The sequence below is a fragment of the Vicia villosa genome, linkage group LG3 (assembly GCF_029867415.1).
Source record: "Vicia villosa cultivar HV-30 ecotype Madison, WI linkage group LG3, Vvil1.0, whole genome shotgun sequence".
In the NCBI taxonomy this organism is placed as follows: Eukaryota; Viridiplantae; Streptophyta; class Magnoliopsida; order Fabales; family Fabaceae; genus Vicia; species Vicia villosa.
The window spans coordinates 75234977-75307065 of record NC_081182.1 but is presented as its reverse complement, the minus strand read 5'-3'; the positions used below and the strand labels follow the sequence as shown (position 1 = coordinate 75307065).

Here is a 72089-nt window from a genome sequence, read left to right as displayed (position 1 = left end):
TGTTGGCAACGATGTTGTTGAATTGACTTATAGTAACACTTGGTTCTACGAAAGCTTGTTCCAAAACTTTCTGTAGAGCTTCCCTATGAGCTTCAGAACTCAATAGCAGGGAAAGAACAGAAATCCTAGACGGAGTATGTAGTAATTGATCTACAATGTTGTATTCACTCCTCTGGATTAACTTCAAGATCTCATCATTTTCTTTCGCTTGAACAGCATTGGTCGGATGATCGTCTTGCTTATGTGGTACTTCCTCCGAAGGTTTCTCCACATTTTCTGTTGTTCTGTTGAAGACTCGTCCACTTCTAGTGACTCGACTAACATCAGCAATGTTGACAACAGACGGTAATGGTATTTCCTTACCATTTTCAATGAATGTAGCGTTGTACTTGTATGGTATAGCCTTGCTGGACTCATACGGTACAGGACCTGGTAAGTAGATGACTAGTGGTGCAACTGTTGTCTTCCTGCTGTCATACTTGACTTGCATTGGTTCATCTTGATTAATTTGAGGAGATATGGTAAAGACTTCATCATCTTCTCTGTTGGCAAGAACAGTAATGGTATTGTCATCCATCAGCTTTTGAATGTCGTTGCGAACACGCAAACATCCTCGTGAATTTCTTCGACAGATTCTGCATCTACTGTAAGCGTGGAAATCTGTTCCAAAGTAGGCAAGTCCATTTAAAGTTTTGTGGAACCTGACTACCGATCCTTCAAGATCTTCAACTTTGTAGATTTTGTATTCTCCTGGACATCCTTGAACCATGTTGATGTCATGTTCAGTCCTGACTCGGATATGTTGAATCCATCCCAAGTCCATTTGTTCTTGCAATGCAGCTTGAACTACGGCACATCCTTGATTATTCTTTGGACAAATATCACATGTGAAGTAGTTGTGAGGTGGTACATGACCGTACCCAGCTTGTTTAGCGTGCATCTTGACAAGATTTTCCCCTATCTGACGAATGTCGTAGATTTGAATGACGTTGGGGTGTTGGTCTACCAGATTTACTGAAGCTTCTTTGTGTTGCGGCAAAGGATTTGCTTGGACGTTTGGATTAGTATCTTTGAAGGATAGCATTCCGCTCTTCACTAATCGTTGGACGTCAATCTTGAAAGAGAAACAGTTCTCAATATTGTGACCTGGTGCCCCCTGATGATAGGGACAAGATTGGTCAGCCTTGTACCATGGTGAGGAACTGTTTGTAGGATTTGGAGGACTCCTTGTCTGGATGAGTCCTTTTGCCAGTAATGTTGGAAACAATTCTGCATACGGCATTGGTACGGGGTCAAAGGCAGGATACCTTGGAGCCCGATTGTTGTAATTTGGAGGTCGAACCTGCTGCGGAGGTTGCTGCGACCTTTGTTGAATTTGTTGTTGCGAAACCTGAGGTTGGTAAGCTGGCGCTGAGTTAACAACCGGAGTTATTGTTGCAACTTGAGGTTGGAATTTCTTCTTGATTTTGTGTAAGACATTGCTGACATCTTGATCCTTTTTCTTCTGGAAAGAACTTCCATACTTCCTTGGACCAACAGAAGATTCTGGTTCTTTGTTCAAGCGTCCTTCTCGAACTGCTTCTTCTAAACGCACACCCATGTTTACCATCTCAGTAAAATCACTTGGTGCACTTGCAACCATTCGTCCGTAGTAAAATGGACTCAAAGTTTTGAGATAGATTTTCGTCATTTCTTTCTCTTCAAGTGGTGGACAAATTTGAGCAGCAACTTCACGCCATCTTTGAGCGTATTCCTTGAAGCTTTCTCTATCCTTTTGAGTCATGGCCCGGAGTTGATCTCTGTCGGGAGCCATATCCAGATTGTACTTATACTGTTTGACGAAGGCCTCTCCGAGGTCTCGAAAAGTACGAATCTCTGAACTGTCTAAGTTCATGTACCATTTGAGTGCAGCACCAGTCAGGCTGTCTTGAAAATAATGAATGAGCAATTGTTGATTATCAGTCTGAGTTGACATTCTTCGAGCGTACATCACAAGATGACTTTGCGGGCATGAATTCCCTTTGTACTTCTCAAACTCTGGTACTTTGAATTTGTGAGGAATCTTAACATTTGGAACCAGACAGAGGTCTGCAGCATTCTTTCCAAATAGATCTTGTCCTCGGAGAGTCTTGAGTTCCTTCTGCATTTGCAGAAACTGTTCCTGGAACTCGTCCAATCTTTCATACACGCCAGCATCCTCACTTGGAGCGTGATGATATACTTGTCCGCCTTGCGGGGGAAAAGTATGCATAATGGGCTGTGGAGAAGCCATGACAGCAGATCTCGGAATCTCAACATTCTGTTGTGCGAAACCCATTGCCGTTGCCCTTGGAACTTCAATTTCCAGAGGTTTGTAACCCTCCGGTGGACGCATATCCATGGTGACTTTTGGAGCTTCAGAAGCTGGAGGTATGTACCCTTCTGGAATAAAGTTATACGGCATGCCCCAAGGTCGATCAGGCGGCATGGTATACTGAGGAATAGGAGTAGAAACAATCTCGGAAACCACAGTCCTTTGCGGTTCTTCTGGCGTTGGTCGATTCTGCGCAACTACCAGGGCTTCTACCATACTATTGAGCCTTTCAACAGTACTTTTGAGAGTATTGATCTCTTCTCTGAGTTCTTCATTCTCTTGCTCAAAGTCTTCCATTCTTTTCTTGCGACTTGAACGAGTGTTGTATGGATGAGACAGCTTGAAAGTCTTGGTTCACCTCCTTCTCCTCCTCTCTTTCTGGAGAAAGGAAAGTGACTATTAGATCCGCGACAATTCTTGTGTCAGTGCGTACGACTAAAGCGATGTATGATATGCAATTAAGTTATTATTTTTCAAGGAAACACCATAATTACGTTATGAAACATCAAACTTTTATTAATTAAGCGAAAACGCCGTTTTTTACACACTTTGAAAATGGAAATACAGAGAAACTGAGAGAAAGGACTCTAAAACTTTGATGATGAGCCGACTTCACGTTCTAACATCTTCTTCTGTTTCTTGAGCTGAGCGTTCTCTGACGTGAGCTGATCAATGATCCAGGAAGCAGGAGGGATATGATGAGAAAGTGACGTTTGTGTCACTTGTCGATCGAGCACTTCAAGTAACTCATCCTTCCTTCTTAGGATGTTCTGAATCTCAACATTTTCCATGTTGACAATTCGATACTTGTTCCTCCAAGCATTCCTTTCTTGGCATACCTTGTTTAATGCCTCTTGCAGTTTTTCAACATCGGTGGAGAAAAGGTAAATTGGTTCCCTTAGGGGAATAGGTTCTTGATGTTGATATGGCATCCTGAGCTTGAATGCTCTGACGCGTACCCATTGAAGGTAAGGATCCAGGGAGATGCAAAGATGTTTTCCTAACAATCTTCTCCCTTTGCTGTGAACAAGACGCCAGGCTTGGACAATTTCCTTCTTCAGCATGTTGCCATGATCGTCGATGTTCTTGAAGAACAGACCCTCCAATTGGATGTTACTTGGAATATTTTTCATAGGATAGCCGTATTGACGACGGGCTAAAGCTGGATTGTAACTAATTCCTCCCTTAGTTCCAATAAGGGGTATGTTGGGGAAACTTCCGCAACTGAAGATGATCTTGGTTTCGTCGTTGTCAGGACTACACCAATCAATGTCTGTATGAGTGAGAGACATGATTTTCTGTGACCAGTAAAGGCCATCCCTCATGTTCCAGAAAGTGCTAGACTTCGGCAGGTGCGAAACGAACCATTCGTATAACAACGGTACGCAGCATGTGATTAATCCTCCTCGCTGCAGGTTTCTTGAATGCACAGAGTGATAAGCATCCGCAAGCAAGGTTGGAACTGGATTTCCAATTAAGAAGATCTTAATTGCGTTGATGTCGACGAAATCGTTAATGTTAGGGAACAAAAACAATCCGTAGATAAGCAAAGCCAAGACTTCCTCAAAAGCGCTCATATCTTGGATGCTGACGAAGTACCGAGCTTGATCAAACAGGAATTTGGAGGGCAATCCTTGAATTCCTCCTCTACTCACCATATGAGTTCTAATGTCGACTACGTTCAAAGGAGTAGTTGCAGCAATGATAACGTCGTCAGGATTCTTTTCCAAACCGGAGTACGGATCTTGCGCGTACACGGGTATTCCAATCAGACGGGAGTACTCCTCTAACGTAGGCATGAGCTGATAATCTGGAAAGGTGAAGCAGTGATACGTTGGATCGTAAAATTGTACCAATGTGGGAAGGATCCCATCCACCATGTTGGTATTGAGCAAAGGCAGAAGTTTTCCATACTTCTCCTTGAAAGCCTGGGGGTTGACCACCAGTTTTCCGAGCTTTCCCAGTTCCTCGACCTGGGGAATCTTGAAGGTGTATTTCCTAGCTCTCTTTCTTCCATAATCCATGCTATAGATCCTTAAGTCCTTTCTCCGTTTCTCTCTTTCTATGAAGTTCAAAACGTTCGTTATTTAGTTTCCTTGAAAAACGACTCGAAAAAGACTCTTTTTGTTTTTAATTGTTTATTAATGAATGATGCATGAATGCATGAATGCACACACAAGAGTTTTAAACAAACATGGCGTTGAAGGGTATAGTGGTCATGAAGTCAAAACGCAGTCTCCCGCCCCAATGGTAAACTAAGGTTAAGGTTTTTTGTACCTGTAGAACGGGTTCTAGGGGTCTCAGAGTTTTTGCTCAACCTTAAAGATACGTTGATTGGTATCTATAAGAGAGTTTTTTTCTGAGTGTAGTATCTGCGTGACAATTACTTCCGTAATCACCGCTCTACGTCCTAAAAAAGGCTTTAAGTGGGGTTAATGTGTTTCTAGGTCCTCCTGGTACAAATCAGTCTCGGAATGCAGTGGCGCAGTTAATCACAACCAGCCAGGCAAATCCCAAGAGTAGACTTGGAAACCAAGATTAGAGGGCCTTCACCGGGAAGACATCCTCCATCCTATCTTATGTTGCACTCAAATCCGGGTATAGGATTTCTCACCACAAGGGGGAATCAAGCCCTTTCCCGATACAGAATAAACAAAATAAACAAATATATATGCAACAAACACATGATATGACACAGAGGTTAGGCAGGACCTCTCTTGTTTGAGGGGGAATTTGGCATCCCTAATTCCTCATTGGGGCTGGACCAGCAACAGGTCAACCATTGGTTTGGATGAAAAACCAAGGTTTTGAACACTTATATCCCCAGCAGAGTCGCCATTTTTCTGTGGTGTCGTTTTCTTTACCTCCCCGTTTCACTTGGGAGGACGGCACGCTAAACCCTTCACGCGAAATTTGGAAGGAGAATGCGCCCGTGGTGGGATGAATTTTATTTTGGCTCTAAGCAAATGGGTAAGAGGTTTCACCGGGAATAATTCCTCTTTGGGTGGATGTGTCCTATTTATTTGGATTCTAAGGTTTTTGCCAAGATGTTTCACCGGGAATAATTCATCTTGGGGGTTTGAACTACAGATCTCTAATTAGGAAAGAGCCTTCACCGGGAAGACATTCTCAATCCTAGGTCATATTCCTATAATATATATATAGTTTAACTGTCCTAAGGTTTATACTCAAACGCAGTTCTAAACTAATATGCACAGTTTATATTTGACAGTAATTTAAATAAAGACTGTAAATTGAAAGCTTGTAAAGCCTAACCTGGATGGAGTGGAGGCCATTGAAGAAGTATGTACAGAGCCTCAACAGTATTTTTGTTGTTTTGTTGATAACAGTTGAATATATATGATAAACAGTTAATGGTTTTTGAAAACAGAAGAAGTGAAGATGGACAAAGGTCACATAGGTATCTGAAGAGTTTCACCGGGAATAATGCCCTTCAAATACCAGAAGAATGTTTTGAAAACAGAAAGAGGATTTTGAAAATACAGTTTTGAAAACAAGCTAAGAAGAGAAGGTGTTTGGGACTTACACTCTATTAGAGGCCCAGTTTAAAAAAATGGTTTACTGTTTATGAAAACAGTTGAAAAGATACGGGGTTCTGTTGTTTGAAAACCTCGATTGTCTGTTTACTTTGAAGTTTGAACATAATTTGAATTTTGACAAAAGTCAACTTAATTGAAGTACAGACAAAATCTATACCTAATTAAGACCTAAATGATTAGGGTTTTTATCATATGATTACTCACACAATTAATTAGATTAAAACAAAGTGAAAATGTATATTAAGTATTTAAGAAAATAACTTAAAACATATGATTTTAAACCTAATTAAAATATAGGAAATAAATAATTTTTTTTTATGATTTTTTTGATTAAACACAAAATATATGTATTAAGTGACATGTGTGTGAAAAATGAAGTAAAAATGACTTAATTTGATAGATTAAATAATTAAGTGAAGTTTGTATAAAAAAAAGAAAGAAAATAAGAGGTAAAAAATTGGTTTGGCCCTAGTATGGTTCGAACCCACGCCCCTTTGGTCACACCACAAAACAATAACCAACTGAGCTGCGCGCGCAGCTTGTTATTCAGATGCAATGAATTGTTTATATTTTAAAAAGACCCATGAGATTCAAATTTCGCGCGCCACCATCTTCGTCTTCAACCTTGAGCTCAGAAATTTTGAATTTCTAACTCCCTTGTTTCTCAACCAAATGGTGTGATGTAAACATCAATTTTGCTTGATTTTGGACGAGGAACATGGCCATGGATTCAGAATTTATTTATCTTAAGTGTAACTAACTAATTTTAGCATGAACACGAAGAACACATAAACCCTAATTTTAAAATTAAATGATGCACAAGATGAATAAATGAATGATGATAGAGGGTTTTTAGTCCTCTGATGATGCTGAACAAGATAGAATCGAGCTATTTCACAAAGAGTACTTGAATTAAGGAGCTGGAGCTTGAAAACTTACCTCTGAAAATGGAGGTCGTGAGGATGATTGAGAGCACCTGGGCTTGTATGGATGATCTGGATAGCTTCCTTGTAACCCAGTGATGCTAACTGAATGCTTATTGTGACTTGAATCCTTCTGAATTGTTCTATGGACCTCCCTCGATTTCAGCTTCAAGTGGACATGGAGGTTGTTGAATTTGGAGTTACAGATGAGCTGCAGCCATCTGGTTAGCTTCACTATGACCAGAGGAACGTGCCTGGATGCTTGGCTTTGTTGGAAACTCTTTGAATTGCTCGATGGTCCTCCAACTGCAAGTGCTCCAAAATGAACTCGATAATGGTGTTCCTCTACTTACAGAAGTGATCCAGGTGCTTGGATCACCTCAAATGAACCCCCTGAGGATGATAGAAGGCTTACTTTTCAAAGATGAGCCTTGGTTTGAAGAAATCGATTCTTCTTGCCAAAGAACTTTGAAAAACAATAAGCAAAAGGAGAGAATGAGAAAGCAAGTATTATGGTTGCTTTGGTGTGTTTTTGAATGAGGAATGCCTCTATATTTATAGGCAAATGGTTCAGTACTGAAGTAGAGGAGTGAGCTTCCTTAGTGAAGTTGATTTGCTTCCTTAGCCATGAAGAAAGTTTGGAAAATATCCAAGTGCAATGATGCATTTTCGGGCTAGCTTCCCCAACCATTGATCTTGCAGGATCTTGGGGGACATTTCTGATTCAGAGGAGGGTTCCAATTGGCTAGTGAGAAGATTCCTTGATGATTCATCATTTGCCATAAATTCAAGAATGTAATCATTACTTAATCACATGGCTTGGTTTTGGAATATTCTCTTCAATCTTTATGCAATGATGGAAATTGATGCATGGTATGTTTTCAGATGCATTAGAGGTCGTGTAGCACCACTTAGTGAAGCAAGATGCACAAAATTGCAAAGTTCCAAATTGTACATGACCTATAATTTTAGTTTATGAGGCCAACTTTGGACAAGCATAACTCTTAGCTCAAATTGAATTTGGAGAAGGTTGAACACAATTTGGAAAGCCCTAAACATCTACTTTAAATCATTAGTTTATGTCTTCTTCAGAATCCTTTGGGAAATTTGTGAAAAATGAGGCCAAAGTTGGAAGAAAACTAGGTTAAAACACTTAGAAAAATTTCTAAGTGTTTATGACCTAAACTTCAAAATTTCCAAAACTTCATAAATGGTTGATCTTTTGAAAAAAGTTCCTTTGTAAGATGTTGTTTTATTTTGCAAGATCTACAACTTTCATGTTGGAAGTTTTTTGAGTTGTGTAGGTGAAATTTTGAGTTCTCACCATGCCTTCAAAAACCCTAATTCCCGACTTTTCGCTCCTTGATGAATTTCTTTGAATTTCTTTGGCCAAATGACTTTGATATCCATATATTGATGATATTGATCTTTGAAAGTCATTTTTTGACCAAAAACCTTAAAAGTCAATGATGATCCTTCACAGTTGACTTTTTCCTGACAAAGTGAATTTTTGGGCTTTTGTGTAGAAATAAGATCTTCTCCCCAAATGGATGATATAAATGGATTATATGGAGGTAGTAGAGATCCTTGAATCATGTCTTGAGTTTTGGATTCATGCCCTGATCAGAAGTCAACTATCTTGGTGAATTAGGTCAAAACCCTAATTTGTCGACCATGTGAAAGTAATGACTGTAGACTTTGAATTGAAGTGTGATGTCCAGTAGACCTTGTAATATGAGTTATTTGAAGATGATTGATGTCTTTGAATGACCCTCTGAGGTTTCTTAGGGTTTCCCAAATGTGATCCCTGATTTTAGTCCTTGATAGGTTCAAAACCCTAGTCTGGTGACCTGAGTAAACCTGTGCTCATATGACTGGATGTCTAATCAATCATAGATGAGAAAAGTGAAGTTTTTGAGCTCCATGATTGTATTAGAGGCTAATCTTTGTATTGATTGATCCTTTGCCTGAGCTTTCTTGTCTTTGTGCATCCTCGATTAGGTATCAGATGGAGAAATGACTGCTCTGGGTACTTGTCTTGACCTGATGAAAAATCCTGAAGATATGTCATCTCAGGGGGGTCAAAAATTAGGGTATGACAATCGTGACCCTCGCGTTACGTCTTATCACGTTAGTCCCTTGGCAGTGATAATGGCACCTTCAATATCAATCCAAATCGTGACTTGTGTGTTATGTCTTATCACGTTAGTCCCTTGGCAGTGATAATGGCACCTTCAATTTCAACCTAAATCGTAACCATCACGTTACGTCTTATCATGTTAGTCCGCTAGCAATGATATGGCACCGAATTCTTTGGCAGTAACCAAGACTCATTTCAGTTTCAATTCAAAATTATCACTTATTGCGTTAGTCCCTGAGCAGCAGTAATATTGTGTCTTATCACGTTAGTCCCCTGGCAGTGATACAAAGCTACGTCTCTTTGCAAGTAGGGATTTATTTTCCCTGATCACAAGGTTTCTCGAACAGTTCTTCAAATTGGGTTTATCACGTTAGTCCATCGGCAGTGATCTTCTCCAAAACATCATCAATAACAATCAAAGGTGTTATCTTTCTTTCCAGAGCTACTAACATACATAACTAACAATCATACATCATTCAATTGCATAACTCATTCATACATAGTGCATATACAATACATGGCTCTCATTTATTTTGAGAAGCCCGCTGCATCATACATCGCATGCATCATAACATTGCATAAAATTCAGGTTGCCTTTTTAGGCCGTGCTACAATCGAAACACAGTGGTTCCTTTCGAAAGCATCTGCTTCACATTCTAAAAAAGAAGGGTATTTACCTTGGGTGGCATCTGTAAGCCCATCCCCCACGGAATTTCTTCCCGACACACGCAAATGTTAGGGCACTTCAGTGTTCAATCATCTTCTACCTTTAGATTACGATAGGCAGACGTGCCTATCTGATTCTTCAGGTTTAAGAAGATTGAACAGGGGCAGCTGTTGTACCCCAAAATTTGCCCGATCAAATCTAAGTCTCTTAAATTATCAAGGGTTAGAATTAAGAGCCATGGGGTTTGACATTCCTATTGTCAAACCCGCCCTCTTATAAAAAAAATCATGAGAAATAAATGGGGTACGATTAACAGGTGTTTCAAAGGTTTCATCATTTGTTAATATTATTTTCCTTTTACTAACATTTGCATTTTTTTTGGATTATTATTAATAATTTTTATTACTTCTAACTATTAGTATTTAATATTGTTAATTTGATTATTAATATTAATATTAATATTAGGTGATATTATTATTGATATTATCTAAGGTTATTATTATAGAATTTGTATATATTAACTATTACTATTATTAATTTTAGTATTAATTTTTAGTATTATTAACTATTATTATTAGAATTAGTTTTAGGACTATTAGGTTAATTAGGACATTAGGCCCATTAGAAAGGAAAACCTAATTTGACTAATATAAATAGGATTGATTTTAACAAATGAGGGGAGGCCAACTCCATCCACTAACCCTATTCGCACCTCTTTTCCACCCACCTTGTAGATATTTTTCCATACACAAAGTTCTTCGGCACAGGAACAGAGGTAAACCTTTTGGATTGAATAAAAAGGTCAAGCTCTTGTTTCTACAAATCTCCTCCACAAATCCTGTACATAGACTAACCCCAATTTTCTTTTAATCATGAACAAACTATCCTATCTATTTTTTTTCTTTTTCTTCCACTTTTTCAACATCAGTAAACCAATACTTCACAAAAACATTGTACATTCCACAACAAGAATTCACAAATCCATATACCTATTCTTTCTCTCTCACGGGTGCATATTTCACCGACAATTCTTGCCCACCCCTATGCCTGGGAATATCTTGAAGCAATCCCGACCATGCCTTGGCCGTAGCCTGACGCAAAGCACGCTCAAAGTTTACGGTGTTTTTTTTCCAATTTTGTTTTCATCAATTTACTCACTGTAAACTAATTTCGATTGCATACTTATGTTAGTTAGAGTGTTTGCAACATTCCTGTGTTTTTTAATTGGAGTTTAGGTGTATGTATGAAGATCCACCATTGTTAGGGTCAAAAGCTCTAAAATTGGGATTTTTTTATGACGGTGAAATTAGCCCGAATTAATGGTACTATCGTGTTCAGAGCATGATTTATAGTCGATCCATGTACTTGTAATCTATTTATTTCTTGTGCTTGCTCGGTTTCCAACTTGCAGGGACAGCCATGGTGGTACTTGCAAACGACGGTCACGAAGAAGAAGCCCCCTGGGTCCGCGCGCTACTTTTTTTTTAATTCTGGCTTGTTCGTTTTTATCATATATTACCGCGCAGGATCATTCTTTTAACAGCAAAAAAGTGTAGCACAGTTGGCAATACGTAAAGCCTTGTATCAGAGAGGTCACGAGTTCGATCCTCAGCGACCACCATTATTTTTCATCAATTTTCTGGTACAACTATGCACAAGATGAAGTGCTTGCTCTCTTCATCCGCCTATCGTACACCAGCGATCATCAACCATAGGATCTCCCAGCTGGAGATCTAGCGTACAAGGATGGGAGGTGCATCACGGAGCTTCAAGGGCGCCCCACACAGGATTGAAGTCAGGTTTCTTTTATATTTCTATATTATTTATATATTAATTATATAATTGTTTAATTGTAAATATATTAATATGTATATAATTAGCTTTTTTTTTTTAGGATTAGAATAAATTAGGATTAAAACTAGGATTAGGGGTAGGAGTACAATATTTGCCCGATTATTTTGATTACTCGATTATTCGAGTTAATTAATTTAATTAATTTTAACTATAAAAATCATAAAAACCCTAGAAAGGTTTATTCGTCCATTAGGGTTCGCCCAATCCCATTGGCCACTTGGCCGAGGTTTTCAGGATTTATTTTGTTACTCGTTCCGACTAAACCTATTGGTCGCAATGATTAACAATCGATTAATTTAATTAATCAAATCCAATAATAAAAACATCAATCCTAACTGCCCCTTTACGGATAAATGGCAGATGAATATCTATTTTCATCCTGCCTTCGAATTAGTCGACTCTCTATGTCGTACTGATCAAATATCTGAATAAAATAATAAAACGTTAACATTAATTCTCTCCTCGACCCGACTAAATCTATTAGTCACATTAGACGAGAGATAAAAAAATGGATAATTTAAAATACATTTAATTTGCTGCCCGCGACGATCGAATCTATCGATCTGAGTAACCAGCAATGCCCCATAATCCGTTAGCTATACTGACCAAATCTATTGGTCATCGCATCTAACGGTGTCATATCAAATCAGGGTTGTACGCCCAAAACCTCTAAAAATAACACTAAACCACGATACTACGGATTTTCATCCCTTCAATTGCGATTTTCAAATCACAACTTCTAAAACCACGACAGGCCATTCAAAAAGCCTTCAAACACTTTCATAATCAATTCTAAGGCGTACAACCCTGTGCCCGAACTACGTTGACTCTGATTCTCCATAAGGAGATACGTAGGCACTTGGATAACCAAGGCGAGTCCCCCTCCCTAAAATCTCAATTTTTCCCCTATTCAATTCCTTAGCTGTTAACCTTAACTTTTAGCCATAAAACTTGACCCTTAGATTCAAAGCCAATAGGAAAGGGTCGAGGGTGCCTAACACCTTCCCTCGACCTGATTATAATAACTTACCCGATCTCTATACTGCGTAGGGTTTCCTATTCGCCCTTCAGAATAGGTGGCGACTCTAAAAGCTTAAATTTTAGGGCAGGTTGCTACAATTAGTTGTCGATAACCTGAGATCATGTTCATATGTGTTATGTATTAATGAATGTTCATTCTTGATATGTGACGATGTTTGGTTGTTTGTTATTGTGGACCTCCGTCTTTTTTCGGGCCATACCTCTGAGCGGGAGAGATACGTGAACTGACTCTTTTTTATCGCTTAATGCTTTTGCATTTTTTGAAAATTCACAGAGTCGCCACCGACCTTTTATTTTATCCAATTAAGGAAAGGTTTATAAAAGAAACAGAAAAAAGACCTTTAAGAAATTCTGGGTAAGGGGGTAGGTTATACAAAGGGAAGGTGTTAGCACCCTTTGTATCCATGGTTATCCATGGGCTCTTAAGTTTGCTTAGCTCACTTGTTTTTCGATCATTTTTCAATTGCTTTAGAATGCTCATATGTGGTTTCAAATACCTTTGTAAATTGAATTTGTAATGATCCTTGTGCGGATGTATACAAAATATTTGTTTATCTTTCGAAAGATGTTTTGAAAAGAACGTTAACTTTGTAATGATCCGTGTTTGGATGTATACAAAGTATTGTCTTTTTGGAAAGTTTTGTTTTGAAAAACAACAGTGTATGAGAATTTTGTTTGTTTTGATTTGAGCAAGCAAACTAGGAGGTCTACCCTGAGTTGTAAGGTCTTTATCCTTATTTCCTTTAAAAATCTATCCTTTCACCGGATACAAACAAAAGGTTCGATTTTGTACTCGAAACAGTGGAATTTTGACTTTGATTTTGAAAAGAATGAGAAGGGATTGCCTTAAAAGGTGCAAGTGTGATTGTGATTGAATTCAGATATTTTATCTTTGAAGTTAGTGATCTAACGGTTCAATTTTATCTTTGACATACACAGAGTTTATATTTGCTGGAAATTAAAATGCGGAAATGTAAAGTGCGGAAAGTAAATCTACGCTATTACATCGATTGTGCAGGAAACGTAAACTAGCCTATTTACATGAATTTGACATCCTATACAGTTATCTAGGAATTTAAATTGCAAGAAAAATAAAAGGCATATTTTTGGATTTTTTTATGATTGATTTTAATTATAATTAATGCATGATTAATTAAATTAAAATGAGAAAAAAAATGAAAATAAAAATTTAAACCTAGAAATTAAGTTCAAAATATGTTCAAAATGCTTGTTAATTAATTTTAAAACAAAACTAATTTTTTTGGGATTTTTGAAATTTGATTTGAAATTTATTAAGTTAATTAACACATAATTATGCAAATAATTACACAAATAATTAAAACTTAAAGAGAAAATTATTCAAAATATGTACAAAATTAGTTTATAGGTTATAAACAATATTTAATATAAAGAACAATTCTTTTATGATTTTTTGATTGGTTAGAATAATTAAAAAGCAAATATATAAATATATACTAATTAATTATGCAAAATATTGAAATTATGAAGAAAAATAAAATATTTTTATTTCAGAAAATACTATATTATTTTAGAAGTCTAAAAATATTTTTTGTGTATTTTTTGGATTTTTAAAACTATTTTTAATTAATTTTGCAAAGAAAATTAAAATAAAATAGAAAATAAAAGGATACATGATCATGTGTGATTAATCTGAGAGTCCATGGTATGGGGATTCATTCTGATGCGTTGGATGAGTCATTAAATGAGATCAGATGGCCCAGATATTGAGGCACGTGGTAAAAGTTACACCTGCAAAGCACAGAATCAGAGACAAATTTAAAAAAACACGCGCGCGTCTGAACCAATGGGGGGAAGACACGTCTTCGTCTTCAACCTCCAGACAACACCTTTAACAGCGCTTTTGTAAAAAAGCGCTATAATAAGTGATGCTTAAACCTGCAAAATAGCGAATAGGGGTAAACGTGTTTATAAATTTGGCGCGACATGCCCATTCAATTCGTCTAGTCCATACGAATTCAATGGTACCACTTAGAACCTGTAATTTTGCTTATTTCAGAAAGCCCTAATTTGGAGAGTATGAACCCTAAAATGGTAACTTCGTATATAAGCAACCAATCCTTAATTAAATGTCCAGAAACGATCTACACACCACACTAAGTTCAAATATATGTCTACATCTTGCTAGATATGCGTGTGTTATGAGATATAAGTTAGTTTTAGTTTGAACAAACCGTGGCCTAGGTAGCCCGATTTATGAGGTTTCAAGACTTGGAAATGATTGAGATATGTTCAGTGATGCTTGAGGAAGGTATTAGAATGTTTAGTTTGTATGGAAAGTGACTGGAATTCAAAATTCGAATTTGAGATTTCTTTGAAAAGTTTCAAGTGATTACAAGTGTGTTACAAGCAAGGCTTTGTTTCTGAACTTGTCTCTCTTCATTACTGAAGTATACTAGCCTATATATAAGCATTAAAGTGCTTAAAATCTAAGCTAGAAAGCAATTAGTGCTTTGTTGAATTTTTGACTTTTTCCACATGTGTAGCTTGGCATTTAAGCCACTATGGCTTGATTTTCTTCTCTCCCTCTGCTGTACTTTGGCTTGGGACAGAGTTGAATGATTCTCTTGATGAGTCATGCTTGGAATTCAAGCTATGCATTATCCTTCCATTTTCCTTTTTAAATTTAATCTTATATGTGATAAAATTAAATCAAAAATGGATAAAATGATGTGGGCTTTGTCTTGGTCGTGGGAGGCCCATTATATTATGGAAATGATGTTTGAACCATGAAAACTTGTCCCCATTTGGAAAAAATACATTTTTGAGCAATGTTGATTTCATGTATTTTCCCAAAATTTAGCCAACTTCAGCAAGGTGTAAATCCCTCAATTTTTGTCATATGAAGGAGTTCTTGCACTTTTTGGAAACCTCAAAGAGTCCTCTAACCAATGTCTTTGGTCTCATGTCAAAATGATTTTTGATGCTCCTTGGGTGTCCTTTTGAAAAAAGTGTCTTTTTGTTGACTTTGAAAATGACCTGTAATGTCTTTGGTCATATTTTTCAAATGGTGAATGCAATGACCATGGGATCAATTGCATTTGAAAGATAATTGAATTTCCTTCAAAATGAGCTTTGGTTTAAATTTTTTGGATGAAGGATGAGAGAGTTATGACCAGTCAAAGTTGAGTTGACTTTTCAGGCAAAAACCCTAATTTTGAATCTTAGGGTTTTGTTGATTTTTGATCTTTCCTTGATGAATTATGATCATCCAATGATCAAATGATGAATCCTTTGACAAAATATGGACTTTGACAAAAAATTTCATTTTTGACTGTCTGTTGACTTTTTGGTCAAACGGGTCGTCTGTTGACTGTTTGAGCTGCTGACGGTGCGTCTGAGTGAATTGAAGTTTGAAAATTTGTATGATGGTACTTTGAGATATATGGATGTGCATGAAATCCATTTGAGGTCTCAAAGACTTGTTTCTCCTGTAAAAACAAGAAAACCCTAGTCAGGGACTGTTTGTGTAGGAGATAGTTAAGCGTACCTGATTTTTGTGCAGTGTTGAGTCTCTGCTAATCGCGTGATATTCAGAAGACTTCTAGAACAAAAATCCTGGAATTTTGAATTATAAAAGATTGATTTGATTGATGGTACAAAACACTGAGAATTGTACTGCCAGCAGTTTGGCTGTCGACTGACTGTTCAGGTATTGACGTAGCAGTTAGAGTGAAAAATCAACAGTCAAAGTTAATTTTCTTTTCTTTTTTGTTGTTTTTGTTTTTGTTTTATGTGAAAAATGAAAGTTTATTTACATGACTTGTTAAAAAAAAACACAGACATAATAAATAACTAATATTTACTGTATGCGGGCAAAATTACCGATAATAACCCTGAAAATCATTTAATGCACAGAAAAATGAATATTTGACTGGCAGAAAACACATAAAATATTATCTGAGTAATTAAGCAATATTATGACAAATAGTACAACATTTAATACTGACAGTACAAATATTACATACTATATTGAACAGTACGAATAAACGGTACATTTAAGAAATAAGAAATACGGCAAGTTTTAAAAATGACGATTGATAACCCATGCTACAAATAGTAACATGTAGATGATTGGGAGCATAAGCATCCCAGGTCCACAGTGTTCCGGGCTCTGTAGACAGAAGAAAGACATGATCACCGTAGCAATTGTGATGACCATAAGAAAACACGTTTCCCACCGCTTTGCCATTTTGTCGGGGAAGAAGAAAGGATGGATTATGAAGTAGAAATTTGAGAGATGAATTAGAATTTGATGTGAGATTTTTACGAAAAAATGAGAGGTATTTATAGAGTGGAAAGAAGGATAGAGACGTTGGGGAATGATGTGATTCCGTACAAAAGGAGAATTTGAGTGGAAGTAAGATTTGAAAGAAAGTGTATGATAGTGTTGGGAAAAAGAGAGATGTAGAGAATAAAGTTAGGATTTGATTTTTGAAAAAGAGATTTGAAAAGATTTTTGAAAATAATGGAATATAGTACAAAAATTAGTGGGAAACAAAAGATAATAATAATCTACTTGTTACCAGTACAGTCTGAGTTTCCTGATTCTGCGCCTGCAAAAAGATTTAACTCTGTACCAATTGTGTCAGTACTATTTATCTGTAAATAAATAAATAGCATGTGTGAAGTAATAAACAGTATTTGGCGTTTGCGTAAGAATAAATTCAACTGCAAGCCAAATTACTGTATAAGAAAAATTCTAAAAACTAAGTATTTCATATGTCAGGATATTTGTTGAAATAAAATCCATGATTATATGAGACTCTTAATTTTCAGATTGGAGTTTTCTTGAAAAAAGATGCGGGCAAATTTTGGGGTATAACAGTTGCCCCTATTCAATCTTCTTAAACCTGAAGAGATTGTCTGAAATCTGAAGGTAGAAGATGATTGAATATTTAGATGCCCTGAAAATTTGCACTTACCTTGATCAGAAGAGATGTTGGAAGTTGCATTTGAATGTCGTCTGCGAAATGTTGTTGGCAGATTGGAACATTACCTGAGATGGGCTTTTAGATGCCACCTGGTAAATGGGTTGAGGGTTTGTTCATCAGAATGAATCCATTGATTATATCTTGATGAAGGATTTGAAAGTCTTTGTGTTGACTGTTTCGGAACCGTCCAAGGTTACCGCTTTAAGTCTAGGAGGATGATTGCTACGGAACTTGTCCAAAGTTTTTCCTGCTTTAGATTTTGAAAGTTGATCATTGTGGAACCGTCTGAGGTATCAGCTTTAGATCTTTGATGTTAGATCATTCTTGAACCGTCTGAGGTATCGACTTTAGATCTTCAATGTTAGATCGTTCTGGAACCGTCTGAGGTATCGACTTAGATCTGTGATGTTAGATCGTTTTGGAACCGTCTGAGGTATCAACTTTAGATCTTCGATGTTAGATCGTTTTGGAACCGTCTGAGGTATCAACTTTAGATCTGCAATGTTAGATCGTTCTGGAACCGTCTGAGGTATCAACTTTAGATCTTCGGTGTTAGATCGTTCTGGAACCGTCTGAGGTATCAACTTTAGATCTTCGATGTTAGATCGTTCTTGAACCGTCTGAGGTATCAACTTTAGATCTTCGATGTTAGATCGTTCTAGAACCGTCTGAGGTATCAACTTTAGATCTGCGATGTTAGATCGTTCTGGAACCGTCTGAGGTATCAACTTTAGATCTGCGATGTTAGATCGTTTTGGAACCGTCTGAGGTATCAACTTTAGATCTGCGATGTTAGATCGTTTTGGAACCGTCTGAGGTATCAACTTTAGATCTGCAATGTTAGATCGTTCTGGAACCGTCTGAGGTATCAACTTTAGATCTTCGATGTTAGATCGTTCTTGAACCGTCTGAGGTATCAACTTTAGATCTTCGATGCTTGTTTTTGAGTTGATAAGTGATCAGAATGAATCTTCGGCTTGATTATATCTGAGAGAACCGTTCATGGAATTCAGGTGAACACTGCATGTGATTGAGAACATCTTTATTGAAGATATCTGTCTACCTGAAAAATCAAGTTAGTGATATGCAATGTTTATAATGCATGTAATGTGAGCTAAAGGAGAAATAGGCATGTTATGTTGTGTATGAATATGCGTATGAATATGCACATGATGCATGATGTATGAATGTGAATATGAATATATGAATGTGTGATGTATGAATATGAATATGAATGTGTGATGTATGAATATGATGTCAAGCTTCTATTCGGGAAAATAAATTTCCGTCAGTCATCTGGATATGACTATATTGTGATTGTTGATGATCTTTTGTCTTGTTTGAGTACCCTCGGCTGGGGAAATTCTTTGAGAACCATGGTACTCTGTTGAAGGATCTTTAACTATCACTTGGGAATGAAAGGTAGCTGGAAGTTCTGATGCCCTTTCAAATGGGAATGAGGAAGATGCATAATCCTCCGATGCACTATCTGACCAAGTCCGGGTGCGGGGATCACACCTTCTGAAGATAGTAATCTGGAACAACCCTGCTGGGGGATAAGACTTCTTTTGAAGAGAAAATCTTTTTGAGGAATTTGCTGAGAAATGCGTTTCTCTTGGGGATTTTCTTCTGATGGGATGATGTCCAGATAATTGGGACATTTCCTGAATGCTATTCCTGTTTTTCCTGGTAAACATCAATCATATTCAAATGCACATGTTCATTCAGAATTATCATTGGGACGTTTACGTATTTAAAACAGAAAAAGTGAAAATAGTGATTTTTGAGCCTAAGCTGCATTGATTTTTGAAAAAGAGCCATGATAGGCTGATTAGCACAGGGAGACAACAATCCTAGAAGTAGGAAACTGTCATAAAGTTTTGGAAAATATTTATGAAGGTAAATAGCTATGTGAAAACAATCCAGTCAAGTTTCAATTCTGCTATTGCCAATCTGTCTTCGAGCATCTCATCCCTCACTTGTTGGAAGAAAGTGATTGGACTGATCGGTGTCTTTGAGGTGTTGAATCTTGATGGTGAGTAGGCAGCTGAACGGAACATAGTTGTATGCTTCATTCCCTAACTTTTGCCTAGGCTGCCCTTTCAGGTTTTCAGCCTACCGGGATAGTATTTGTTTAGTCTCTAATTTTTGCCTGGACCGCCCTTTCGGGTTTTCAATCCACCGAGACGCTCATTTTTTTGCCTAAGTTGCCCTTTCAGGTTTTCAACTTAGCGAGCTTTTTTCTTTTTAAGCGAAGTATGTTTTGACTATGTCAGCATTCACAGGGTGTGGGAAATCCTCGCCATCCATGGTGGTAAGCAACATGGCGCCGCCGGAGAATATTTTCTTGATTATGAATGGTCCCTCGTAGGTGGGAGTCCATTTGCCTATGGGATCACCTTGTGGTAAGATGATGCGTTTGACAACCAAGCCACCAGTTTGGTATGCTTGACTTTTGACTTTTTTGTTGAAGGCTTTGATCATACGCTTTTGGTATAGCTGACCATGACAAATAGCTGCGAGCCTTTTTTCATCAATCAAGTTTATCTGGTCCAACCGTGTTTGAATCCAATCGTCTTCGTCTAGATTGGCTTCTTTCATAATCCTTAGGGAAGGAATCTGAATTTCAATTGGAAGAACTGCTTCCATACCATAGACTAAGGAGAATGGAGTTGCCCCTGTTGAAGTACGCGCAGATGTGCGATAACCATGAAGAGCAAAAGGCAACATCTCATGCCAGTCTTTGTAGGTTACTGTCATTTTTTGTATGATTTTCTTGATGTTCTTGTTGGCAGCTTCCACCGCGCCGTTCATCTTTGGTCGATATGGAGAAGAATTATGATGTTTGATCTTGAACTGTGTGCAAAGTTCAGTAATCATTCTGTTGTTTAGATTTGTGCCATTGTCTGTGATAATCCGTTCAGGGATGCCGTACCGACAAATGAGATTGTATTTGATGAACCGGGCCACCACATTCTTGGTAACAGAAGCAAATGAAGCTGCTTCTACCCACTTTGTGAAGTAGTCAATAGCGACCAGGATAAAGCGATGTCCGTTGGAGGCAGTAGGTTTGATTTCTCCAATCATATCAATACCCCACATTGCAAAAGGCCAAGGAGCCGTCAGGACGCTTAATGGAACTGGAGGTACATGTACTTTGTCAGCGTATATCTGGCATTTGTGACATGTTCGGGAGTGATGATGGCAGTCTGTTTCCATGGTAGACCAGTAATAACCTGCTCTAAGGATCTTTTTAGCCATTGTATGTCCACTGGAATGAGTACCGAAGGCACCATTGTGTATTTCTTCCATGATCTGTTCTGCTTCCTTCTTGTTTACACAGCGAAGTAAAGTCGAGTCATGGTTGCGTTTGTATAAGGTTCCATTGCTTAGAAAGAATTTGGCAGCAAATCTCCTTAGAAACTTTCTGTCGTTAATGGATGCCCCTTCAGGGTACTCCTGAGCTTCGAGATATCTTTTTACTTCATGGAACCATGGTTTTTCCTCGGTTCCTTCGGTATCGATCTCATTGCAATAGGATGGTTCATCTTGCCTGTAAATGGTGATCATAGGCGCCTCGTTGTCCCATCTGACTTTGAACATGGATGACATGGTAGCTAAAGCATCAGCTAGTTGATTTTCCTCGCGTGGGATGTGTTCGAAAGTGATTTCTTCGAAGTAAGGAATCAAACTCAGCACATATTCTTTGTAAGGAATTAGATTCGGGTGCTTTGTGTCCCATTCCCCTTTGACTTGGTAGATTACCAAGGCCGAGTCTCCGTAGACTTCCAGGAATTTGATTCTTAGATCGATTGCAGCTTTAAGACCCAGAATACATGCTTCGTATTCGGCTATATTGTTAGTGCAGTTGAAGCATAATCTGGCAGTGAATGGTGTATGACCTCCTGTGGGGGAAATGATCACAGCCCCGATGCCATTGCCAAGTGCATTAGAAGCTCCGTCAAAAACCATGGTCCACCGGGATCCTGGCTCGGGTCCTTCTTCTGGTCCTGGTTGTTTGTAGTCATTGACTAGCATAATGTCTTCGTCTGGGAAGTCAAAGTTCAATGCTTGATAATCATCCACTGCTTGATGAGCCAGATGATCAGCTACCACACTTCCTTTGATTGCTTTTTGTGAAGTGTATTGAATGTCATATTCTGTTAAGATCATTTGCCATCTCGCTATTCTTCCAGAGAGAGCAGGTTTTTCGAACACGTATTTGATGGGATCCATCTTGGAGATTTAGGAAAGTGGTGTGATTTAGCATGTACTGTCTTAGTCGGCGAGCCGCCCAAGCTAAGGCACAACAAGTTTTTTCGAGTAGTGAGTATCTTGTTTCACAATCGGTAAACTTTTTGCTAAGATAGTAGATTGCGTGCTCCTTTCGGCCGGATTCGTCATGTTGTCCTAGTACACACCCCATTGAGTCCTCTAACACAGTTAGGTACATTATCAGAGGTCTGTCTTCCACAGGTGGCAACAAGATTGGAGGTTTTTGGAGATATTCTTTGATTTTGTCAAAGGCTAACTGGCATTTGTCATTCCACCTTTCCACTTGATCTTTCTTCAACAGTTTGAAGATCGACACACAAGTAGTAGTCATGTGGGCAATAAATCGGGCGATGTAATTTAGACGTCCCAAGAATCCTCTGACTTGTTTCTCGGTACGAGGTATAGGCATTTCTTGAATGGCTTTAACCTTGGCGGGATCAACCTCAATACCTTTGCTGCTGACAATGAAACCTAAGAGTTTGCCGGATCTTACTCCAAAGGTACACTTATTTGGGTTCAGTCGCAACTTGTATTTCTTGAGTCTGTCAAACAACTTGTGTAAATGACCCAGATGTTCTTCCTCGGTGTTGGATTTTGCAATCATGTCATCGACATACACCTCTATTTCTTGATGAATCATATCATGAAATAGCGCTACCATTGCACGTTGATAGGTTGCTCCTGCGTTTTTCAGACTAAAGGGCATTACTTTGTAACAAAAGGTTCCCCAGGGTGTTGTGAAGGTTGTTTTTTCCATGTCTTCGGGTGCCATCTTAATTTGATTGTACCTTGAGAATCCGTCTATAAAGGAGAATACCTTGCATTGTGCGGTATTGTCAACCAGTACATCGATGTGTGGTAAAGGGAAATCATCTTTGGGGCTTGCCTGGTTCAGATCTCTGTAGTCCACGCACATTCTGTCTTTCCCGTCTTTTTTAGGTACAGGCACGATGTTAGCTATCCAAGGAGGATAACTTACAACTTTTAGGAATCCGGCATTGAACTGTTTTTCAACCTCGTCTTTGATCTTTTTTGACATATCAGGCCTACTCCTTCGTAGTTTCTGTTTGACTGGAATGCTACCTTCTTTGATTGGTAGGCGATGAACTACAATGTCCGTGTCAAGACCTGGCATATCTTCATAGGACCAGGCGAATATCTCGACGTAGTCTTGCAGCATTTGAATCAGTCTTTGCTTGATGTTGTGTTCTAAATCAGCCCCTACTTTGACTTTTTTCTTTTCTTCGTTGCTGCCCAAGTTGATGACCTCAATTGGCTCCTCGTGAGGCTGTATGGCCTTGTCTTCTTGTTCTAGCAGCCTTGCAATTTCTCTTGGCACTTCACAATCTTCCTCACTTTCATCCTCAGTTTGGTAGATCGGACTTTCAAAGTCATGACGGGAAATAGCAGAATCGTTGTTGACTGGATCCAGAGTGTATGTGAATCTGCATGTTAGTTATGTGAGTGTGTGTGAAGAAAAAAAACATAGCTATTTGAAAGCGAAGAAAGAAAGAAAAAGGATCACAAAATTTAAATATGCAAGCGTCCCATGATTTTATTGAATGCACATGATCATGATATGATAAGCCCTTATAGAAGGGCCAGTGTGCTTTGGGCTAGGCACACGGCTTTCAGGCTCATGGTTCGATTGTTCAGGAACCATTTTTATCTTTGCACAATATACACAAAGAAAACAGGAAATGGCATTTACTCCTGGTCAAAGGAGATCACATCCTCAGCTTTCCAGTTGTTCAATCCACTATTGTGAGCAGGGAGTATCCAGCTGTTCCAGTTGCAGTTGTCTTCTTCATCTTCCACATCATTGATTTCATTAGTGAGAAAATGAGCCGGTGATCCTTCGGGATAAGGGATATACTCTGCTGGATACGAGAGCCCAGACTGAGATATCTCTGTTGGCTGAGCGAGATGCTCGATAAGGCCGTCCCATGCAGTCGGGATGATGTTTTGAATAGAGAATTGTGCATCCTGATGAGGAGTGTATGCTGACAGAAAGCAACCCTCGTTATTTGGTATTTCCCTGGCTTCTTCAAAAGTGAAATTGTCATCGTAATGTTCATCCCATCCAGTTGGGACAATGTCCTTCATAGCAATTTGTGAGCTCGGAGGAGCGGAATATTTCACCATATAGTCATATTTGCCGCTGGGTTCTCCTAGCGTGTCCCATACTTCTTTGGGTGGATTTTGATATTGCTCAGTGACGGGACTTGTGAAACTTTTGTCATTTTCAATTTGATCACCCCATCCAGTCGGGGTAATGTCTTCCATAGCAACATAAGAATTCTGAGGTGCGGTATGCTGATAATTATACCCGTCACTTGGTTCTCCCACAACATCCCACATTCCCATGGAAATGGGTGGAATCTCATCTGGATATGGCTGAATGATATAGTTCAAGAACACTCCTTCATCTTCAATAGCGTTTACTTCTTGGCTGACGAAGTGTGACATTAATCCTCCAGAACGAGGACCTTGATCATTCTTTTGATCTTTACTATCATAGCCCAGGCCTAGCTTGTCAGACTTGTAAGGTATATCGGGAAGCTGACCCCATAATGTGCAATCACCCTGTTCAATCATGGCTTTGGCATCTTTGAGAGAAGCCATAGTTGTAGTTGGAGTAGCAGGAATATGCTTGGTGGTAGAGACATCTGGGGAGACCACCTCAAATGATTGGCATGGAGTTTCGATGAATTCGTCTTCCAACTCAACATATTTGGAATTGCTTAGGTGACTAACCACATATTCCTCTTCGCCATAGACTGTGACAATCTTTCCTTTTACTGGATATTTTAACTTCTGATGCAGGGTAGAAGTTACAGCGTTTGCCCCATGTATCCAAGGGCGTCCAAGTAAACAGGAGTAGGCTGGGTGAATTTCCATTACGTAAAAGATAGAATCGAAGATTTGAGAACCCACTCTGATTGGGAGATTCACTTTTCCGTATACCGTTCTTGTTGACCCGTCAAAGGCTCTTACCACAACATCACTTGGTTGTAACATAATTCCTTCGAAGTCAAGCTTTTCTAGTACTGTTTTCGGTAACACGTTCAAAGAAGAACTGTTATCTACTAGCACATGAGATAGAGTGGTGCCATTACATTCAATGGAGATATGTAGGGCTTTGTTGTGATTTTTTTCAGCAGGGGTTAGATCCACATCAGAGAAACCGAGACCATTGTTCACGGTTAGATTGGCAACACAATTCTCAAATTGGTCGACTGAGATCTCTTGAGGCACATGCGCAGCTTTAAGGAACTTCATCAAAGCTTTGGCATGAGCTTCTGAATATTTTAGCAGAGATAGCATTGAGATTTTTGAAGCGGTGTGCCCTAGTTGCTCAACAATATTGTAATCACTCTTGCAGATGATTTTCAATATTTCCTCCATTTCTTGCTTTGATGGATCCTCAGCAGTGATCTCCACCGGGGTTTGAACTTGTTCAACTTGTGGCTCTTTGCCTCGAGCGCTGTTATCTTGATTAGGAACTGGGACTCGGACTGGACTAGCAGCAACATTTGGAGAAATTTCTGGTGAAAAGATTCTTCCACTTCTCGTGATCTTGCTGGTACCCACAATATTACCCACAGTTGGAGTAGTTAACTTTGCGGCCTCTTCAGTCGAGGTACCCTGCTTAACTCCATGAACATAAACATTAGTGTCGTATCCCCATGGGACAGCTTTGTCTGAGGAATATGGAAATGGAGTTGGACTAGCAATGACTACTGATGCTACTTTGAGTGTAGCAGAAATTTTGAATGGAGCCTTGGCAGAGATTTTGAATGGTAAGCTGGATATCACTGAGGCATCCTCTATTTTCATCCCATTTGTAAAGACTTCGCACAGCACGTCCATAGAAGGGAGCCTCTCAAACATAATGATACGGCGATCCATCCACTTTTGAATTCCCATTCTTAGATTTTCACAACCATTGGGCAGGTATGAGCAATAAAAGCAGTCGGGGTCACACCCTGGAAAGTAACCAGCTTGGATTAGCTTTCCTTTGACTTCGCAGAGTGGAGTTGATAATTCGTTCACATCATAGATGTAAACAGTGTCCAGGATAGCGTTAACAGTTTTGTCATGCTTTGGCATAGGTGCAGTGATGACATTTGGAGTTTCTGGAGGATCGAACTCAATTTCCCCAGCATCTATCATATCTTGTATTTTATTTTTCAGGGCCCAGCAATGATCTGCGTCATGTCCTGGACAGTTTGAGTGATAGGCACATGTCACATCAGGGCGATAATTCGGAGAGGAAGTGTTGACATTCTTTGGAGGACCTTTTAATGTGATCAGATCTGCTTTTAGCAAGTGCTGCAATGCCTGAGAGATTGGCATGTTGATTCTGGTGAAATTTCTTCTTGGTGCATCTGGTCGATGCGTATATTTTGGCTGTTGATCTTTTTGAGGTGCAGATGCGGAGATCAAAACTGCCCCTACAGATTGATGCTGCTCACTTTTGCGACTTTTCTGAATTTGTGTTGCATTGACCTCATTTCTCCCGCTGATGGGCCTTTTTGTAGTACCAGAGGAGGAACCTATTTGAATTTTTCCATTTTGAATGCCACTTTCGACACGTTCTCCGGTCAGTATCAGGTCAGTGAAACCTAATGATGAGCTTCCCAGCAAATGGCTATAGAAAGGGCCAGTTAAAGTGCCCATGAACATGTCGACTAGTTCGCGATCAGATAAGGGTGGTTGAACCCTTCCAGCCATATCTCTCCACTTTTGTGCATATCCTTTGAAACTTTCTTTTGGTCCCATAGACATGCCCCTTAGTTGAGTACGGGTTGGCGCAAGATCAGCATTGTATTGGTACTGTTTGTAAAAAGCAGCAGCTAATTCTTCCCAAGTATGAACTTTGGTATTTTCCAGCTGGTAGTACCACTCGAGTTGTGTACCCGACAGACTTTCTTGGAAGAAGTGAATCCACAATTTGCTATCTGTTGTATGAGGTTGTATTTTCCTCACATAGGATCTCAGATGTAGTTTCGGGCAAGAAACTCCATCATATTTTGCAAAGACAGGAACTTTGAATTTTGGAGGGATAACAACATTCGAGATGAGCCCCAGATCATTGAAATCTAAACCAGGTACTTTTTGTATCTCCATAGCTTTCATACGGTCTTCCAGCTGTTGGTACTTGTCATCATCTGGTTCGTCCCCAGAATGATCATCTTCTTCATTGGAAGAGAGAGAGGGTTTAGCAGAACCCTGGTTGCTGTGATTGTCTCCTTGTTCATCATCACCGACTGTTTCAGGGATCGGTGGCTTTTTGGATTTTTTGACTGGGATTTTGATCTTCCTTTTAAGGTGACTCAAGCCTACAGATCCTTTGGGCTTCTTTTTCTTCTTGATTATCAGGGCTTTCAGTTCTTGTTGCCCCTTTGCCAGTTCCAGAATTGCCACTTGAACTTGGGCATTCTGTGCTTCGAGGTTCTTGATGCTTGTCTCAGATTCCATCTCTTCTGACTGAAATAAACAACGAGGAGATGAGAAATCCGTCATGTGAACCTGTTATGCAATGTGTATGTATGGATGCAATGTATATGAATGAAATGTATATGCAATGTATGAAATGTATATGCAATGTATATGAATGCAATGTATGAAATGAAATGTGTGTGCAATGTTTTCAAGGATCTTAGAGTTTAGATTTGTTAAAGAAGAAACAAACATTAGTTAATCAATTTATTCTCTTTTTTTTTTCTTTGCCTCATTTGGGCTTACAAGACAGAAATAAAATAAATGATCCTTCAGGTTTCCCATGGACGCTTTCTCTTTGCCCCCAGGAATATGTTGTCCTGCTGCTCTTCTTGAAGCTGTCCGGTGAGCTCCAATATCCTTCTCTCATAGTCTTGACAGTGTGCTTTGAAGGTGTCTCTTTCCTCTTTTAGTTGAACCCAAGATTTTTGCAACTCTTCTAGGTCAGTTGGCATATCCGGGTGTAGAATAACTTGGGGTTCGTCTCCTTCGACCTTTGGCTCAATAGTCACAAGTAGAATAGCGGGATATGGCATAATGAGTTTCTGAGCATGAGTGCGGACCCATCTGAGGTAAGGTTCCATAGGGATAGAATTCCATTGCCCCAAAGTTTTGCTTTCTATTCTATAGACACTGTCCCATGCTTGTATGAAACTCCGTCGGTGTCTATGAGAATCATTCTCGTAATCAAACACAATGCCACGGATAATCATGTCATGAGGACCGTTGCTCCTTGCATATCCCTCTTTGGCGTAGAGCTAAAGAGGGATTGTAAGTGATGCCTCCTTTGATGCCAAGGAGTGGCACATTAGGGTACTCTCCACAATGATCAATGATAGTAATGTCTCTTTGAAAGAAGTTGTTCCACCGGATATCTGAATGAGACAAAGACATAATCTTGCGAGACCATTGCATTCTTTGTTCATTTCTCAACACTGATCGGGGAAGATGAAATGTAAACCACCTAGCCAGTAGTGGTATACAGCACATGAGAGTTCCTCGTTTCTTCATGGTACGAATGTGTAGAGAATGTAGAATGTCTCCCAGCAATGTTGGTACCCGGGTTACGGATTAGGAAAAGGTTGATGATGTGTACACTTATGAACTGGTCGGGATTTGGGAATAAAACCAACCCATAGATCAAAAGGGCCATAACCTCCTCAAAAGCTGGATAACTTTTGTTTTCTAGCAGTAGTCGAGCCTTTTCCAATAAGAACTTGGCAAGCAAACCCTTAACTCCACTCTTTGTTTCCCAATTGGACTCGATTTCTGATTTTCGCAAATGTAAAGCAGTAGCAATGACTTCAGGTTTTGGAATCCTTTCTAAACCAGTGAAAGGTAATTGATCTCGAATAGGTAATCCAATTAGCTCAGAGAACTCTTCCAAAGTGGGTACAAACTGGTAATCAGGAAAGGTAAAGCAATGATGTTCAGGGTCAAAGAACTGGAACAGGACCCGTATCATGTCTTCTTTAAATTTTGAGGTAACCAAATGGAGTAGGTGACCATGCCTTTCGGTGAATTGAACATTCCTGGGGAATTCTGACACTAAGTCTTTTAGTTCAGATGGTACCGTTGAGATGTTGATTCGGATGTAATCTCGGGTGGCGGGAGCCATTACCTGCAAAAACAAAGGTAAACTCTTTGATCCTTGAAGTGTTTTGTGAGAAAATGATATGCTTATGATGCAAACATGTGGCACACAAAAACAAATCAAACAATAGCCTTAGGTTTAAAGGCTTGCATGGAGCTGATAGGTGATACCCTCCTCACTGAAGTTGAGTTGGTTAAAACCTGTCCTAGAATAGTATTCGGGTTCTATGATCCTTGGAAGTAACATCTCAATACGGCGCTCGAGCGGCCGATCAAAATATTCCTCGAGGATAACTAACTTCGATCAATTTCAAAGCTAGCCACTTAATAGGCCATAAGTCAAGTTCAACTAAAAAGGTTCTAAGACAAATTAGTGTTTAATGACATTTCGGAAGCCTAATATACTCCTTGATCGTTTTCAAGGGACATCAGTATAAACCAAAGTATCGCACTAACGATGACTACCAGATCAACCGTATCGGTACATGCCATACAGTTTCCTTGGTCTATTGTCATATACTTAAGGTATCTCGAGATTCGGGTTAGAATCTTTCACACAAGCAAAATACCCAAACAAACCTTTGAAAAATAGAGCAATCAAGTCAAACAATTGAAAACATCGAAGTAATCTATTCTCTTAAGGTAACCCCTTTTGAAAACATTTTGTTTTTTGAAAGTGACTCCCCAGCAGAGTCGCCAGTTCTGTGGACCTCCGTTTTTTTTCGGGCCATACCTCTGAGCGGGAGAGATACGTGAACTGACTCTTTTTTATCGCTTAATGCTTTCGCATTTTTTTAAAATTCACAGAGTCGCCACCGACCTTTTATTTTATCCAATTAAGGAAAGGTTTATAAAAGAAACAGAAAAAAGACCTTTCAGAAATTCTGGGTAAGGGGGTAGGTTATACAAAGGGAAGGTGTTAGCACCCTTTGTATCCATGGTTATCCATGGGCTCTTAAGTTTGCTTAGCTCACTTGTTTTTCGATCATTTTTCAATTGCTTTAGAATGCTCATATGTGGTTTCAAATACCTTTGTAAATTGAATTTGTAATGATCCTTGTGCGGATGTATACAAAATGTTTGTTTATCTTTCGAAAGATGTTTTGAAAAGAACGTTAACTTTGTAATGATCCGTGTTTGGATGTATACAAAGTATTGTCTTTTTGGAAAGTTTTGTTTTGAAAAACAACAGTGTATGAGAATTTTGTTTGTTTTGATTTGAGCAAGCAAACTAGGAGGTCTACCCTGAGTTGTAAGGTCTTTACATGAATTTGACATCCTATACATTTATCTAGGAATTTAAATTGCAAGAAAAATAAAAGGCATATTTTTGGATTTTTTTATGATTGATTTTAATTATAATTAATGCGTGATTAATTAAATTAAAATGAGAAAAAAAATGAAAATAAAAATTTAAACCTAGAAATTAAGTTCAAAATATGTTCAAAATGCTTGTTAATTAATTTTAAAACAAAACTAATTTTTTTGGGATTTTTGAAATTTGATTTGAAATTTATTAAGTTAATTAACACATAATTATGCAAATAATTACACAAATAATTAAAACTTAAAGAGAAAATTATTCAAAATATGTACAAAATTAGTTTATAGGTTATAAACAATATTTAATATAAAGAACAATTTTTTTATGATTTTTTGATTGGTTAGAATAATTAAAAAGCAAATATATAAATATATACTAATTAATTATGCAAAATATTGAAATTATGAAGAAAAATAAAATATTTTTATTTCAGAAAATACTATATTATTTTAGAAGTCTAAAAATATTTTTTGTGTATTTTTTGGATTTTTAAAACTATTTTTAATTAATTTTGCAAAGAAAATTAAAATAAAATAGAAAATAAAAGGATACATGATCATGTGTGATTAATCTGAGAGTCCATGGTATGGGGATTCATTCTGATGCGTTGGATGAGTCATTAAATGAGATCAGATGGCCCAGATATTGAGGCACGTGGTAAAAGTTACACCTGCAAAGCACAGAATCAGAGACAAATTTAAAAAAACACGCGCGCGTCTGAACCAATGGGGGGAAGACACGTCTTCGTCTTCAACCTCCAGACAACACCTTTAACAGCGCTTTTGTAAAAAATCGCTATAATAAGTGATGCTTAAACCTGCAAAATAGCGAATAGGGGTAAACGTGTTTATAAATTTGGCGCGACATGCCCATTCAATTCGTCTAGTCCATACGAATTTAATGGTACCACTTAGAACCTGTAATTTTGCTTATTTCAGAAAGCCCTAATTTGGAGAGTATGAACCCTAAAATGGTAACTTCGTATATAAGCAACCAAACCTTAATTAAATGTCCAGAAACGATCTACACACCACACTAAGTTCAAATATATGTCTACATCTTGCTAGATATGCGTGTGTTATGAGATATAAGTTAGTTTTAGTTTGAACAAACCGTGGCCTAGGTAGCTCGATTTATGAGGTTTCAAGACTTGGAAATGATTGAGATATGTTCAGTGATGCTTGAGGAAGGTATTAGAATGTTTAGTTTGTATGGAAAGTGACTGGAATTCAAAATTCGGATTTGAGATTTCTTTGAAAAGTTTCAAGTGATTACAAGTGTGTTACAAGCAAGGCTTTGTTTCTGAACTTGTCTCTCTTCATTACTGAAGTATACTAGCCTATATATAAGCATTGAAGTGCTTAAAATCTAAGCTAGAAAGCAATAAGTGTTTTGTTGAATTTTTGACTTTTTCCACATGTGTAGCTTGGCATTTAAGCCACTATGGCTTGATTTTCTTCTCTCCCTCTGCTGTACTTTGGCTTGGGACAGAGTTGAATGATTCTCTTGATGAGTCATGCTTGGAATTCAAGCTATGCATTATCCTTCCATTTTCCTTTTTAAATTTAATCTTATATGTGATAAAATTAAATCAAAAATGGATAAAAATGATGTGGGCTTTGTCTTGGTCGTGGGAGGCCCATTATATTATGGAAATGATGTTTGAACCATGAAAACTTGTCCCCATTTGGAAAAAATACATTTTTGAGCAATGTTGATTTCATGTATTTTCCCAAAATTTAGCCAACTTCAACAAGGTGTAAATCCATCAATTTTTGTCATATGAAGGAGTTCTTGCACTTTTTGGAAACCTCAAAGAGTCCTCTAACCAATGTCTTTGGTCTCATGTCAAAATGATTTTTGATGCTCCTTGGGTGTCCTTTTGAAAAAAGTGTCTTTTTGTTGACTTTGAAAATGACCTGTAATGTCTTTGGTCATATTTTTCAAATGGTGAATGCAATGACCATGGGATCAATTGCATTTGAAAGATAATTGAATTTCCTTCAAAATGAGCTTTGGTTTGAATTTTTGGATGAAGGATGAGAGAGTTATGACCAGTCAAAGTTGAGTTGACTTTTCAGGCAAAAACCCTAATTTTGAATCTTAGGGTTTTGTTGATTTTTGATCTTTCCTTGATGAATTATGATCATCCAATGATCAAATGATGAATCCTTTGACAAAATATGGACTTTGACAAAAAATTTCATTTTTGACTGTCTGTTGACTTTTTGGTCAAACGGGTCGTCTGTTGACTGTTTGAGCTGCTGACGGTGCGTCTGAGTGAATTGAAGTTTGAAAATTTGTATGATGGTACTTTGAGATATATGGATGTGCATGAAATCCATTTGAGGTCTCAAAGACTTGTTTCTCCTGTAAAAACAAGAAAACCCTAGTCAGGGACTGTTTGTGTAGGAGATAGTTAAGCGTACCTGATTTTTGTGCAGTGTTGAGTCTCTGCTAATCGCGTGATATTCAGAAGACTTCTAGAACAAAAATCTTGGAATTTTGAATTGTAAAAGATTGATTTGATTGATGGTACAAAACACTGAGAATTGTACTCCCAGCAGTTTGGCTGTCGACTGACTGTTCAGGTATTGACGTAGCAGTTAGAGTGAAAAATCAACAGTCAAAGTTAATTTTCTTTTCTTTTTTGTTGTTTTTGTTTTTGTTTTATGTGAAAAATGAAAGTTTATTTACATGACTTGTTAAAAAAAAAACACAGACATAATAAATAACTAATATTTACTGGATGCGGGCAAAATTACCGATAATAACCCTGAAAATCATTTAATGCACAGAAAAATGAATATTTGACTGGCAGAAAACACATAAAATATTATCTGAGTAATTAAGCAATATTATGACAAATAGTACAACATTTAATACTGACAGTACAAATATTACATACTATATTGAACAGTACGAATAAACGGTACATTTAAGAAATTAGAAATACGGCAAGTTTTAAAAATGACGATTGATAACCCATGCTACAAATAGTAACATGTAGATGATTGGGAGCATAAGCATCCCAGGTCCACAGTGTTCCGGGCTATGTAGACAGAAGAAAGACATGATCACCGTAGCAATGGTGATGACCATAAGAAAACACGTTTCCCACCGCTTTGCCATTTTGTCGGGGAAGAAGAAAGGATGGATTATGAAGTAGAACTTTGAGAGATGAATTAGAATTTGATGTGAGATTTTTACGAAAAAATGAGAGGTATTTATAGAGTGGAAAGAAGGATAGAGACGTTGGGGAATGATGTGATTCCGTACAAAAGGAGAATTTGAGTGGAAGTAAGATTTGAAAGAAAGTGTATGATAGTGTTGGGAAAAAGAGAGATGTAGAGAATAAAGTTAGGATTTGATTTTTGAAAAAGAGATTTGAAAAGATTTTTGAAAATAATGGAATATAGTACAAAAATTAGTGGGAAACAAAAGATAATAATAATCTACTTGTTACCAGTACAGTCTGAGTTTCCTGATTCTGCGCCTGCAAAAAGATTTAACTCTGTACCAATTGTGTCAGTACTATTTATCTGTAAATAAATAAATAGCATGTGTGAAGTAATAAACAGTATTTGGCGTTTGCGTAAGAATAAATTCAACTGCAAGCCAAATTACTGTATAAGAAAAATTCTAAAAACTAAGTATTTCATATGTCAGGATATTTGTTGAAATAAAATCCATGATTATATGAGACTCTTAATTTTCAGATTGGAGTTTTCTTGAAAAAAGATGCGGGCAAATTTTGGGGTATAACAGTTATTAACATGATGTGTGGCCTTATGGCAAGTAATTGTTGTTATGAAAACGATGTATTATCATTGTTGAAATGTTGTTATTACAACTTGTTGATGATGTATTGATGGAGTTGTGGGCCAATGGCCAATATTAATTGATGTGATGCAATTATGCGATCATTTATGCCGATGTGGCAAGTATGTTTTGACGGTGAATGTGTGTTGTGTGCTTATTAATGCCCGTGTGGTAATTATGGTGTGATGTAATTGATAACGATGTTATTAATTGGTGATGTATCCTTTTGGATAGAATATAAACGGTGTAACGTGAGTATGTGACCGTGTTATATTGTTGATGATGATGTTGTCGTGTAATAGAGTCATAAACTTGCACAGCATAACATTTCATTACGTTAATGGCGGAATGCTATTAACAGGTGGCCTGAATTGGCAATTATTACCAGTGGGGGCTTAATGCTCGGTAAAAAGGTGTATTTGCTCGAGTGGCAAGAGGTCATCAGTGGGGGCTAAATGCTCGATGATAGTTAGTCGTAGCTTACTGCTCGACAAAGGTGTATTTTCCTGAGGGAAAGAAGTCCCAGCATAATGCTCGGCAAAGGTGTATTTGTCATAATGACAAGGAGGAGTTTTACTCCGGATTTGGTACCACATGCATATGCATAGTCGAGTCTCATTCATCATTGTTCGTCTTTATAATTTATGTTATCATTTATGTGTAGTATTACTTATATATCGATTGTGGTTAAATGAGTGGATTACCTTGTTGTATGATTCTTGATGATACTTGTTGGCATTACTATATTTGTCATGCTTTTCATTATGAATTATATTCTCACCCTTCTGCTGATTTGATGCTTGAGTGGCATCCTGCAGATTAGCCGCTTTGGGAGTTTTTGGAAGAGGTAGTTCTCCAGTTGGTCTTGTCGGTTGCTCTGATACGTAACACTGGGGAGTCGGGAGTCTGTTGTTATTTATTTGTATATGACTCTTTTGAATATGTATATGTGATGACGTGCTGATGTGTATTGTAAACACTTTATTTTGGAAAACTCCTCTTTGATAGTGAGAGCTATACGTGTATATATATATGTTCATATCTTCCGTGTGTTATGTATCGTTTTATTGGCAGGTGTTGTATGCTTTTGGCATCGCTGATGCCCATTTGTTTTCAAGGTGTTTGTTTGGTTACTTAGTGTAACATCCTAATTGTGTTGTATGAAATTTTAATACTCTGATATTTTCTTGCCTAAATGCTTTGTGTAGAATTGGGGTGTTACAATCATAACCAGGTTTCATCATATATATTTTTTATTTTATTATTTTGTTACTTGTTTGTTTAAATTAAAAATTAATTAATTATTTTACTTCAACTAATTTATTTTTTTTAATCAAGGTAAAATACAAATTAGGATTAGGGCTAGGAGTTTTGAGAATGATTTTTTTTATTTATCTCGATTATTCGATTTAATTAATTTAATCATTTTTAATTATTAAAAATCGCAACAAAAAACCTATAAAAGTTACCAAATGCATTAGGGTTTGCCCGATCCCATTGCCCATTTGGCAAAACATCAACCATCGATTAATTCTCTCCTCGACCCGACTAAAGCTATTAGTCGCATTAGACGAGAGATATAAAATATATAAAAATTAAAATATATTTAATTTGCTGCCCGCGACGATCAATCTATCGATCTGAGTAACCAGCAATGCCCCATAATCCGTTAGCTATGCTGACCAAATCTATTGGTCACCGCATCTAACGGTGCCATATCAAATCAGGGTTGTACGCCCAAACACTTAAAACACATCAAACCACAAACCACGGATTTTCATCTCTTCGATACTGCGAAACTACGAAGGTAACTCAAAATACCTTTTCAAAACTGCGAAACGGTAATTCAAAATACCGTCAACCATTCAAATCTAATTCTAAGGCGTACAATCCTGTGCCCGAACTACGTTGACTCTGATTCTCCATAAGGAGATACGTAGGCACTTGGATAACCAAGGCGAGTCCCCCTCCCTAAAATCTCAATTTTTCCCCTATTCAATTCCTTAGCTATTAACCTTAACTTTTAGCCATAAAACTTGACCCTTAGATTCAAAGCCAATAGGAAAGGGTTGAGGGTGCCTAACACCTTCCCTCGACCTGATTATAATAATCTTACCCCGATCTCTTAATCGCGTAGGGTTTCCTATTCGCCCTTCAGAATAGGTGGCGACTCTAAATCTTTAATTTTTAGGGCAGGTTGCTACACAAGTCGTTTATTTTCAAAATCATTTTCATAATAAATTGGAATGAAAAAAGAAGGTGCTTGAGGTTTAGACCTCTTACCTTCTTGAATACTCGAACATTTTTATAGAGCTAATTGTTTGAATATTTGTATTCCTAAGAAACACGAAGAATTTTGATTTGTCTCACACTTTTTCTTAATATTATTTTTTGAATGAAAAAGAAGGTGATTGGGTTTAAACCTCTTCCCTTCCTGAGTATTTGGATATTGTCGTAGAGCTCCTTCTCTAGATACTCGTATCCGCTTAAAGTTAATCCAACCAATCAAACTTCTTTTCGCCTGTGTGCGACCCTAAAAACCTTTTCAGAAATGAGTGTGCTTTAGCCATTTCAACGTGAAACAAACAAAGACTTCAGCCTCCAAGAGCGAGCAGTACATAAAAATTCAATCACTCGAAATGTCTAACACATCATTCTCGAAAACGTAACCAACTAATGCGTAGTTTTCTACCTAGAACTACGTAGCCTTAAGTTCTCGACTGCACTTGGAGATACGATGGAGCAAAACCCAAAGTCTTGTCAGGTCTAATAAACTAAAAAAACAAAATCGATTCCTCTCTTTAATATGTAGAAGCTAGCAATTGATTCACAATAACACTTTTCATAAACACTAACTAAATGGGTCCTGTTGAGTACAACGAATGTGAGGGGTGCTAGTACCATCCCCTCGCGTAACCGACTCCCGAACACGATATGGTTGCAATGACCATTCTTTTCCTCGGGGTTTTATTCAACATTTTCCCTTTCCTTAGGAACAAATAAAATCGATGGTGACTGTGTTGTACTCCGAGAGTGCGAGCGACAAGCGCAAATCTAAAAACAACTTAGCCAATGTAACTTCTCTTTCCTCGCCCAAGAGCGAGTCTTTCTTCGCCCAAGCGCAATTTTTTTAGGCTAAATTACAATTTTGGTCCCCCAATTTTTCCTAATTCACGAAATCAATTCCCCTATTTGAAATTCATACAGTTTTGGTCCCCCTATTTTAAATTCTAACAGTTTTAGCCCCCCTCTCACTTTTTTTTATAGAAAATCGATGAGATATTCATTTTTTAACTTATATTTTTATCTATAAAGTTCAACAATTTATTTATATACAATGATTTGTAAGTAACTTGTCATTTAAAAAATGAAAACATCGTTAATTTTAAGTGCAAAAGTATGAAAAAGGGACCAAAACTGTTTAAAATTTAAAATAGGGAGACCAAAATTGTTTAAATTTAAAATAGTGGGACCAAAACTGTTTAAATTTAAAATAGGAGGACTAAATTCGTGAATCTATTAAAATAGGGAGACTAAAACTATAATTAAGCCTTATTTTTAACTAGTCATTTTCCGTCCAAGTGCAACTTAACTCATTTTCACAATTAAAATCAACCAACACGCTCGTAGTTTTTTTACTACCCAAACTACGAAGCTCTAATTTTCTCATTGCACCATGAGTTTATGTAGGCACGAGATTCTGAAATCTTAGCGAGTCCAATAATAAAAAATCCAATTTTTTTTTCTTTTCTCGCGTAATAAGTAGAAGACTGCATGTAAATATCGCCTAACACTCATTTGCAAAACTAGTAGATGTTTTCATATTGGCTGCATTTTTGTGGTAAAACATTCATGTGTGTTATGATGTCTTGACTACTGTCATGACATGCTATGTGTAGTGTGCTGCAGGTTTTGTATGATTGAGCTAATACAGGAGTTAGTTGGATGTTAGTAATTGACAGCAGCAATTGTTATGTTTTGTTGTAATATTTCCATATTTATCTCAGACTACATTTTAGGAAACTATATATTTAGTGTTGTATGGTTTACTCTAGAAGATCTCATCTACAACATATGAGTTAACACCCTGATGATATGGAAATTACGTTAACTTGGCTAACCCTAATTTATGTTTGGAAGGCCCGAGTGTTGCTTATAAGAAGATCTTTAATCATATTTTCAGAAGAAGATATTTTTGATTGTGAAGAACGTGCTTGTTGCGACCTGTGTGTTCTGTGTTATTTGTTCTAAGTGTTTCTTTTGAGCCAAGAAATTACCACCTAGATGATTGCATTGGACTAGGGTGTTTTGAGTTGTAATTTGTTTATCACTCTAGGCTTTTAAGCACGAGTGTTGTGTCTCTTGATTGAAGCTTTTAAGCAAGATCAAGATTTGTTTGAAGTGTGTCTTCACTCTATTTTTATTTTCATCTGTTTGTTATCACTGTTGTGATTGAGGGGGAGTGAGTAGGAACTCAGATCTAGCACTAAATTGAAATTGCATTGGGTAGGTCTTAAGTGAGGAGGGTAAACTGGTAGTTGAACTCTGAATTAACACTACTTATAGTGGATTTTCTCCCTGGCTTGGTAGCCCCTAGAGTAGGTGTTGTTGTACACCGAACTGGGTAAGCAATTTCATGTGTTCTTTACTGTTTTTATTTACTTACTACTAAAAAGTAATTATCTATTTAGTAGAGGATGTCATAACATCTGATACGATATCGATTATCTATTACTAGAATTTTCAATTGGCACCAGAACAGGCACCCTGCCTGTCTATTTCTGGGTGAGATCTAGGGACAGTAAATTCAGGTACTATGGACAAGGATGGAGGATTTGGGAATAGACCACCCATTCTGGATACGTCTAACTACGACTACTGGAAACCTCGTATGGTAGCCTTCTTGAAGTCTGTGGATAGCAAGGCTTGGAGAGTTGTGAACAAAGGATGGGAACATCCTGTGAAGAAAGAGAAAGATGGAACAATTGTGTAAATACCTAAAGAAGAATAGAGCTAGGATGAGGAAGAGCTGGCTTTGGGCAACTCCAAGGCTCTAAATGCATTGTTCAATGGAATAAACAAGAATATATTCAGACTTGTGCAGCACTGTGAACTAGCCAAAGATGTTTGAGATACTCTCAAAAAACTCATGAAGGTACATCCAAGGTGAAGATGTCTAGACTTCAGATGTTAACTACTAAGTTTGAGAATCTAAGGATGAAAGGGGATGAGACCATTCATAATTTTTACATGAATATTCCTGAGATTGCCAATACCTCAGGAAGCCTTAAGAGAAAAAATGTCTGAAGAAAAGCTGGTGAGAAAGATCCTCAGATCACTGCCTAAGAGATTTGCTATGAAGGTTACTGCTATAGAAGAGGCTCAGGATATCAGCAAAATGAAGGTAGATGAACTCATTGGTTCCCTCCAAACCTTTGAGATGGGTATGTGTGACAATGTTGAAAAGAAGAACAAGAGCATAGCTTTTGTATCTAATACTGAAGAGGACTCAAAAGAAAGCAATGGTGGAAGTGAGAATATGTTAGAAGCCATAGCCATGCTTGGTAGACAATTCAACAAATTTATTAAAAGAATATATCAGAAATCTAGACCAAATGTCAAGAACATTCCCTCTGACAACAGCAGGACCTATGACTCTAGCAGAAGATCAAAAAATGAATAGAAGCCCAACCAAGGAAAAAGGATTCAGTGTCATGGATGTTAAGGCTAGACACATTAGGGCTGAATGCCCCACTTACCACAAGAAGAAAAAGAAAGGGCTATCTGTCACATGGTCTGATGGAGATTCTGAGAGTGAATCTGAAGAGGAATCTGCAAAACATGTTACAGCACTAACCAGTATCTGTGCATCTGATGATGATTCCAGTGAAGATGAGGTGACCTTTGATGAACTTGCAGCCTCATACAAAGAGTTGTGTGTCAGGAGTGCTGAAGTGTGTAAACAAGGGGAGAAACAAAAGAAACTCATAAAGGAGCTGGGATCTGAGAAGAAAGAGCATCTTGCAACCATAGACTCTCTTAATGGTGAAATTAGCATGTTGAATTCCTAACTTGATCAGATGTCAAAGTCCATCAGAATGCTGAACAATGGTACTGACTCCTTGGAAGAAATTCTGCAAGTTGGACAAAAAGCAGGTGACATGTCCGGAATAGGATTTGTTGGTAAATCAGAATCCATTTTAGGATTCAACAGGTCAAAGCCTGAAGCTCACATGTCAAACCAGATGTCAAGACCAATGTCACAACATCGTGAAAACAGGGGGATGAACCGGTCAAAGAGAAAATTTCAAAGATGGAGATGTCATTAATATGGAAGATTTGGACACATACAACCTTTCTGTTTCATACTGTATGGTTATCCTAGTCAGACACTTCAGGTCAGACCTAAGCAGAATGTTCCTGTTAAGAAACAACAATGGGTTGCTAAAACTACTGCCTTAATAGCCCACACTTCTCTAAGAGTGTTAGCCAAAGAAGACTGGTACTTTGATAGTGGCTGCTCAAAGCACACGACTGGAATAAAGAACTTATTAGTAGATATCAAATCTCATTCCACTAGTTATGTGACCTTTGGTGATGGAGCTAAAGGAGAGATCAAAGGGGTTAGAAAACTAGAATGTCCTAGAGTTCCAAAACTGGATAATGTTCTGCTTGTAAAAGGACTGCAAATCTGATCAGCATTAGTCAGCTATGTGATCAAGGATTCAATTTCAGATTCACCAAAGATGAATGTATAGTCAGAAATGGAGAAAATGAGGAAGTCATGAAGGGATCCAGATCCAAAGACAACTGCTACTTGTAAGAACCTAAAACATCTAAGAGGAATGAAGAAGATCATATCCAAGGAAGTTATGAGGGGAATCTCAAAGCTACAAATTGATGAAGGAAAAGTATGTGGAGAATGTCAGGTTGGCAAACAAACCAAGATGTCACATCCAAAGATCAAACATCTTACCACTTCCAATATTTTGGAATTGTTGCATATGGATCTGATGGGACTAATGCAGGTAGAGAGTATTGGTGGGAAAAATTATGCCTATGTGGTAGTTGATGATTACTCTAGATACACATGGATAAGCTTCATCAGAGAAAAATCAGATGTGTTTGAGGTGTTCAAAGACCTATGTACATGGCTTCAAAGAGAGAAGGAAAATGGTGTGGTCAGAATCAGGAGTGATCATGGCAAGAAGTTTGAGAATGCCAAATTTGCTGAATTATGCTCTTCTGAAGGAATCAGTCATTAATTTTCCTCACCTATCACTCCTTAGCAAAATGGAGTAGTGGAAAGGAAAAACAGGTCTATTCAAGAATCTTCCAGAGCTATGATCCATGCAAAGAGGCTACTTATGTACTTTTGGGCTGAAGCAATGAACACAGCTTGCTATGTTCATAACAGAGTCACATTGAGGAAAGGAACTTCTTCCACACTGTATGAAATATGGAAAGGAAGGAAACCTAATGTGAAGTACTTTCATGTATTTGGAAGCAAGTGCTATATCTTGACAGATCGTGAGCAAAGAAGGAAAATGGACCCTAAAAGTGATGAAGGTATATTCCTGGGATACTCCACAAACAGCAGAGCATATAGAGTATTTAACTCCAGAACACAAGTCTTGATGGAATCCATCAATGTTATTGTTGATGACCAACATGAAGACTTCAATGTCACAGAGGATGTTGGAACATTCTTTGAAACTCAAGCTGAAGGATCAGTCAAAATTGAAGATCTCAATGATTCACCCCCAAAATCTGAATCTGAAGCACCCAACAAAGGACCCTCTATTAGAATTCAAAATGATCATCCCAAAGAACTTATCATAGGAGATCCCAACAGTGGTATAATTACTAGATCTAGAGAGGTCATTGCCAACTCATGCTTTGTATCCAAAATTGAACCAAAAAATGTGAAGGAAGCTCTGACTGATGAGTTTTGGATCAATGCCATGCAAGATGAACTGGAACAGTTCAAAAGAAATGAATTATGGGAATTGGTCCCTAGACCTAAAGGAACAAACATTATTGGTACCAAGTGGATATACAAGAACAAGTCTGATGAAAAGGGATTTATAACTAGAAATAAAGCAAGGCTGGTGGCTTAAGGCTATACTCAAGTTGAAGGAGTAGATTTTGATGAGACTTTTGCACCTGTTGCAAGACTTAAGTCAATAATATTACTGTTAGGAGTAGCCTGCATCTTGAAGTTCAAGTTATTCCAAATGGATGTAAAAAGTTCCTTTCTCAATGGGTACTTGAATGAGGAAGTGTATGTGGAACAACCTAAAGGCTTTGCTGATCCAAATCTTCCTAACAATGTCTACACGTTAAGAAAGGCTCTCTATGGATTAAAACAAGCTCTAGAGCTTGGTATGAGAGATTGACTGAGTTCCTGACCACAAATGGCTACAGGAAAGGAGGGATAGAAAAAACCCTCTTTGTAAAGGATGAAGGTGGAAAAATCATGATTGCTCAGATATATGTGGATGATATAGTGTTTGGTAGGATGCCTGATAGGATGGTTAAACACTTTGTCAATCAGATGCAAACTGAGTTTGAGATAAGTATGGCTGGAGAATTGACATATTTTCTTGGGCTGTAAGTTAAACAAATGGAAGACTCCATCTTCCTCTCTCAAAGCAAATATGCCAAGAATATTGTCAAAAAGTTTGGGATGGATAATGCTAGTCACAAAAGAACACCTGCACCTACTCATTTAAAGTTATCTAAAGATGAAGGTGGCACTAGTGTTGACTAGAGTATGCATAGGAGCATGATTGGAAGTCTGCTATATCTAACATCTGGCAGACCAGACATTGCTTTTGTAGTTGGAGTATGTGCTAGATATCAAGCAGAACCCAAAGTAAGTCACGTAAATTAGGTCAAGAGGATTCTCAAATATGTGAATGGAACTTGTGACTATGATATGTTGTATTCTCATGGGTGTGAACCCATCTTATCTGGGTATTGTGATGCTGATTGGGCTGGAAGTGCTGATGATAGAAAAATGACATCTGGAGGATGTTTCTTCTTGGGAAATAATCTCATATCATGGTTCAACAAGAAGCAAAATTGTGTCTCTTTATCTACTGGTGAAGCTGAGTACATAGCAGCTGGTAGCAGCTGTTCTCAACTGGTTTGGATGAATTAAATGCTGACTGAATACAATGTCACACAGAATGTCATGACATTGTACTGTGACAATCTCAGTGCTATCAACATATACAAGAATCCAATTCAGCATAGCAGAACCAAGCATATTAATATCAGACATCACTTCATAAAAGAACTTGTAGAAGACAAAGTGATTTGCTTGGAACATGTATCCACTGAACTTCAGCTAGCTAACATATTCACCAAAGCTCTTAATGCTACACAATTTGGAAACTTGAGGGGCAAGTTAGGAATATGTATCTATGAGGAATTATAGCAATTAAAGAAGTTGGGAAATAAGGTTTTGGACAATTTAAATACTCAATTAGTGACGTGGATGCTGAGTGTGAAAGACTTTAAATTCCCTCCTCATTTGTAAATTCACCTCTATAGTTTCTATTTCTCTCTCAAGATCAAACCTTACCCTCTCAAGTGTTTCATCTTCCTTGCTCTCAACCACTTTCAAGAACCTCCTTCTGTCGCTCATTCAGAGCTATCCAAGATGTCCCAGTCATCCAAATCTTCCTCTCCCAAGACTACATCTGACTCCGACTCAAGAACTCCAAATATCAACTCTAATGAAGTTCTTGCAGTTGCTCCTCTAAGAATGGTGTCCGCTGAAGATCTTCGTTTGAAGAAGCCTCGTTCTCCATATGCAAGAAGACCTAAGGAAGCTGTTCGAGGTAAGACCTCCAACCCCTCATCCTCTGTTCCTCATGATGACCTGTTGAAAGAAGGATCCAAGTATGTTCATCAAGCTATTACCAAGATAGTCACTAGAATCTTGGATGAGAAGCACAAGGTTCTTGGGATTTTTGTACCTCTCCAAACTGTGATTCCTGCCACCACTCAGAACCCTAAACCAAATGTTGTTCAAGAAGATGAAAATGTGGGTATGGATGCTGATGAGGTTCATGAGAAGAATGATGCTGTGAACATGTCTGATGATGATGTTCAGATGACTAATGAAGAAAAGAATGATGAAGCTGCTGATGTTGCTCAGGATGTAACTAACAACACTGAGAATCTTGGTGTTCAAAGAAATGATGAAGCTGCTGATGTTGCTCAGGATATCACTGACAACACTGAGGATGGTCTAATGTTGTTTCAGGTAAAAATGTTGTTGATCTTGATGATTTCTCAGATAATGATCTGGTTGCAAATGCAAATCCCTTCATAGCAAAAAGGCTCATGACCAGGAAGGGTAAGAAAGTGGTTGATCAAAGTCTTCCCAAGAGGAAAGTTCCAAAGAGTACCTCAACTGGACCCATCAGAAGTAAAGCTGTGTCCAAGAGTACCTCCACTGGTCCTAGTAAGAGTAAGGCTGTGCCTAAGAGCACCACTGTTGGCCCTACCAAATCTTGGAGCAAGCTTGTTCCCAAGAAGAGAAAGGCTAGAGTCATTGAAGAATCAGATTCTGATGTTGAAGTGGATGTCCAAGATATTCCATTGAAGAAGAAGCCTACCACTAGAAAGCTTGCTACTAGTGTGCCAGAGGTTCCTACAGATAATGTCTCTTTCCACTATCCTGCAAGTGTCAATAGATGGAAGTATGTGTACCAAAAGAGATTGGCTCTGGAGAGGGAATTAGCTCAAAATTCCCTTGATTGCAAGGAGATTATGGAACTGATTCATGAAGCAGGATTGATGAAAACTGTAACTCAATTCTCCAAGTGCTATGAGATGTTGGTTAAAGAGTTTATAGTAAACTTGTCAGAGGACTATGCAGATAGGAAATCCAAATATTTTAGAAAGGTGTATGTGAGAGGAAAGTGTGTCACATTCTCTTCAACAGTAATCAATAATTTTCTCGGAAGGTGAGATGAAGCTCAGCCTGAGCTGGAAGTTTCTGACAACAAAGCGTGTCAGGTGATTACTACTAAGCAAGTAAAGAGCTGGCCCCTCAAAGGGAAATTAACTGCTAGCAAGCTAAGCATCAAGTATGCCTTGCTTTACAAGATAGGAGTTGCTAACTGGGTGCCTACTAATCACAAGTCCACTATCTCTACTGTCCTTGGAAAGTTCTGTATGCTGTGGGAACAAAGGCTAAGTTTGATTATGGAACTTACATTTTTGACCAAAAAATGAAACATGCAGGCAATTTCAGTGTTAAGGGTCCAATTGTCTTTCCTTCCCTTATTTGTGGAATAATCTTGAACCAGTATCCCAACATTCTCAATGAAAATGACTCAGCCTGCAAGAGAGAAATCTCCTTGGCATTCCACTATAAGTTGTTTCAAGGAACACATGTCTCATACATTGTTATGACTTCTGCTGAGACATCAAAAAGTAGTTCATCTGCCAGTAAAGCTGAAGTCATTGCTATGCTCAGAGAGACTTGCAAAGAACTGGATGCTAGGAAGGTAACTATAGAGAAGATGATCAGCACACTGGAGATGGATGAAAATGATGATTTTGCTGGTGTTGCAGAGACAGAAGGTCAAGAAGATAAAGATGAACAGGGAGATGGAAGTGATTCTGATGAAGAGGTGGAAAAAGAAGAGGCCAGTCCAGTTGATGGCACAGATGAAGAAAGTGATGAAGACAGCTCTGATGGCTCTGAATCTGAAGACTAGAGCAGCTGCTAATGGTGGTTTTTGTTATATTTTAATGACTTTTGTTACTAGCTTGTAACTGTCTGAATATCAAGGTTGCTTTGGCAACATTTCTGGCAAAAAGGGGGAGTAGTGTGTGGTGTCACCCCAGAACAAGTGATGTAAGTTTCAACTAGTATTCCCAATGAAGTAGTTGAATGAAGTGTCTTTTTGCAGATGGTAGTGTAGCTCTGTGTTTGGAAGCAGTATCTTTGTGTGGTGCAGTAGTGTAGCTGTTTTGTGTAGCTAGTTGTGTAGTTATGTATGTTGTCTGGTAGTAGTAGTATAATGGTAGCTATGCTTGATGATTGACTGTAGATGTATTAGTTATTCCATGCCTGTGTGGGTGTGTGCTGTGTGTTTTTCTGCTGCAAAGAATCTTTGATATGGTGACAGATTGTTTTAGCCAAACAATTTTCAAAGCGGGAGTCTGTAGATGTTTTCATATTGGCTGCATTTTGTGATAAAACATTCCTGTGTGTTATGATGTCTTGACTAATGTCATTACATGATATGTGCAGTGTTCTGCAGGTTTTGTACGATTGAGCTAATACAAGAGTTAGTTGGATGTCATGCTCGATGTCATGACATCAGTAATTGACAGCAGTAGTTGTTATGTTTTGCTATTATGTTTCCTTATTTATCTCAGGCTACATTTTAGGAAACTATATATTTAGTGATGTATGGTTTACTCTAGAAGATCTCGTCTACAGCATATGAGTTAACACCCTGATGATATGGAAATTAGGTTAACTTGGCTAACCCTAATTTATGTTTGGAAGACCCAAGGTCCAAGTGCTGCTTATAAGAAGATCTCTAATCCTATTTTCAGAAGCAAAGATTTTTGATTATGAAGAACGTGCTTGCTGCGACCTGTGTGTTCTGTGTTATTTGTTCTAAGTGTTTCTTGTGAGTCAAGCAATTATTACCTAGATGATTGCATTGTACTAGGGTGTTTTGAGTTGTAATTTATTTATCACTCTAAGCTTTTAAGCACGAGTGTTGTGTCTCTTGATTAAAGCTTTTAAGCAAGATCAAGATTTGTTTGAAGTGTGTCTTCACTCTATTTTTATTTTCATCTGTTTGTTATCACTACTGTGATTGAGGGGGAGTGAGTAGGAACTCAGGTCTAGCACTTGATTGAAATTGCATTGGGTAGGTCTTAAGTGAGGAGGGTAAACTGGTAGTTTAACTCTGAATTAATATTGCTTATAGTGGATTCCTCCCTGGCTTGGTAGCTCCAAGAGTAGGTGTTGTTGTACACCGAACTGGGTAAACAATTTCCTGTGTTCTTTACTGTTTTTATTTACTTACTGCTAAAAAGTAATTATCTGTTCAGTAGTGGATGTCATAACATTCTATACGACATTGATTATCTGTTACTAGAATTTTCATAACTAAACGAGACTCGTTGAGTACAATAGACGTGAGGGGGTGTTACCTTCATTTTGCATAATTGACTCCCGAACTCTAATTAGGTTGTGATGACCATAGATGTGGGTTTAATCAATATTTTTTCTTTCCTTTTAAAATAAATAAAGTTCGGTGGCGACTCTATTGTATTTTGAACGTATGATGCGCTTAGATATGTCTCACGCCGCGACAAATCATCCTCGCTTCCACTTAATCTATCCTTCAGTGGCATTCCATCCGAAATTATTGAGTCTTCCACTAATAATTTTTTTTACTCAATGTCTTATAGATAGAAATGATAATCACTGATATTGAAAACTTAGATCGAAGATGTAAGTTACAAATATTATTTTTGATTTTCCTTAAGCTTTACACAGCTCATCTCAACTAAAATTCTCTTCTTAGAGTCTTTGAACTTTAGTAGAAAAGAGTTTGTAATTTCATGAAGTAAACAATTAAATTAATAAAATTGATGAAGATGAGAATTTTTAGTTGTTTAATTTTTATATTTTTTTAATTCTTGCTCATAATAAAATGGATGAAGATGAGAATAATTAACTTGTCTTCTAATTATGCAGTGCATTTTACAGTGTCAAAAACAGTTTTAGGTTTTCATAAAAAATTTATGAGAAATTATAGAGGTGAAAAAAGAAATTGACCCTAATCCACAAGCAAGTGCATCTTTCAGATACCGGCCTTTTTTCCCATCAATATTTATGTACTTAGGTTTGGGTTCAAAATAAAAGTTCTAGTTATATTTCTTAGATTTTCAACAATGGTCAAACGCTCAAATTGAATAAACCCAACTCAAAATATGGCAAGTAGAGTGAAACAATGTATAGATCAAGTTAAATTCAAAAATTACTTAGTAAATTCACTAAAGCTTAATTAAGATCTAAAATTTTTAACAATTGAAGAGGTTAATATTATGTACGAGATTGAGAAGTGCTAAAAAACATCCAATAGAATGTTATAAAAGTGTGAAAACTTACACCTATCAATAGTTTGTAGTCATTCTAATTAATACATCTCATTGAGAAATTCATATTAGGCTAGACCAAAGTTGATTTGGCCTTGGGTGATAACAAACGAGGATCAACATAAGTTCACATTAGTTTAGCGTTTACCAACACGAATAATCGTTATGTAAGAGATCATGTTAGAATCATGTTAAAAGATGATCAAAATTTGCAATAGGTTCATATTGTCGTAAGAGAAAATCAAATTTCAATAAAACAAAACCACAAAAGACCTTAATCTAGATCTAAATATTCCCCCAAAATAAAAACATAAATCGACCACATAAAAAATAACAAAATTGTCTAATAAATTGTAACATTATTGCGCCAAAGAATTACAAATTACACACAGAGTTGTCAGGGAGCTTTTGTCCACATACATTGAGTAAAATACTTACGAGAATATTAATATTAATGTTTATTCCCAAAATATCAGCTTTGATTGCTGCGCAAAGGCATCCATGGGCTTCAACATCAACAAGACCAACAATGAGGGAGCAACATGGCTTAGATTGTGGAGCACCAACTATAATGGACAACAAATCTTTCAACACATTGACACAAATACGTAAATCAGGACAATGTTTCGATTTTGAAGGAACTGGCTCGTGGGTAGAGCTAAGAGTAGTAGAGACGAAGATGTTAAGGAAAAAGATGACAATGATAATGGACGCAATACTCTTTAAACTCATTTTAAAATTAGATGTTTTTATATGTTTGTGAGTTCTTTTGAAGTGTTGAGCTTGTGTGGTTTCAAGGAAGAAGATTCAAGGGCATTATTTATAAGCAAAAGAATAGGGATTTTAGAGTTATTTTAAAATAGAGTGATTACAATTATAATTCAAAAAACATTACTTTATATTTTACACTATTAATGTATCAATTAACATATTACAGGATTATATAAATAAATTATTCATTTATTTTAATTAAATATTCAAATACATTTAACTCAAAACTTGTGCATCGCATGAGATTCTATCAAGTTAATTATTATAATAAATAAAATGTATATCATTGAATTTCAATAAAATTTAAAAGTTTTATAAAAATATAAAAAGTTTAAGAAAATGATTATAATTAAAATACAAAATTAATGGGTTTTTAATGACATATGTTAGTTGTTGTTAGATAAGTATTATTTTTCTCTTCCGTCAAGAATTTTAATATATGACTTCTAACTCCTTTTTACACTTAATTAAATAAATTTAGTTGCCGCTCTCATACTACATTGAGGTAAAATCTGATGAAAATATTCATATATTTTTATTCTCAAAATATCAACTTTGATGGATATCCAAAGTAACGCGAAGGCATTAACATCGACAATATATTGATTATCATAATTAATTTTATTCGTTGCTAAATTAAAAATTAATTGGAAGTTTCGTGATCTTTAAAATGTTGAATATAACTTAGGTTCATTTAGAGTTTAAAATGCATAGTTTTATTAAAGATAACTTGAGTACACCATAAAACAGTCCTATAGAATTTAATAATCTTTATTGTATGATATAATTAACTTCTTCTAACAAAACAAACATGCTAAAATGACACGTGTTGATTTGTGGGATCGGTCGATAATTTTGAAATCAATATGGAGCATTACAAATGATATTAGAATAGACCTTTTTCAATATGATATGGCTCGAGAATGAACCAAGCAGAAATTAGTGGACATGTAACACCTGAGACCGACAAGTGGTTCACAAAAACCGAATTTACATCGGAATGAGAGGGATCTTGAGGGTGTACAAGTATGACATTGCATGGTTGAAGGAATTATAAGGATTGATTGGTACTACCTATACCAATAAAATGCATCTTTTTTCCCGCTAGCCTAACAAATAAGAACTCCATAGTTAAGCGTACTTGACTTGAAGTAGTATTTGGATGGGTGACCTCTCATATATAAAATTATTTAAGTTAATTATGTCATGTTAGCCTGGAATTTTCAGCTAAGAGAGAAGTCAACGAGGAACTTGGCATAAAGAAACGCTGAGTGTTGAAAGCATTAATTAACATTTATTAAACATGACTTGACAAAAATAATGCAGTCGACTGAGTAGCGTCGACCTACATAATAGGTACGATTTAAAAGAATTTCAAGAACATATCCACAAGATTATGATCCTTCTTTCCTCTAAACATGTCCATAATCTCGAAAAGGGTTTCGATAAAATATTGGTCGACAAAGTCACTGATCATCTGAGACTTAGAATATATTTAGAGGTTTTAAAAGCAAACAGAAGAAGAGGCATCTCGACATCTATAGGACCAAATATTGTTAAGAGGCAGTTAGTTGTTTCTAGCCGTTATGAACGTGAGATAATGGGTTTTAGCAGTTTTCATGGACTGGCGACGTGGGAGCGTTTCAGAAGGCATAAACTGCATTTTTTGACACACGTCCTTCATATCTGAAAGCACAATTGTCGAGGACGGTTATTAATAGACTAGTATAAATAGCAGACCCATACATAGTAATCAAGGTCGTAAAATTTTATACACTCTCTCTATAGAACTGAAGTACCCGAACTAAAGAGCGAAACTGTTTGTGAGAAAAATATACGTGTCTCCGTCCTCTGTTTTAATTGTAATTTTATTTCCTTAAATGAAGTATTTATCAGTATCGTTTTAATGTCATTTATTACGTTTTATATTTTTGTCTATAATCAGAGTTCTGCTTTATTTAAGTTTTGCATCTATTTTGTCTTCACACAAACAGTTGCATTCAATTCACGCACATTACTTTTCGTACAATTAATTTTCACAAATAGCTTTCGAGATTTTTTGACTTAATCTCGCCTACTCAGTTACAAAAAACACTCGTAAACACTAATAAAAGATTATTAATACTGTTACAGAATATATATCTTATCATAGTCGGCAGAAATATTTTACTACGGAAGATTGTGTTGGATCAAGTTTAGTTTTGCAACTAATCCTTCAGTTTTGATAATAACAAGTATACAATGTAAGGATAATAATTTTGTACTCTCATAGTTTGTTAAGTGTGCGTGATCTAATAATTAGTTTTGGACGCTAGGCTAGCAAGTTGTGGATTCTGGACTAGCGAAAATTTTGGACTCTGAACGAGCAACTCTGAACTCTGGACACCAAACACACTCTGAACCAATGATAAATTGTGAAAGGATCTTATCTAGAATGACATTTTATTTAAGACTCTGAAGTATCAACATTCTCAAAGCTCTGGAGACACTCTGATGAAGCTTCAACAAATTTCTCATAAGCCTCTGACTCAAGAAGTTAACTAATGAGAGAAAGTAACTCGAGACTCTGATCAAGCTTCAACAAATTTATTTAGAAGCCTCTGACTCAATAAATTAACTAAAGAGAGAAAGTAACTCCAAACTCTGATAAAGCTTCAACAACTTATATTCATAAGCCTCTGACTCAAGATGTTATCACTGAAGGAGGATAGTTTGGAAATTTTATAATAAAAAATCATTATCCTCTACGCTACTCTGCAAAAAGGACTATGTGTCAGTACCGACTTTTTCAATGTGTCACATTCTTCCTCTCACTGCTGATAATGCCACTCTACTAATATGTATCAAACGTGTTCATGCAGCTATGATTTGTGAAATTCCAACTTCACCCTCCAATAGATATTAGTAATCATCTATATATAGGAGATCTTGAAGAAATGAAAAATGAAGAACCACAAAGTACATAAAAAAAAAGAAAAGAAAAATCAAGAGAGAAACTTTGCGAACAAAAAGTTGAGAAACTAGAAAAATAAGAAATTTGTTGCTTGAAAACTTTATAAATTTAATTCTTTGTAAATCATGTTGTATTGAAATAGTGTGTATCAACTTTCTAAGAAGCACTTTGTAAACACAAACCCTTGTAATTTTAACCAGTTGGGTAAATTTCTTGAGAGACTATGTATTTAGTTAGATTACTCGAGAAGTTGTTGACAGATTGTCTTTGAGTTGATTTCTTTGAGGGACTAGGGTATAGTCAGAATCCTTGAGAAGACATTGACAGGTAGTCTCTGTGGTTTTAATAAAAGTTTTTTATTAGTGGATTAAGTGCTTATTGATAAGGCAAAATCACCTTGGTGGGTGGATTAGAGGTAGCCTAGTTAACGGTGAATCAGGATAAAATACTTGTGTTCTATATCATTGTTAGCATTGGGCTGTTTGTCTTTGGGTTAACGAAAAAGATTTAAATCAAGAAACACAATTCAAACTCCTATTTTCTTGTGTTTCTTTGAACCTTTATTTGGCATCTGAGCTCCAATTTTGATATTGATTATTATCAAACACGTAATTGTGTCAGATAAAGATCCAGTCCTTGAAACACAATGGCAGATGTTCCACCTGCAAATAACAACAATGATAAAAATCTTTTTTTTGCTTAACCACAAGTTTTTTATGGTGATAAGTTTGACTATTGGATGGATAAAATTGAAAGTTTCTTCGTTGGTTTTGATGTTGATTTATGGGATATGGTAACAAATGGTCACACAAATCCTCTAAATACAAATGGTGTCAAACTTGAAAGAAATTATATGATTGATTAACAGAAAAGGAAAACAAAAATTTTCATATATAAATAACTATTCTTTTGGATGTTATCTCAAACACTGGGTATGGAAAGATAACAAATAAAGACTTCGCAAATTCTATATTTGATTCTGTTAGAATTAATTATGAAGGAAACGAGCAAGTTAAAGAAAACCAAGGCTCTTGCCTTGATACAAAAATATGAATCCTCAAAGATGGAAGATGATGAAATAATTGAGAGTATGTTCTAAAAAAAGGCTACATTTCTACAGACTATGTGAAAAAGATCATCAGAAGTCTTCCAAAGAAATGAAGACCAATGGTGACTTCACTAAATGTGTCAATGAATCTAAATAGTATAATTCTGGAAGAACTTATAAGTTATATAAGAAGTAATGAAATAGAGCTTGAGGAAGATGAGCCTCTAAAAAAGGAAAATATATTGCTTTGATATCCAAAAGTAAGTCAGAAAAGACTAAAAAGCTTTTCAAGATGAAGAAGAATATTCTAAAGAAGATTCAGATGATGAAGATGAAGTGTCTCTTTTTTCCAAAATAAACAAAAGAAGTTTTGAGGCTATAGAAGACCAGATGGGCATTCTAAGTCAACATTCGTGCGGAAGAAATCTGGAGCTGAAAGAGAGGTTATTTGTTTCGAATGCAAAGAGCCTGTTCATTTCAAGAACGAGTGTTTGAGACTCAACAAAGAAAGACCAAAGAAGAAAATTTCCAAATATAAGAAGAAAGTGATGGCAACATGATATTACCTGACTATTTGGATAATGACTTTGAAGAAGAGAAAGCAAACATGACGCTGATGGCAAAGGCAGAAGCAAGTAACTCTGAGTCTGAACAAAAATCATACATTGGAGAGGTATTTTCTCATTTATCTCGTTTTGAACTTGAAACTTCCTTAGCTGACGAAATTGATTCCAGAGGAAAATATACAAAGTTATGTCAACGAGTTCTTGAACAAACCTGTTGAGTCTAAGTACTTCGTGGATAAGCTGGCTGCAACTAAATTAAGAGTGAGGTTTTTGGCTCTAATAGATAAACATGGTTTACTAATTTTTTTCAGTTTGAACAAGAAATATGACCCTGGTCTTGTTAAGGCCTTTTACTACAACTTGAAAATTACTAATGATGGTTTAGAGTGTCACTTCAAAAATAAGCTAATTAAGTTTTCTTTGAGTAGCTTTAATACTCATTTTGGTGTGTGGGATAAAGGTGATGAAATATGTACTACAAATGCTCCTAAATTTGTTAAGATTATTTCTAAATATGTGTTTGGTGATCGCTGGGATATGGTTAATTTCAACATTTTTCAAATTAAGTTTGAAATGAGAATTCAGCACTAGATTATGGTTAAGATGTTGTATAGGAAATCTCACAAGTGGGCAAAAGTAGATGATTTTGACCTCTATCTTGTGGGTGCTTTCAAGTAGTCTTCGCTACAATTGGATCACATTCATTTTATAGAGGATGAAGTAATACAGATCCTCTTTAAAGACCTCTTTATTCTTCTTATCATTCGTTCAATTCATTCTTGAATTGAACATTATCACTTCATTTGAGAAAGATTTGGTGAAATCACCAAAGCAAGTTGAGTTCACATGTACTAGTTTGATGAGATATTATTTTCTCCATACTGATGGTAGTTTTATTTATGAGGATAACATAGTGAAGGCGCCTGATAAAGAGCTAAGTTCATCATCTACATGTTTACTTTTTGATGATGTTAAAGCTTGCTTTGACAAATGGTATGGGAATATTATGGCATATAACCAGGTTTGGGAACAACACATCATTGGGCACATTAATGTTGTTACTAAGGAAGGTGAAGAAAGTCAGGTGAAGTTGAAGGAAGAATTGAAGGTCGGAGTGCAAGCTGGTGAAGCTCAATGTTAGGTGAGGATATGGAGTAAGAAAATAGTCTGGAAAGAGTAAATAGACTAAAAACAAAAATTCAACTGATCTTCTCAGAATAAATTATCGAAGGTTTTCCAAAGTTTACGCGTGGAAGATTGGGAGCGAAAATATGAGAATTTTTCTTGTAATGAAATTTGACCAGGTTAACACTTAATCACTTCACAAATATCAAAGATAATTTAATGATGATACATAAAGGTATTCAATTGATTCAAATTGTATACTTCATGAGGTGTGATTATACAACGATTAAATTTCAATGAATTCTAAACTCGACAGTTTATTAGAATTTAATCACCACTAGAGCTCGATTAGGCACTAATACAAAACCTAACCTTACGTAATAAATCACTACCAAATTGAATAAACGATAAACTACGCCAATAATTAAAAACCCAAGCATGCAATATCCTACAAAAATGAAATGCAATAGTAAGAAAGTGAGAGAGAGAGAGAGAAAAGGGGAGAGAGATAGAGATAGAGAGAAATAGAAAGAGAAAGAGATAGAGATAGAGATAGAAATAGATAGATAGAGAGAGGAGACAATGGGATTTATAGTGCTTCGGTGTTCGTCCTCGCTTTGCCTATATTCACTTTTCAATGGTTTTCCATTTAAACCTGCATTGTTCCTTTTTATTTTGACAAATATTGCCAAAGTTCATACAATCACTTATCCACAATAATGCAGAGAAGAATAGTGTGATTTTTATTTCTTGATTTATTTCAATTCCTGCAGCTTTCCTGCTTTATGTATTTTGAATTCTAGTATAATTTGATTCAATGAAGTGGGTTTCTTTTCCTTTCCTAAATGTCTATGTAACTATGTGTACATATTTAAATCCCCTAAATGTATCTTTTACTCGCCTTTTTGATTATGACAAAGACGGAGAAGTATACTCTCAAAAGGTGTAAAGTATACTCTTTACTTAATTGAGGGGGGGGGGGGGTTAATCACTCCAAGTTCATCCACCTATGAGAATGTGGAAACCATGTTTTACAGGTTATTCAAAAAGTGATCGAATCTAAAGATGAAAATCATAGTTTGCTTTTGTTGATGAAAATTTGGATGACAACTTAGTTTCACCGAAGAAGATGTAACCTTAAAGCAAAAATTCAAGTAAGTATGTCAAGAGGTTAAAGATGCACAAGATAATTTGTTCAAATATTTTCCTTCAAATAAAAAAGATACATTAGGGTTTGATGATCATTGCAAACACCCTTAAATGATGATATTCAACTTAAAGATACCTTAAGCCTCATTTCAAAGAAGATTCAAGCAAGTGCTAATATGATTGGTATACTCCGCAAGTCATGAAGATTAAGAGTGTGAAAGCTCCCCCAGCCACGTTTGAGTGATCGGTGTTTTGTAAAAACACAAGGGAATTTTTGTAATGTAATAATGTTAAATCACACACACACACAAACATGTTTTTAAGTCTTTATGTCTCAAAGAAAACAACCAATAAATGTTTTTGTGCAATGTCAGCTGAATCGATAATTGTCAGAACAATATGTACCAATTTTTTAAACTGTCCAGCCAATCGGAACATATACCCAATTGAACTGGTTAGTGAAAATGTCGCTACCGCGAAAATTAACAGAGTCGCCACTAACATATTTATCCTGAAAAGGAAGGGAATGCCAGCAAACCACAAAACAAAACAACGGTCTCACGACCAGAGAAAAAGGGTAAGGGAGTCGGTTACGCGAGGGGAAGATGTTAGCACCCCTCGCGCCCATCGTACTCGATGGTATCCACGCTGGTGTCTAAAACTATGGGTGTGTAGCAAATCTACGCTAATCTGGACTAAAAATGAATGCAGAATGTAGGGAAAATAAAGGGTTATGCTCGCACGGGCCCTACCCCGCTGCCTACGTATCTGTTTTGCAGAATCAGAGCTACCGTAGCTCGGCTAACTAATTTCTGTTTGTTTTGTGTTTTTTAGGTGAACGAGTTACATTCACACTCCGCTGCTCGACCTTTGGAGACTTATGCTTGGGAATGGAGCGGAAATAACAAGCTCTTAAGAAAAGAAAATCAAAGAGTGTGGTTTGTGTTTTAAAAGATGCATGAGGAAGACCTAAGCTAAGGGGGGAAAGCTTGCTACCTAATGTTATCATACAAAGGGTGCAAATCTAACTAAACTAACAACCTACGGGAAAAAGAGGAAGCAAACAAGAATACCACACAAACGAGCATCCGCTCGTAAAGCAAACAAAACCAACGGTATTGACCGAGTGGTAGAAAAGCGGTCCCGCCATAGCCAAGGGGAGCAGCTCAACCCAAGTCAACCAAGCATTAGACCTCGCGAAAATGATCGGGCCATAGACAAGAGGGCGGACCCCTCTCAGCAACCAAGCCGTCACTGATCGTAAAGGAAAACGGTGCGCGCGTACACCGAGCATCAACGTCGAGCGACGCGAGCTATAAGAAAGGCGGGGGTCCGGCTGCATGAACCCTTTTCCTGACATACTCGATAACAAGATCTTGTGCAGGTTCAGAAGCGAGCGACGCGAAGCGTGCGCATAATGAACAGACTCGATGAGACTAGGCGGGGGTTGATTGCTAACCCTTTCCGCATGCCTTCCATGAGGACTTAACGGAGTGCCATATAGGACTTATTACACCGTGACTCCCTGCCGCAAAGCACAAATATAAACACACCAAAAAAAAACAGAGCCTCTTTCGAGGACTTGGCCAGATGCCTGTCTAGGTCCTACTTCTCATGTTAAAGGATGATGCGAGAAAGCGGTAAAAGGGACAAGGAGACAATACTGAGCGGATAGCAAATCCGCAATGAGCTAGCAAGCGTAAGCAGAGAAGTCCGGAATACTTCGCGTAAGCCATCATCAAGCAAAGCGAGTCAGAAAGCGTCGTCGTGAAAATAAATCACGAGCGACATGTAGTACACGTCGAGCATAACCACACAGACCTGCAAGAGAACACAAGCCAGACAATACAAGAGTATACATCTCAATGAATGAGAGATCAGGTGACTGGCATCGGAAATAGGTTCGTGTCCCACAAATAAAGTGGAACACGACGCATATTAATCGCACCGGAAGCGAATTCGTGTCCCACAAATAAAGTGGAACACGAAGCAAGTCGAATAGTAATCAAAGGCTCTCTCGAAGTACCTCGCACATCTCAGCAAACGCATCAGTAATAACAAGGAAGCACGCACCGACCATAGAAAATACTAGCAATTAAATTCTAAATGAATTCTAAAAGAAAATCTAGCAAGATTAAATTGTTTTTCATGACATTTTCATCTAAAAAATAATAGAACAAAACTATGTAACAAAAGCATTTAAAATCTAACAAAGAAAATATTACATGTTTTTATTCATTTTTAAAATAAATATAGAAAACAAAATCTAATTCTAACAAGAAAAGATACATGTTTTTATTCTTTTATGAAGTTAAGAAACTAACAAAAATGTGATTGGTTTTTATGTCATTATTATCTAGGAAAATACTAGGAAGAAACTATGTACAAAATCTAATTCTAAACACCTAAAAAAACTTGAATCAGGGGAGTTCAGATTGAAATCAGTGGTGCAGGGAGTAAATCACACGCAGGCCCACATTTGGAGGCCCAGGGAGCAGTTTTTTTTGTCATAGTTTTGTTTCATTTTTTTCATGCCAAAAATAGTGAGTGTTCATGGGCCTAGGGAGGGAGGTGCAGCATTCGGTGGTGGCTCTATGTTTGTTTGGTCCATGAATTTACTACAAGATTTATACTTCAATTAGTATCCATTAATCACAATTAACCAACCAGATTTTCATTTAATCCTCCACTAATCACAATTATATTCAGTTAATCAAAACAAAAGTAAAATGGGGAATTAGGTTTACGTGAGTTATGTGTGACTCATGGAGTTCACTCAGAGGAAACTTCTTCTCCCTCCTTCAAACAACTCACGGCGGCGCGCTTTCCCCTCTCCGGCGAGGCTCCCCCGCTTCAGTTTCTTCCTCTCGCTCTCGATCTCTTCTTACTTTCGTCTACGATGTTGCTCTCTCTGATCTCTTCTCTCAGTTCCGCTCTCTCCGATATCACCTCTCGATTCAAGCTTCCTTTCATCTTCTTTTTTGAGTTTTGAGATGTGGTTGTTATTGTTGAAGTTGTTGTTTACGAAAGATTAACGATGAACCTGATGAAGAGATGATCGAAGTATTGTTGAGGCTTGACGCTGACTCCGTATGATGATTGGAGACCGGTGAAGCGTCGATTGTTGAGGATGGAGGAGCCTGATGCGGACTGAAGAGTTGTTGCGTGAGGCTGTGCGGAGACGATTGTATCGATGACGCGTTGAAGATTGACAAGTCGGCGGCGAAGATAAGGTTCGTTGAGGTGACGATGGTGGAGAATTGATTGGTGATTTTCTGTATTTGTGATTAGAGATTCCAGAGCGTTTATTACAGGTTGGTGATGAATGGAGAGTGTTGAAGATGATTCTCTTGTGAGAGAAGGTTCAAGATTGAAGGTAATTGATGATGAACGATGAAGAACGATGAAGCTCCGGTGTAGTTTGTTACGATTCGGTTATGAGGTGAGTATCAATTTCTGTTACGTTTTTCGGTTCTGAATTTCTGTTACGTTTTTTCGGTTCTGAATTCCCTTCTTTTTTCTCAGTTTCTGTTGTTGAATGGTGAGTAAACGAAGTGTTTGTTCTTAAGGATTCAGAGATTGAAGAAGAACAAGGTTCTGATGAATAAAGAGTTGGGGGATTTTGGTGGTGAAGATGATGAACAACGTTCAGAGGGAGAGCTCCAGAGAGTTTGTTACCATCTTCTTTTTCTGTTACGTGAATCTCTATTTGATAATCTCCTCTTTTTTCTGTTAGAGATTGTTATTGTGCTCATGAAGAATGAGAGCGTGAAGGCTCAGTTTATGGAGATTGTCTCGTGGCTTACTGATGCGGTTTCCCTCATTTCCGGTTTAATTCATTTTCGCGCTGCAGTATCGGTTCATTGGTTATGCAGGATTGAGGTGCTTTTCCGGTTCGGTTCTTCCTGTTATAAAAGTTGATGCCGGTGTTTTGCTATGCAAATTTGGTTTTTAAAGTCGGCAGAGGTATAGAGGCCGAAGATAGAACTCAGTAGTGGATCTTAGGATTAGGAACCATAGACCAAGAGATTTTTTTGTGTAATTTTTTGTAATAGACTTGGACTTGGGCTTTGAACATGTAAATTTGAACTTTTTGTAATCAATTCTTGTAAAGAAACTTTGAATGATGTTTGATCTTGAATTTTGAATGCAACCCATGAATAAGACTTTGAGTGAATTATGATGAACGTGAATGAGGTCGAATAGACAAACACAGGCTTCTCACGCACTTTACATGTCGTTGCACCACTGTTAAATCACCTTCTTCCAACATTTGAATCAAAGTCGCATTATTATACAAACTTCATGTCGCTTTGCAACTATCTTCAATCTGTTCAATTTGTACCAAAACTCGTAATACGCACCAACCAATGAACAAATGCTTCTAAATATTGATAACAAAGAAATATGACTGGAACGTATAATTTGGACTTTGAACCATGATGAATGCCTTAAGCTTGAAATGACTTACACACTCCCCATAACTCAAATTAAGTCTTGGTGTGATATCCCGAAATCATAACGTGCACTGCACGTACTCATTTGAACCGAACTGTCTTAAAACCATGACACTCTTTATTATTTTTTCTCAATTTTTGAGTGACGAAACAAACGTCTTTGATAACTTGGGCAAATTTTGGGGTGCAACAGAAAACAATATCCTAATCGCTTGAAACATCGTCTTAAGGACGCGTAACCACTATTTTTTGAAAATTTTCAAATTTGGGCATTGATAATCAATTTTTTTAATCATCCAATCAATTAGGATAAAGAGCCAATCAATCGGGAAATTAAATTAGCACATGGATTTTTTCCTTTTTTGTGCCACCCTCTAGCCGATAAATAAAGGCCTCTCCCTTCATATTTTCACATCAAGAAATACCAATTCTCTATCTCATTCCTCAATCTCTTAAAAATATTTTTTATTTTCTCTCACTTTAGTTTAACCATAGTGCTTCGAGAAAGTCACAGTGTTTAAGTGAGATTTTGTATTATGGAAAATGATGATATTGTAAATTCACCAAGAGCTATTTTCTCTTGGTTGAATAATTTTTATTAAGGGAGTGTTTGTTTGGGTTAAAAGTCAAATATGTTAAAATCTTGATTTGCATATTTAGTATTAAGGCTCCAATTTAGTTTGTGAGTTAAGTCGGTGTAAAAGTTCAACTTGGTTCGAGATTAGCCTGGTGTAAGTCTCAACTCAGTTTATGGTCAGCCCGCATAAAACCTCGATTTGGTTTGAGATTAGTCTGGTGTAAAATCTCAATTTGATTCGTGAGTTCATCCCATGTAAAATGCCAACTTGGTTTGAGATTAGGCTGGTGTAAAATCTCAATTTAGTTCGTGGTCAACCCGTGTAAAAACGTAGTTCGATTCGGTGGATAACCAGTTTAAAACTCTGCATTTTGTTCAAGGTAAGTTCGTACAAAATCTCGGTGTAGCTTAGGGATGAACCACTTCTCTCTACTATTCGTTGTTTGATTGAAATTTAACCCAAAAATTCATTTTCCTTGTTTATGGAGGTTCGTAAGCTAAACCTACTAAAAGTGTATAAGGATTATTGGATACTCTGAAGATTAAGTCTTGCAGAGAGAGGATTTTCAAAGGGTTGATTGTGTGTGTGTGTGTGATATGTCTTTGTAGATTTGAGAGTTACTCTTATACCATTACAAAAACTAATCACTTGAAATAAACACGACTACCTTTCACACATTCTCCCTTTCACAACTTTGAAGCTTCTAGTCACTTGCCACATAATCTTTTACTTTATCACTTAAACAAATTCCTGAAACTTCTTCTGATGAGGCTTGAGACAACTCCTCGTGATAACCTCCATAATCGGACAAACCTCTTGATCTAAGAACTTTGCAAACTTCACAAAAAGTCGTTTAACATAAGGTTTTATCTTCCACAGATAGGCACAAATAACTTAATATCTAAGAAACACAATCTTCGTCACCACAACTTTACCAACACAACTCCATATTAAAGCACATCATCTTTATCACTACATCAAATGATCTTCAGGGTTTATATTCATCAACATATCTTGATCAACACATCTTGATCTTCAAGTATCGTCACTTGGTTAGCATGTCTAGCCCCATCACTTGATCCACATATCCAGCACCGTCACATCACAACCTCATAGATCCATACCAAATAGAGAGAATATAATGGCTATGCATGGATTTCGAACAATGCGAGTGGATTCACAGTTAAGTCATGGTACAAGAAAATCATCAATGTTGCAATTTAAGGTAGTGTGATGGAGAAAGGTTTGAAGAATGCACTCCACAACTCAAGGAAATCAAATATACCATCCAATATTTAAGTATTTGGCTAGATTTTATTGCTCCGAAGGCTTCCTACATGAGTTGAGTTTGAAAAAAGAGGAGTACTGACTAGTAATTACAATTTAATTTGGGAGAGGTAGGATTTAAACTGCACAGAATCCAATGAAAATTTCACGGGAGATAATCCATTCCCGAATATAACACTTACTCTGATTCAGATAAATGTTGAAAGGCAGAATTTCAAAGAAAATTAAAAGTGTGATATAAATTGCTAATTGTTGGTGCAAGTGATTAATTTCTTGTTCAAAAGAGCTCTAAGTGAGGTTGATGGAATGTTAAACAATGTTAAAATAATAGTTTGGTCTTAATTTACAGCAAGACTCAAACCTAACTATTGTTTTAATTTTTCTGTTCACTACAAAAAAAAAGCCTTCTTGTGACACTCATTTTTAGTGACACCTTAATATTTGTCACTAAATGTTACTTTTACCTACACTTAATATTTGTCACTAAATGTTACTTTTACCTACACTTAATATTTGTCACTAAATGTTACTTTTACCTACAGTAGTATTTGTCCGTCACATTTTCCCATTTAATAAAATAGGATATGACTCAACAAATTAATTAACAAATATTTTATTAAAAAAATTAATATTTTCAAAAAATAAAAAATAATATTTTTTGATATATTTTAAACAAAATATTAATCTTAAAAAAAAATTTTATGACTCAAAAAATAAATATATTATACTTTAATAATATTATTTTTTAATTTTATTACCTATCAAATTTGTATATCATAAACTTACTAAAAAATCATTTTCAAAAATAAAAAAAATTTGAGAAAAGTTTTTGTGTTTTTTTGGATTCTCTCGTTCTCACAATTCTATTTTCATTTCAACGTAAACCAGCCGCCGCAGCTCTCGTTTGCCGGAAAGATTCATCAATCAAATCGACTGGAATCAACCAGCCGCCGCAGCTCCGGCCACCGCCATTCATTCTTCTTCAGGTTTCTTCTTCGTCGACTTTTCCTTTACACCACTAGCTCTGAGTGACGTAGATTAGGTTTGATTTCGTTTTTGTTTTGTCAGATCCAGTATATTATCTTAGAAAATCGCCGGAAACTACTATAGTATAGTCGCGCCTCCAACGTCGCCGAATCTCGACCGTTCGATTCACATCACACCATCGTTCTCCTCCGCTTGCGCCACCGGAGGTAACCTTTTCTTTCATTCTTCCTTGTTTATTCCTTTGTTGCTTTTGATTTTGTATATGTTATAAAGGTTTGCAGTGATTGGCTTTTATGTTTTACACTCAATCTGAACTAGTTTCTAGGGTTAGACACACTCTGTTTCTCACTAATTTGAACTAGTTTTTAGGCTTACACACTCTGTCTTTCACTAATTTGATTTTGTATATGTTAGATAAAACCATGTGAAATGGCTAGAAGAATGTAATCTTCATTCTGCAGTTTATATAAAACTTAGTTATATGTATTTGGAGAACTATTATGTTGTATTAACAAATTGTAGAAATATATTACTGATATAGAAAATAATAGCATGCATTGTAATAATAGTCTAGAAACTGATTTAGTTCTTACTCTTTAAGTAATTATAATTATGGTTTGTTATTTTGAAAATATAAAAACATTTTTGAAATTGGTCTGCATTATGAAATTTGTATGAATACAAATACAATCGTAACATCCTTAGATTTAGTAATATATGGGAGTTGGCTTTCGTGCTCAATTTCTTGAATGTGAGCTTCAACGGCGTGATCTTTTGAATTTGGATTGTGTTTTTATTGTGTGTTTGTTTTGAAAAGGTTGTTTTTTTTAGGTTGTGCTTTGTTGTTGTTGCAGTTGTTTAGGCCTTTGTTGAATATCTCACTTGAATTCTCTGCTGAAGAGTTTGAGACTACTCTTCTCAATCCCAATGACACTTTGTTTTACATTCACATGCCTTTGCTAAAGGTTAGTGCTTTTTCTATGAATGTTGCTTCTTTGCTTTTTCTATAAATTTAGTTTGTGTATTACTTATGTTAATGTTCTATCACGGTGCTTATTTGCTTTCTTTTTGTTGAATTTTGCTAGTTTGCAATGTTTGTGCTTTCGAAATTTCATCCCATTAAATTGCAAGTTCTAGTTTCTTAAGATGGTTAAGTTGTATACTTGACCATATCAGAAATTTCAGAGCTGTGAAGTCGGTTTTTTTATATGCTCATTGATTGGATATTGGCAAGTTGATAACACACATTTTACATTGCTTATTATTGTTCCAAGCATAAATGCAGCCATGTGTTAATATTTTACATTGCTTATTATGTGTTCCAAGCAATTTGCCACTTTTGTTTAATAGTATTTGTTCTGAAATTTCTGTATTTGTTCGGAGGTTTCTTCTCTTTTTAATCATCATTTTGTTTGGAGCAACTGTTATTTGTTCATAAGAGATGAGCTTTCCTTCTTGGTTTTAGTCAGTCTCATAGAGAGTTTATTAACGCATTGATAGCTTCTTGGTAATTAGCAACATTGGAAACTGTAGACATTGACATCCATATCATACTAGTTTCAATTAAGCTGCATTGGTTCAATTAAATTAGTGGTTAATTTAAGCATCTTGAGATTGAAGATCATATAAAATAATGTTGTTGGAGTTGAAAATATACTAATATACCAATATTATACTCTAAAAGTAGTATAGTTTTAAAATGATCATGTTACTATTACTGTTTATAGTACTAATAATATAGTTTTGTGGGTCAGATTAGGATGATACTCTAATCTTTGCCTGTTTAATGTAATCTTATGTAAAGTTTAGTTAATGTTTGCTTCAATATGGATTCAATCTTAGAATGATTTGTCTAATAATTGAGATATATTTAGAAAAGTTGAAAAATTGATATTAGATGATTGTAAAATAATTCAGGGACATTTAGTTCATTTTTAGAAACAACATTCAAACATATTGCCCTATAAAAGACATTCCGAAGTGGTCCTAATTTAGAACATTATAAGTTATTCTATAAACAATTATCTGAAGTAAACTACAAATCTAATGGCTCATGGGTTACGTTATTTTGATTTTAGTATATTATACATAAATTTGGTTTGCCATTGAATCTGAAATTTGTTACATCTTAGATTGTATACCTTTTGATTTAGTTAATGTAACTATTGATTTTTCTAAGCTTTTTACTCTGGTCCCAGATAGTTGTCAGTTTCTGTGTATGGGGTCCAATTGAAAGCATCCAAAGAGTTTCATTCATTTTCAATAGATTAATAACTTGTCAATTTGCATCCCTAAATAAGTGGGAAGTGGATGAATAAAAAAAGGAATTTTGGTCGGGTTCAATGAGTACTTCAAATCTTCAATCAATAGTACATTTGATTACAGATATTTCATTATAGACTTTTGTTCTGATTGCCTTTTATATTGAATCAATCATGCACTTCAAATTTTTCATGTTATATTAAAACTAGAATCTCGTCTGTCAGAATTTTCTCCTTCTTCATTCGGACTCCTTGGAGACTAAGTTCGAGTTGTCTCTCTAGATCTTGTAGGTTTCTGATGCTCAAACCGTAAAGCTGTTCTCCCATCAATTGCCTGCGATGGAAAAAAACTGTTACTTCTCTCATTCATAATTCTTAGTGAGGTACGCGAATTCAAGATTTTTTTACCGATGGTTTTCTTGTAGAGTCTGTAGTTGCTGCCTTAAAATGTCAGACTCCCTTTGCCAAAACTATTAGTTATCAAGTAAACAAAATGAGATTCCTAAGAGTTATTCTTAAGAGTGTAAATCTTACATTTTTATACTGCTGTTTATCTATTTTCCATAGTTCAAAATTTAGCAGTCAATATTCATTTGTATCTTCTTTAATTGTGCAGCTTTTGTTTGTTTTATCAAATGGATAAGAGTTGGATATCAAATAACTCTGTAACTCAAGAGGAGTACATTAGAGGTATTTTAAACTTTCTTGATTTTGCATTTGCAAATTCGTCAGAAAATGGAAAAATTTTATGCCCCTGTACTAAGTGTGTTAATTGCAAGAAGCATTCTCGTATGGATGTTTACGAACACATAATCAGCCGAGGCTTTCTAAAAGGGTACATTCGTTGGATCTTTCATGGTGAGAAAGTTAGCACTTCAAATCGTGCAAGTGCATGTGAAGTACAACATGAGTTTGATCATGACATGGATGCATTGATTCATGATGCATTTTCAGTGGATGTAAATAATGATGATAATGATGCAGATATAAATATGGAGGATGTGGATCGAGAAACATTCATAAACGAACATAATGTTCAACAATATGAAGTGGGTGATAATTCAGATAAGTTCTTTAAGTTGTTGAAGGAGGCAGAACAAAATCTTTATCCGGGTTGTAAGTTTACCAAACTATCATTCATCGTACACCTGTACCACTTAAAGTGTCTAAATGGATGGACAGACAAAAGCTTTTCAATGCTTCTAGAGTTGTTATGTGATGCATTTCCAAAAGAAAATACATTGCCAAAGTCATTTTATGAGACAAAGAAGATTATTTCAGGGTTGGGATTATCATATGAAAAAATCCATGTTTGTCCTAATGAATGTATATTGTATCGGAAGGATTTGGCTCATGCTAATGTTTGCCCTACATGCGGTATCTCAAGATGGAAAGTCAACTCCGACGATGTTGAAGGTAGAAAAAAGATACCTGCTAAGGTTCTTCGTTGGTTTCCTCTTAAGTCTAGATTACAAAGACTTTTTATGTCATCAAAAACTGCTTCTTCCATGACATGGCATGAAGATAGTCGAACTAGAGATGGACTCATGAGACATCCAGCAGATTCTTTTGCTTGGAAGGATTTTGATCATCGATATCCCGATTTTTCAAGCGACCCTCGAAACGTTCGACTAGGTTTAGCTTCAGATGGCTTTAATCCATTCAAAACCATGACAATTTCTCACTCCACTTGGCCTGTTGTCTTGATTCCATACAATCTTCCTCCGTGGATGTGTATGAAGCAACCGAATTTCATACTCTCGTTGCTTATTCCTGGTCCAAAAGGTCCTGGTAATAATATTGATGTATATATGCAGCCTCTTGTGGAAGAATTAAAGGAATTATGGGAAATCGGGGTCAAAACGTTTGATGCATGTAAAAAAGAGTCATTTCAAATGCGTGCTGCAATCATGTGGACTATCAATGATTTCCCTGCTTATGCAAATTTGTCAGGTTGGAGCACTAAAGGTCGATATGCTTGTCCATGTTGTGGTTTTGACACAGCCTCTAAGTGGTTGCGTTATAGTAAAAAGTTTTCTTATATGTGTCATCGACGCTGGTTAGAGCCTGATCATAAGTGGAGAAACAATAGAGGACATTTTGATGGAGACCAAGAGTTTAGAGCTCCTCCTAAGGTACCCAATGGAAGTACTGCATTGAGACAATTGAAAAATCGTGAAAACAAGGTGTTGTCCCCATGGAAAAAGAAAAGCATTTTTTTCTCATTGCCATATTGGGAATATAATGTTCTTCGTCATAATCTTGATGTGATGCATATTGAAAAAAATGTTTGTGATAACATTGTTGGGACATTATTAAATTTAGAAAGAAAATCAAAGGATAATGATAAGGCCCGTTATGATCTTATACACATGAACATAAGAAGTCAACTACACCCGAGGATGCATCAAAGTAATGGTAGAAAGTATTTGCCTAGAGCTTGTTACCAAATGACATCAAATGAGAAAGAATCTTTCTTGGAAGTTCTAAAGAATATGAAATCTTCTGATGAGTGTGTTTCTAGTATTCCAAGATGCGTGCAAGTGAAACAACGCAAGATATTTGGTCTCAAAAGTTATGATTGTCATCTCTTAATGCAAGAGTTTCTTCCTATTGCTATGAAAGGTTGTTTGCCCAACAAAGTGAGTAAAGTGATTAGCGATCTTTGTCGTTTCTTCAAAGAACTATGTAGTAAAGTGCTTAGTGAGCATAATTTGGAGCACTTGGAAAAACGAATAGCAAAAACGTTGTGCCAATTAGAAAAGATTTTCCCTCCATCTTTCTTCACTATAATGGTGCATTTGGTAATCCATTTGGCATATGAGGCAAAAATTGGTGGACCAGTTCATTATCGATGGATGTATCCAATTGAAAGGTACACATTTTTTTAGTTATTTAATATCATTATATTATAAATAAAAACAACATTTTCTTATTTTATTCCAAAAATCTTTTTGCAGGTTCCTTTTTACTCTAAAGTCATTTGTTCGTAATCGAGCTCGCCCTGAAGGGTCTATTGCAGAGGGTTATTTAGCTAATGAATGTTTGATATTTTGTTCACGATATCTCTCTACGGTGGAAACACGATTTACTCGACCTTGTCGAAATGATGATTCCTCCTTTGTAGAAAATGCAAATGTGTTTAATCCTAGAGGTAGACCTTTGGGGAGAAAAAACCATGTTGGGTTTACAGTGAAGAAAAGGAAAAGAGTTTCTCGAGTTTCTCTTGATAAAAAAACATTGCTACAAGCACATAGATATGTGCTTTTCAACAACACTAATGTTGACCCCTTTCAAAGGTAAAAATGTTTAGTTTGATATTCTTTTTGAAGTTTAATGTCTCTAATTTTGTATTTGTATTTCCTAGAGAACACATTGACTTTATCAAGAGACGTAATCAAAATCGTCGGCTATCACCATATGAAATTGACAAAATTCATAGTCGAACATTTCCTGATTGGTTTTGCGAAAGAGTAAGTTTTCCAAAGGTTTTGCAATTATCAATATTTTATTATTTTTCGTGATCATTTAAAATGTAATTGTGTTAGGTAGCACGATTAGAAGAACAAGGAAGTGTTATAGTTACAGATGAAATCAGATGGTTAGCACGGGGGCCATTAGAAAAAGTGAGAAACTATAGTGGCTATATTGTTAATGGAGTTAGATTTCATACAAAGAAGAGGGAAAGGTGTTTAAAGACTCAAAATAGTGGAATTTGTGTTACTGTTAAGACCAAAAGTTATGCTAGTACACGAGACAAACGCCCTAAGGAAGGAGAAATAAACTACTATGGTGCATTGATAGATATAATTCAGTTGGATTATGCAGGAAAGTATAAAGTTGTACTTTTCAAGTGTGATTGGGTTGACATAAATAAGGGGTGCAATATTGATGATTTGGGTTTGACATTAGTAAATTTTAATTACTTGCAACATTGATGTTAGCTCCTCTCTCGCTCTTTCCTTGTTTATGTACAAATGTTCATTTGATAATGTTTTTCGCATCTTTTTGTTATTATACATCTGGCTTAAATAATGAAAATATCTGTTGAAGAAGTTGTGAATGCTACATATATGTCGACTTTTCTTCACTTTTGCTCGTCATTTTGTCTACGCGTGTTCCCTAATATAACTGATGTGATGAACAGACGAAACTTTTGATTACTGGGGCTATTGCTCTGAAGGGCCTTGGAGGGGTTCTATTCATCTTTGGAAGCTCTTTCGGAGCTTTGCTACTGGTTTGTACCCAGTTTCTCTATTGGATTCCATATTCATCTCACATGCTCGGTTTCTTAAGCTATGTTTTTTTGTTTTGTTTCTGTAGCTTCTGCATCAGTTGATTGCTACTCCAATTCGTTATGATTTTTACAATTTCGATAACGAGGACAAAGAATTCACTCAGCTTTTCATCAAATTTACACAGGTCAGAGCAATGACTTGTTTTTTAATTTGAAGTTTAGTTTCATGTCTATGCCCAAATTCAAACTGTTGATTCAATTTCAATCCTTGCAGAACCTGGCTGTTTTTGGAGCTCTGTTGTTTTTCATTGGGATGAAAAACTCCATTCCTAGAAGGCAACCAAAGAAGGCTCCGAAAACAAAAACCTATTAGATGCAGCATTGGAGGACGCTTCTTCAAAGAAATTTCTTGGATTGTTTCCTGGTTCTTCATTGTGTATCGGTTATTCAGTTAGCCAGGTTTCAACTTGGTATACTCTGATTCAGAATTAGTTTTTGTCTGAGTTTTGTAATTTTGTTTTCACTCTTAAACTTCTCAGAGTCGATTTCATTATATTCTAGTAATCATGATGTAAGGATCTCAATGTCTTTGGCATTAATAAATGTAGTTGAAATTCTTTGTTACTATATTGAAATATTTGAATTTAATTGAAATTGATATAATAGTTTAATTTTAATATTAAGTTAATTTGTCATATTTAAATTGAAATAATAGAAAATGTATTGTAAAATTTTTTACCGAATAATTGAATTTTAATATTATATTCTTCAATTATAAAAAAAAATTAATTTATAATTTTATTATATTTTGGTAAATTATAAAAATATTATTTAATAGAGTTCTAGTGACACCTATTAAAACTAAAACTGTAGGTAAAAAGAGAAATATTTGTAACAGTAACCTATGATATAGTGACATTTAGGTAAATATTTGCCCGTAGCTAAAAGCTATAGTGACACTTATTATACCGTAGCATTACACCCCCTCATAATTGACGCTAAGGGTGGGCGTCACTCAATGTCTGCAAGCTTTTTACCTACGGATTATTGACTTTTAGTGACACTTTTTGAGTGTCACAAAAAGTCAGTTTTCTTGTAGTGGTTTGTGCCCCTACCCTTTGACTTGTCTTCAAATTGGGTGGCACCAATTTTGCAATGGACTAGAATATTCTTGTACTCATTTAATTTATATTTTTTACTAAAAAAAATATTTTATACTGAACTTTAACAATTGTTAATAGTCGATATTTTAATGAAGACAATTTTGTAAATTATTATACTTAATCATTCATTTATTAATTTTCATAATAAATGTCAAAATACTAAAATAGTAAAATTTGTTTGGATTACTTGTTTTTGGAAAAAAAGTATTCTCTTTTTAAAAACTTAAAAATAGTAAAATTAGTTTGGCTTACTTATTTTTGAAATTGTCTCTTAAAATTGTTGTTTTCAAAACAGAAAAATGAAAACTTATGCTATGCTGTTTTGATTTTCAGTATTCCTATTCTAATCACTTTCCAAATTGAAAACACGGAAAATTAGTTAAGTTTTCATTAATAGCAATTTAATAAATATATAAAAGTTTTAATTTTAATAAAATAAGAAAATTTGATTAATTCTAGGTTTAGTAGTTCCACCAACATTTCATCTGTTTGTATAGTACATTGATATGTATTGATATGTGATGTTTCAAATTTTTTGTTTGAAATACTTGATAAGCTCATACATTCCGCAAAAAACGAGTTTCGATAGCAATTGTTTCTAATTATAAATTATTCATTTTTTAATTTTATAGCATATTTTGATATGATATTTTAAGCACCTGTTTTCTCGTGTATATATACAGAGCATATCTAGTGAGAATTGATAAGTTATATGAGAATATAAGAATGAATAAAAATCATTAGATTTTGAAAAAGAAATGGTTGAGATTAAATTATGATCTTTAATAAATCATGTGTCATTAAGAGGAAAGAGAAATTATTAATCAAATTTTTAATTTCAACCATTATATATATATATATATATATATATATATATATATATATATATATATATATATATATATATATATATATATATATATATATATATATATATATATATATAAAATATATTTTAATTTCAACCATTAAATATAAATCCAATGGTTGTTAATATATTCTCACATTCTCATATAACTTGTTCATTTTCATATGATATGTTATATATATATATATGGATCTACAGTCCAGCGAGTCCAAGCACGCGCCCGAGTTTAACCCCTTACTTTCGTTGTATACTCCCCACATAATAGTCGATTTTTAAACAATATCAGGGGCAAAATTAGTAATTTTTAGACAAAATTAAGGGGAAAATTAATAAAAACATGGTGTGAAATTTTTGGATAAAATTAAGGGCAAAATTTTTAAACAAAATCAAGGGCAAAATTAGTAGAAACAAGGTATAAAATTAGTAAAAATAGAGTGTAAAATTTTTGCCCAGAC

General features: G+C 36.3%; 3 protein-coding genes across 3 annotated transcripts; all 3 read left to right on the top strand.

Moving 5' to 3' along the window:
• The first annotated feature begins 43700 nt into the window (after window positions 1-43700).
• LOC131658349 (uncharacterized) lies at window positions 43701-45019 on the top strand. Its single transcript, XM_058927656.1, has 2 exons — window positions 43701-44292; window positions 44343-45019. The coding sequence occupies exons 1-2, from the start codon at window positions 43701-43703 to the stop codon at window positions 45017-45019; spliced, it is 1269 nt and encodes a 422-aa protein (XP_058783639.1).
• Window positions 45020-63161: 18142 nt separating this feature from the next.
• On the top strand, window positions 63162-69304 carry LOC131658348 (uncharacterized). The gene is made up of 7 exons (XM_058927655.1): window positions 63162-63311; window positions 63960-64070; window positions 65983-66056; window positions 66351-68241; window positions 68327-68665; window positions 68734-68839; window positions 68915-69304. The coding sequence occupies exons 3-7, from the start codon at window positions 66002-66004 to the stop codon at window positions 69302-69304; spliced, it is 2781 nt and encodes a 926-aa protein (XP_058783638.1). The 5' UTR covers window positions 63162-63311; window positions 63960-64070; window positions 65983-66001.
• Window positions 69305-69400: 96 nt separating this feature from the next.
• LOC131658347 (uncharacterized) lies at window positions 69401-70230 on the top strand. The gene is made up of 4 exons (XM_058927654.1): window positions 69401-69424; window positions 69514-69603; window positions 69690-69788; window positions 69878-70230. Exons 1-4 carry the CDS (start codon window positions 69401-69403, stop codon window positions 69974-69976), a joined length of 312 nt encoding a protein of 103 aa, XP_058783637.1. The 3' UTR covers window positions 69977-70230.
• The last annotated feature ends 1859 nt before the right edge of the window (window positions 70231-72089 follow it).

Excerpts from the sequence above, each read along its gene's own strand:
- LOC131658349 (XM_058927656.1), top strand. The coding sequence starts at position 43,701 with ATGTCCCAGTCATCCAAATCTTCCTCTCCCAAGACTACATCTGACTCC. Across the intron at positions 44,293-44,342 it reads CACTGACAACACTGAGGATG|ATAATGATCTGGTTGCAAAT; the intron begins GTCTAATGTTGT and ends ATGATTTCTCAG.
- LOC131658348 (XM_058927655.1), top strand. The coding sequence starts at position 66,002 with ATGGATAAGAGTTGGATATCAAATAACTCTGTAACTCAAGAGGAGTAC. Across the intron at positions 68,242-68,326 it reads TGGATGTATCCAATTGAAAG|GTTCCTTTTTACTCTAAAGT; the intron begins GTACACATTTTT and ends ATCTTTTTGCAG. Across the intron at positions 68,666-68,733 it reads AATGTTGACCCCTTTCAAAG|AGAACACATTGACTTTATCA; the intron begins GTAAAAATGTTT and ends TGTATTTCCTAG.
- LOC131658347 (XM_058927654.1), top strand. The coding sequence starts at position 69,401 with ATGAAAATATCTGTTGAAGAAGTT. Across the intron at positions 69,425-69,513 it reads AAATATCTGTTGAAGAAGTT|ACGAAACTTTTGATTACTGG; the intron begins GTGAATGCTACA and ends TGTGATGAACAG. Across the intron at positions 69,604-69,689 it reads CTTTCGGAGCTTTGCTACTG|CTTCTGCATCAGTTGATTGC; the intron begins GTTTGTACCCAG and ends TTGTTTCTGTAG.